This window comes from Notolepis coatsorum, assembly GCF_963971535.1.
Source record: "Notolepis coatsorum genome assembly, chromosome: 7".
Lineage (NCBI taxonomy): Eukaryota > Metazoa > Chordata > Actinopteri > Aulopiformes > Paralepididae > Notolepis > Notolepis coatsorum.
The window spans coordinates 43708160-43780248 of NC_140171.1; the positions used below are offsets into that span (position 1 = coordinate 43708160).

The 72089-nt window shown below is 42.8% G+C and overlaps 3 protein-coding genes across 3 annotated transcripts; 1 reads left to right on the plus strand and 2 right to left on the minus strand.

Annotated features, from left to right (window-relative positions):
• Window positions 1–11885: 11885 nt before the first annotated feature.
• Window positions 11886–16644, plus strand: LOC311232652 (epithelial membrane protein 1). The gene is made up of 5 exons (XM_084319510.1): window positions 11886–11988; window positions 12942–13025; window positions 14227–14326; window positions 14972–15112; window positions 15466–16644. The coding sequence occupies exons 2-5, from the start codon at window positions 12951–12953 to the stop codon at window positions 15621–15623; spliced, it is 474 nt and encodes a 157-aa protein (XP_084175636.1). The 5' UTR covers window positions 11886–11988; window positions 12942–12950; the 3' UTR covers window positions 15624–16644.
• A 204-nt stretch (window positions 16645–16848) lies between these two features.
• f8a (coagulation factor VIII associated) lies at window positions 16849–44506 on the minus strand. The gene is made up of 12 exons (XM_084319509.1): window positions 44397–44506; window positions 40659–40705; window positions 39504–39576; window positions 25284–25443; window positions 23703–23771; window positions 21909–22029; window positions 21728–21820; window positions 19473–19537; window positions 18634–18715; window positions 18182–18228; window positions 17753–17808; window positions 16849–17607 (listed from the first exon to the last, which is right to left on the minus strand). Exons 1-12 carry the CDS (start codon window positions 44453–44455, stop codon window positions 17526–17528), a joined length of 954 nt encoding a protein of 317 aa, XP_084175635.1. The 5' UTR covers window positions 44456–44506; the 3' UTR covers window positions 16849–17525.
• Window positions 44507–64068: 19562 nt separating this feature from the next.
• On the minus strand, window positions 64069–68266 carry nfam1 (NFAT activating protein with ITAM motif 1). The gene is made up of 6 exons (XM_084319279.1): window positions 68142–68266; window positions 66669–66938; window positions 65848–65972; window positions 64715–64855; window positions 64312–64422; window positions 64069–64209 (listed from the first exon to the last, which is right to left on the minus strand). The coding sequence occupies exons 1-6, from the start codon at window positions 68203–68205 to the stop codon at window positions 64147–64149; spliced, it is 774 nt and encodes a 257-aa protein (XP_084175405.1). The 5' UTR covers window positions 68206–68266; the 3' UTR covers window positions 64069–64146.
• Between the last annotated feature and the right edge of the window lie 3823 nt (window positions 68267–72089).

Sequence of the window (72089 nt, forward strand, 5' to 3'; positions counted from 1 at the left end):
ATTATGGCTGGATAATGAGCAGGCTGGGTAGAATTTAGCATTTCATAGCACTCTGTTGGTGTCATGCCAACCCGTGGTGCAACAGCTCATTGTCATGATTATCACCTGCTAAATGATTACAATCACCTGCTGTTCACAGACCAAGATGTCTACCACGGAACAGTGTGAATATTAATGGAGGGGTTGTAGAATGGCACAGTGCTTCTGTACATGAGATGTAGGAAGAGGGGTGATGGATCCACAACAGGTCTGGGTCAAACATGGAGGGACTGAATTGCCACATTTAATGATGGGATGGCTGCTAATGTAGATCTGGGGTAGGCCGACTGTCGTTGTGACTACTTGATCTGCGTCCTGCTAATGTAGATTGTCTGTCGTTGTGACTACTTGATCTGCGTCCTGCTAATGTAGATTGTCTGTCGTTGTGACTACTTGATCTGCATGCTGCTAATGTAGATCTGGGGTAGGTTGTCTGTTGTTGTGACTAAATGGTAAATGGCTGCATTTATATAGCTATTTTATCCATAGCACTTTACAATTTGTTCCTCACATTTTACCCATTCATTCACACATTCACACACCGATGGCAGAGGCAACCATGCAAGGTGCCAACCTGCACATCGGGAGCAATTAGGGGTTAAGTGTCTTGCTCAAGGAAACTTCGACACGCTGCCCGGGAGGAGCGGGAATCGAACCGGGAACCTCTGGATTACCAGACGACAGGCACGTGCACACATAGAGGCCAAGGGGTGCCTGAGCACCTGCCCTTTTGAGCCTCATCAAAAAAGTGCCCTTTTTGAAAAAAAGTTATTTATTTATTTATTTTTTACAGTTACGCATATAGACAGCCCTTCCAACTGGAAAATGTCAGGATAGAATAAAAATATTAGGTAAAGAGAGAGAGATGCCCCATATTCCATTGCAGTTTGCACGGCCTCCTCAGCGTGCCTCTCCGCGGACCTATATATTTTATGCATAGTGTGGGTGGTGATGATGATGATGATGATGATGATGAGAGAAACCGCTGTTGAATGCTGGTATTACACTCATTGAGGGACACGAAGAAGTCAAGTCCGATGGGATTTGGGAATCTCAAATAGAAATCGGGATTGGAATAAAAAATGCATTTATATTAAACAATACAGAATATACAGCACTTCTTGGGGTCTGTAGGGTAAGCACTTATTCCCTCCCCCCTGAACATTTATGGAGATGTATGGGCCTTTTAAGTCAGTGATAAAAGTGTCTTTCAAGGATAAGTGAGCTCCTGCACTGATTATTATAGTTCAATATTCAATATTTGATCACCAAAACCCCCCAAAAAGCATAAAAAGGGGGCCCCCCGCCCGAAAAGGGCCCTTAAAAATCGCGCTTGCGCGCTATGCGCGCTTGGTTAATAGATACACACAAGTGTAGTGCCCTTTTCAGCCTTTGAGCACCTGCCCCTCTAAAGTCCTGTGCACGTCCCTGCCAGACGACTGCTACCAGACGATTCACGTGTGTGGTGAATGAAGGGCAAGCGGATCCCAGTGGGTTGAGTAAAGAGAGATGAGTAACAACTTCAGTATGGAGTTGTTGAGTGTCTAAAACCGCTGTTGTTGTTGTTGTTGTTGTTGTTGTTGTTGGGCCACACCATAAAGAGGGGGTTGGATAACTGCTGGAACAGGGGCGGAACTGGATCTGAGATGGTCGGTGTTTGGACACTGGGCATGTTCTCATTATAGTGTCTGTTCGCTGGATATCTAGGCAGGAAAGGAATTCATAAAGGACAGGACAACTCCATTTCCTTCTCTCTGGATCGGATGTAAATTCTGTACATGCCACCCTAGAGTACAAAAAAAGGTTGAACCATTTGAAGATGGAACATAGAACATACTTGTTGAGTAATGCATGTCAAATAGACTTTCTTCAGTACCATCTCAATAGGCCAACATGTTGTGAAGGGAACAGTGAACACATTGGAGTCAGGACTGGCAAATGTAGGGAACCAGCACTGCTCTGCAGCATGAAGGAAGGTCACCCACTGACCATTCACTGTGAAGAGGGCTAGAGGTCAGGGGTCAAATGTATCAACTTAAAGTAAAAGTCACTGAACCATCCCTCTATGACTACTCTTCATGGCAATACAACTGAGTCTGTATCTCAATACATGGCTTGGTCTTTTAATTGATGATCATCTTTCTTTTAAGTCTCATATTCAGAAACTGGAAGTTGAAACTGGGGTTTTATTTTAGAAATAAATCTGGCTTTGCCTTTTAGACCAAGAGACAACTTGTTGCCGTTACTTTTGTGGCTATGCTTGATGATGGTGATGTTATATAAATTATATGCAGGCATCTTCACAATGGGCCTCATTGATGAAGCGATATAAGAACAGATTTAGTTCTTAACTAGCATTGCCTCTTATTTTGTTCTTGGGATTCAGCAATGTTTTCTTATTGTAGCTTTTCTCTCAGGCAAGACCAAATTCTAAGAGTGGTCGAGAGCACTCTTACCCAGATAAGAAACTCTTACCCAGATGAGAAACATTTTAAAAAGCCTACCATTCCTAATAATAATAATACTTAAGATTTATATAGCGCTTTTCCTAATGCTCAAAGACACGTTTACAAAGCAAACAATACAATACAATACAGTTTTAGTAGATACAATAAAAAAAATATATATAAAAAGGTGAGAGAGGAAGGAGTTCATGGGTTGAAAGCAAACCATTGGTCAATTGCCCTCAAATAGACTTTATAAACCCAGAACTTTTCAATAATTATTATTATTATAACTTATTGCGTGCGTTCTGCTTCTGAAATGGATTATATATGGCTGGTAGAACAGTTAGATGCTGGCTGCCCAGGCGTACGCATAGAACGCATAACATCTCCTCTCCTCTCCTCTCCTCTCCTCTCCTCTCCTCTCCTCTCCTCTCCTCTCCTCTCCTCTCCTCTCCTCTCCTCTCCTCTCCTCTCCTCTCCTCTCCACCTACAAGTTCTGAGCTCATTCAGGGTTTTAGCCACAGGGACCTTTCAGAGAGAGAGAACAGATCCAGTATTTCCCAACCTACTGCGCGATTGGTTCTTGACAAGTGCGCAGTCGTTCAGTATTGACAAAGCCTACTTTGCTGGAACGATTTATTTCGCACTATACAGTACGTATACATATAAGTACAGGTATAAGTCTTTATTTGTCATCAGATTAACACACACACACATGCGATGATCGACCCACAGGAACACACACACATGCACTGAGTCGCGAGTCGTGAGACGTGTGTGTGTTTGTGTCATTTTGAGATCACTCGCAAATTGCTTCCTGTTGAATGGATCAGACAGCGATCAGATGCCGAAACCCGGCTGTTTTACACACGCCTCATTCGCCTTATAAGGAGATGACGGCCAAGTCTGTATGCAAATAAATTGAGCGCGAACGTGCATTTGAATTTAAGAATGAGTGGGATTCATCATGCAACAGACCTGGGTAAGAACAGATTTGGATGTTAAGAACGGCTTGATGAATGTGGCGGTGGCTTTTCTTATTGTTCTCTTAACAGACCGGTAAGAAAGAATATAAGAAAAATAATAAGAGAGTATTGTTGAATGAGGCCCATTGTCTATAAGCTCTGGATACTGTTTATCATGGAGCATTGAAATGCATCACACATTATAAAGCTTACTCATCATTGCGTATTGTATGCTCAGGATGGCCTGCTCTGTCCAACAGCAGACTTAATCATTGGTATATGTTTATTTATAACGCGGCTCTTGGTTTGTTCCCTACAACAATGTGCCTCCCACCTTTTAAGGCAACAAAAGTAATTGGACAATTGGCTGTTCAGCTCTTTCATGGCCAGGTGTGTGTTATTCCCTCATTATTTCATTTACAAGGTGCAAATAACGTGTTTATTTGCATTTGGAATCTGTTGCAGTCAACTCTCAATATGAGGTCCAAAGAGCTGTCACTATCATCATCATCATCATCATCATTTTTAAAATGTATTCATACATGGAATTATTACAGTCCAACAGTACATATTAATATGCTCCACTATATTCCATGGCCGAAAGGAACAGGAAGAAGAAAATTCTTATTTGTACCTGCCCCTACACACATACAGTACACTGATAGACTAATTGCAATGTTTACCAAACCAAACAGAATGTACATACTTATTTTGCAGAAATGGAAACATCAACACAATTAAATTAACATAAATAAATACAAATACTCTTTTCATCATTCTGCAAGGAGTTCCATAGTTTGATACCTATAACTGAGGTGCACCTTTGTTTTAAGGTGGTTCGTGCAAATTGGTGCTTAAAATTGAACTTCCTTCTGCTGTCATCTCGACAGGGAACAAACAACCTCTGTATATTTGCTGGTAATACTCTGCATTTTGCTCTAAACAAAACGAATAAAGTCTGTATTTCAGCTAACTCTAAGTTTCAAAGTCTGGATTTAATAAATAATTCATTGTTCTCTTGAATCTACTTTGTGAACTATTCTTACTGCTCTCTTCTGTAATATAAATAATGACGTTATGTTACTTTCATATCAGTGAAGCAAGCCATCATTAGGCTGAAAAATCTAAACAACCCCATCAGAGAGATTGCAAAGATATTTGCTGTGGCCAAATTAACTGTTGTCAAAGTCAGCTTTATTGCACCTCTCGTAATGTGCAAGACATACAGAGACATGAAATTGCGTTTTACCCCCTTCCCACAGTGTATATGTTGGGTACATTCTTAAAAAGAAAATGTGCTGGTGAGCTCAGCAACACCCAAAGACCTGGAAAACTATGGAAAATAACTGGTGGAGGTGAAGAAAAACCACTTCACAACAGTTGGTCAGATCAAGAACACTCTCCAGGAGGTAGGTGTATCTGTGTCAAAATCAACAGTCAAGCATAGGCGGCGCGTGGGCTTTAGGTCAGGGAAGGCTGTAAAGGGGACGCTCCTTGCGCGTCCCCTTTACAGCCTTTTGACCCTTTATTTTTGGTTGCACGCAAACTGTCCAGGTTCTGATTTCATATACACACACACACTACTAGGCTATACTACAGCGAGCCCCACTCATTTATATATAGTGCAAATTAATTGTTCAAATGAAGGCATCCAATATGATTAACGGTTCACTGATCATGAAATATGAACTAACTATAAAAAAAATTTGGTTGCACGCAAATGATGCTGTCCAGGTTCTGATTTCATATACACACACACTACTAGGCTACTACAGCGAGCCCCACTCATTTCATATAGTGCAAATTAAGTGTTCAAATGAAGGCATCCAATAATATATTAACCATTGTCTTACCTTAATGCAGATAAATGCGACGTTTCGTCTTGGTGAGAAAGACCGTTCACAACTTGAATCACAAGTTGCAATGAAGTGAAAGTTTTTCGTAATTTAGATCTCATCATGCTTTGAAAACAATGTACATACAGTAGCTCTAAAAAGTTTCCACGATTTGATGAACTCGGACTCTCATCATGTCCTCTTAGAGCAAGCCCTTGTTTGCCAAGATAAAACAACATACAGCCTCAGGTGATCGGTAGTTATGCCCAGGGCCAGCCTGGTGAAGCTTCTAAATTACTTTGTTTATGTCTTGGAAAAATACCGTATATATCCATTTTGCTTTTTGAAATTTGACTAAAAATAGTGCGCTGGTGTTCGCTACAAAGCGATCGGCGGGCTGAAATTCAGAACACAGATGTTTCCTTACTGCGGGATCAGGATGATCATGTGAAGGATGTGATTGGCTACATTATTTTACCTGAGCCTATGCGTGATTGGTTACTGCCTGTACCTGGAATGTTAAACGCTGCCACCGATTGACACATTCGTTGTTGACACCTCGGCCAGCCGGCTGCAGCACAAGACACACACAATAGCCAGCGCACATATTATATACATTTCAAGATTCCGAGCATAATATTCTGGGTAGGCATAGCCCCCCCTAGCCTATATATACCCGCCGCCTATGCAGTCAAGAGAAGACTTCACCAGAGTGAATACAGAGGGTTCACCACAAGATGTAAACCATTGGTGATCCTCAAAAAAGGGAAGACCATGGGGCGGCTGATTGGCGCAGTGGGCAAGGCGCTTGCCACTAACGCAGGATATGCTGGGTTCGAGCCCAGCTCTCGGCGTTGCTACCGGCTGGCCGGTCGTTCATACTAACACAATTGGCAAGTGTTAGAGGGTGGGAAAGCCGGTGGGTGGGGATTGGACGTTGTGGACAGCAACTCCTACAGGTCGGTTTGGTGACGCCGGTGCGACGGAAACAGGAAGTAGCGGGGGCAGTGTGAGCCTCCCACGCGTTACTCCTCGCCACTGAGAGTTCGAGCTGCTGCGGTGAAAAGATGCGACAGGCTGCCTCCTCGTGTACCGGAGGGGACACGTGATGCAAGGCTTCTGTCCTCACTACAGCCGACCAGTGGGAGGCATAGTCTAGCAACGTTCAAGACAGGGGAGGGAAGAATTGGATAATACGAAATTGGGATGGGAGAAAAATAGAAAATGGGGAGAAAAAGTGGATACAAAAAAAAAGGGCAGACCAGATGATAAAACATCTAGAAAAGCCTGTACAGTTCTGGAACAACATCCTATGGACAGATAAGACAAAAATCAACTTGTACCAGAATGATGGGAAGAGAAGAGTATGGAGAAGGAAAGGAACTGCTCATGATCCAAAGCATACCACCTCATCAGTGACGTGTGGTGGTAGTGTTATGGCGTGGGCATGTATGGCTGCCAATGGAACTGGTTCCCTTGTATTTATTGATGGTGTGACTGCTGACATGAATTCTGAAGTGTTTCGGGCAATATTATCTGCTCATATTGAGCCAAATGCTTCAGAACTCATTGTATGACGCTTCACAGTGCAGATGGAAAATGACCTGAAACATACTGTGAAAGCAACCAACACGTTTTTTAAGGCAAAGAAGTAAAATGTTGTGCAATGGTCAAGTCAATCACCTGACCTGAATTCAATTGAGCATGCATTTCACTTGCTGACAAAACTGAAGGGAAAATGCCCCAAGAACCAGCTGTAACTGAAGACAGTTGCAGTAGAGGCCTGGCAGAACATCACCTGGGACGAAAACCCAGCGCCTGGTGATGTCTATGGGTTCCAGACTTCAGGCTGTCATTGGCTGCAAAGGATTTGCAAGTATTAAAAGTGACCATTTTATTTATGGATTGTTAGTTTTCCATTACTTTTGGTATCTTTAAAAAGGGGGGTGCACATGTTGAAACTGTTGTAATTCCTACACCGTTAACCTGATTTGGATGCAATTCTTTGGATTTGTAATTCTCAAATTAAAGCTGAAATCTGCACTTAAGCACATCTTGATTGTTTCATTTCAAGTCCATTGTGGTGGTGTACAGAGCCAATTTCTTTTAAATTGTGTCAATATCCAAATATTTATGGACCTGACTTTATATCATTCAGAAAACTGTTGGAAGTTACCGTCTGCGTTCCCAGGATTTATTCTTGCCATCAGTCCCTAAAGCCTGTGCTGAATTAGGACTATTTTTTTTTTTTTATGTATGCTGCTTCCTCTACTTGGAATCTATTGCAAGAATCTATTGAACCTTGCACTGGCATACTTTCATTTACAAATCCATCCTAGGTCTGCTTCCCATTTATTTATCTGTATCTACTTCGCAAACACACCAGTTATAGCTTACGCATTCAAAATATCATCACCATCCCCTCAGTCCGTACTGAGCGTGGTAAGAAGGTGTTCTCCTACTCTGCCCCCTTCACCTGGAACACACTACAGCAGAGTCTGAAGCTGGCCAGCTTAGTCCCCCTAGCGAGCTTTAAATTGATGTTGGGTGTCTTGGAGAGAGTGTCTATATGCTCTGCTCTTGTTTTTAAGGCTGGATCTTTTCTCTGCCCCCTCTTTGGCACTTTATGTTGTGTTGTTGTTGTAAATTATTGTGTGTTGACGTTAGTGTACTGTTTCTGTTTACATGTGTAACTGGGCTATGTGTATGGGCTGCTGTCTGAACAGGTTGCACTCGTAAATGAGACCTCGGTCTCAATGTGATTTTACCTGTTTAAATAAAGGCTAAATCAAAATTGCAGAAGGATTTAAATCTTGTGGCGTGGGTCTCATTGGGTGTATTTAGATCCATTCTAAATTAACTGGAGACAAGTACATCTGTCTGCCAATGTTATGAATGAGCTGATTGCTCCTGTATAATTTTGGACCAGGGCCCTATTCCCCGTACCTGGTTCAACTAAGTCGATCAAGATGTCATTATCCAGATTCAGTTAACCCGATGTTTGAAGCTGGGATTTTCCTGTTCCTCGAAGGTGGATTCAGTCTCGTTAACTCAAGCCAGACTTGCGACCCAGGATAAGTGCGTGTGCCCGCCTCAGCCGAGAAGGCAGCAAGTGTCGAGAGCAGAGATCCTGATTCTCTAGCGGCATTGATTGATTAATTGATTTAAAACTTTAGTAACATATTGCAGTACGGCTCAATCGCCTCGCCGACAAGTTAAATGCGTTATCTATAGGCTAATTTCAAGTCCCTCATTACCTCAATCAATCAGATTATATTTCTTTAAACTTGCCTGCTGGATTGAATAATCAAATGAGATCTTGCTAGCGAAAATAATTAGTAAAACTGTTATACAGAATAACGATACGGCTCCCTTACCCATTGATTGATGTATGGTCGATCTTTTACTTATCTTCTCTGTGGTGTAACGGGTTCTTCTTTTGACTTTCACGCAGACGACCGGGGTTCGAGACCCAGTCGTCTCCTTCTTTTTGCAATATAGGAATAATTCAATTTGGTGCACGTTGAGAGCTATATAAAGAATGACATCCTCAATGCATGTAGATTTATAATATTTTGACTTAAAACTAGGCTACCTTTGCGTATAATCATTAATATTATATTCCAAAAAGTTATATTGGAAACACGGGGTTTCGAACACCGGTCGCCGGGTTGCCAGGCTTGAGCACTACCGCTACGCCACTGTGCCAGATGGGATAAATTCATTGTTTATACATTAATGAACGAGAGACCCGTGTTTAGAATATTCTTTATTTTGTTGTTGTTGCACCGAGCGAGCGCCACGGTATATAACGTGCATTATTTAGGACAAAGTGAATTTAGTATCAGCATTTTGGGTCTATTTTACATTTCAAAAGACCCCTCTGGAAGAATGGAGCACAAAAACGTAATTCAGAATGGTATAACGCAGATCCTAGGCTGTGGGAATAATTTCAGGAAACGAGCTGTCACTTTCTTTGCGGGGGCGTGGCTTTGCTTGATCCGGCTAACTTGAACTTAAACCCTGCTTTCGACCAGGCTCAAACTTTTGGATCTGTTGTCATGGTGATTTGAACAATCCAGGTACGGGGAATCGGAAAGTCCGGCTTAAGTCAGACTTACCCGGAAGTTATCTGGCTAACTCAGTTATCCAGGTACGAGGAACGGGGCCCAGATGTTTTGTGACTGATTTGTATGTTTCAACCTTACTTGATTTGTAAATTCTACTGTCTGTAATTGTTCCGTCTTCTGTCTGCAACCCTGTTGAATGTGCTGCTGCCTGTCTTGACCAGGACACTCTTGAAAGAGATTTTTTTTGATCTAAATCAGGCTTTTCTGGTTTAATACAAAAATAATATTGGTAAGCAGGACATAGAATCTATCCAAACTCAATAGTCCAAATTCTACAGCACAAGTACAATTTAACAGCCAGATTTTGAACCAGGGTAATCTTGAGGGAATCGACTATATACAAGGCAGCTATAGGAGAATCTCATCTAGCTAAAGTTTGAGGCAGTCAACTACAGTACTTACACAGGACCTCAAGTCTCCTAACGGTACCCTCTCCCAAAACTATTAGATCCATCATGGTTTTACAGACAACTCTCAGCGAAGGAGCCTGGATGGGACAGGAGGCCTTCACTCGGGATCCTCACCAAAACACTGGCAAGATGTACTCCTCCTCCTGCAAAAGCAGGTTACGAGGTTATATAGAGTTATGAGTAACACAGGACGTTACCATTTGAGATCATACCAAAGTACAGTATGACCGCTCTGCTTCCAGCAATGAGTCAAGTCAACCAGGGAGGGACACATCGGATCATTTCATCCTTCCCTCGTTCTAACCAGAAAAGGGAGTGTTACCCAAAAGATGGTGGTGTAGTAAGAAGACCCCTGCCTCCAGAGCCGCGTGTGCTCAACCAATAAGGGGATCTCATCCCAGTGGGGGAAACGTCAAACTGACTCCCAATCGAACTTCGGATATGCGACGTCTGCACAGATCCACTTGGGACTGTTGAGGCAAAACTACACAAAAGTGAATTCATCCGTCTTGTCGCCATGTGAGAAAGAGGGATCAGTAAAAAAAAAGAAAACGAGAGCCGAAGCAATGAGAGTGTCTATCCTTGCCCCACCTTGTGCAACATAAAGCATCCATTGTAGCGTGCTATTAGGACCATCTCTGTCCAAGTGGTCTTCAGCGAGAGGGGGACAAGGGTAGAGAGGTTGGTCCACTAGGAACAAGGACATATGTGATTCGTTAAAAGTAATTCACAGTAATAACCAGATTAATTCACTATTTTGCACAAATTAATTAATACAAAACCTCATGGCATTTATTTTTCTAGCTCAAGGCGGCCAATGAATGCTATCCCAGATGTGCATGGTCTGTCAACTGACCACAGTAATCCTCAAATAACGTTGATTATCTGCATACTCTTTACAGTATGTTTTAATTGCAGACTATCGTACTAGAGTGTGGGTTATAGGGAGATATAGCAGAAGATCCAACTGACTTCCACAAGGCGTCACATTCCAGTCAATTAGCTGATTGTGGATAGCTGAATGTTTATTCACTTACATCCCTCCATGAGGAAATTGTCCATGTCCTTCTGTTGGAATGTAATTATCATAACATTATTCTCACATAGACTGTAGGGTCCATGGCATAATATCCTCTCACAGGTGTCTGTCCATGGTCTGGTGATATTGGACTGAACAGCTGCTGTTGGACTAGGTTGAAATCTTCACACCAGAAGAAATCGAAGCATAAGAGGCAAACATGTGAGGACATCGTTTTAAAGGCTCAGTGAATAATATATCCAAAGTTTTTATTGATTATCATTTTAATATACTGTAATTGCTCGTCTTGCACCAATGATGATGCCCTGATATGAGGGAGTAATTAATTTACCCTTCTACTACACTTACTTGGAAAGGTGCCGTGATCACTCTCAGAATGCTGTTGGGCATCTCGATAGTAATGACCCGTCCGTCCACGTGGTGCCCTAAAGGGGTTAACATTTACCACAGCACTGTTTACATCTGTTCTGGGTAACTTCCTGTCTTTGGAGAAGTCATTTACCACCAGTGGTAAACTGCATAATGAGCCAGCAATGGACAACACAACCAATGCACCCCACGTGTGTGCAGCTCTCAAAGACATGTCAACGTTTGCAGTTGATTATAGGCCTACTGAGAGCATAAACGGTTTACTGAGGGGGGAAAAGATACTCTACAGCTGTTGTTTATAATTAATTATGTAAATGAGACACCTGGATCAACTGGCCAAGCCAAAGAAACTTGTATAGGGGTGGATTAAGCAGTTTCCATTATTTGTGAAACAGCTAGAGGTAAAAAAAAATTAATAAAAATCAAAAAAAAACTCATGGGTTTCAAAAGTATGAATGTTGGAACATATACATGTTTTAAGGTAGTGCGTAAGGATTGGTTCTATTCAACCAACACAGTGAATTATTTGAAGATTACACGTTTCTACGCACTGTTTTGACAGAGGGAAACGTTGGCCATTTGGTTGTAACTTTTCAGTGAGAAGTTGTTGAGGATATGGGTGGGGTTTGGGAAGGGGAAGGGAGGGAATGACTTGGAGGGAGAATAGGGTGATGTGTAGGCTGTGAATTCGAAGCTGGGTGGGTCTACAGTTTTTCGGAATCCAAATAACTCTCGTGCGTAAAAGTATTTACAGGTAATGTTTATTCACGTTGTTTACTTTTTCTGTGATTGTGTTAGGTGGGTGATGCTCGCTAATACGGTGCAATGCATTTTTGGAGAGATTTTATGTTTGGCAAAAGTCAGCTAATTTAACTTTGGTATAGTTGGTTGTTTGTTGAACAGCGCTTTGAAGAAATGCATGGCTTTGACGATTGCGAACGCAAAAGTAAAGAGTTAAAAAAGAAACTAAATAACGGAAGTCCAAAATGTTCAAATAGTGTGGATTTGAGCAGCCGAATTTGGCATATTTGTAGTTGTGTGTATACTTGGACAACTGTAGTTAATTTCTGTCGTCGTATTCTCGCGCTCTTTTAATAGTAGTTGTGTTATAGGGCCCGTGATCTAACGGAGGTAGCCCGAGCACCCATCCCAAATGGGAATGCCCCAACATGAACAAGACCACAGCATGCACACTTTTCGCTACTGGAAGCAATTGACTTAAAATCGAGTCCGATTTCTTGTTAAAAAGTACAGGAATGCAAATAACTGAACTTGTCAAAAAATACTTTATTTTAGTCGTCGATTCTGTATATTCTGAAGGCTCGTATAGGACCGGCTATTTTAATTTCACAAATAGTCTCCCATTTAGAATTAATCTCGTTTCAACGTAAAGACGAACATAAAACCATTCTCTTGAGCCTCCCTTTGAGTGGTGAGGTAGCTCAGGGGAACCCTCCGTGGGGGTGTGTTTGACAGCAGATGGCCCGTGCAGTTATTCCGAAAATGGTCTGTTTTTAGGACTGCTGAGGCGAGTTTGGACTTGCTGCGATGCCTTTCTTTCCTAAGTCTTGTGCTCTCTTCAGGCAGTGGCTATAAATATTTGTAACAGCTGTGTGTGTGAATTACCGCATCACCCCCTGTTATGTATGTTTGAAAATAAATATTGTACATCCTTCTGCCTTCTCTTCCCCTCCTATCTGTTTTCAGTGAGTCACAATGTTGATCCTGGCTGGAATAGTTGTTCTGCACATTACCACCATCATCCTGTTGCTGGTGGCGACCATGAATAATGTAAGTATAGGCCCTTCTCTTAACTCTTTCTTCAAACACTTGTCCTTACGCCCGCCACCCTCAAAACACTCCAATAGTGAAATTACCAAAATAGGCCAACTAAAAACATTTACCATATTAACAGTACAAATTAAAAGACCACTATTTCCCCCCCTCATAGAAACACATAATGTCGCTGTATTCCATTTAACACTAGAAACAAATGATTGGATTAGATAAAAGACCACTATTTCCCCCCCTCATAGAAACACATAATGTCCCTGTATTCCATTTAACACTAGAAACAAATGATTGGATTAGATAAAAGACCACTATTTCCCCCCCTCATAGAAACACATAATGTCCCTGTATTCCATTTAACACTAGAAACAAATGATTGGATTAGAATAATGGGATTTTACAACCATACTGCCTATGTTACAAATCAGTACATGGCATAATTTATTTTAATCAATATGCTGTGGTGGAAGGATACAAAATACACTTAAATACAGCATAAGTAGGCCTGTACTCCCTCATGCATGTTTAGAACACATTTTATTGGGTATGCAAGGGTCAAATACACATTGTTACTCTGCCTCTTCTTATGTCAGTTATTTATATTTTTTTTAATCTTATGCTCTATTTACGATGACCTAATAAGCACATAATGTGCTATTACAGCATTTGTCCATAAATCATGCATTGGTTTACTCACTGGTCATTTTGCATGAATGCCTTCATTAGCAAGAAGATTTTTTTTGGGGGGGGGGGAAGCCATTTTAAAGATAAGTTGTATAAATAGACTATTCAATAAGTCAAATAAATCCTATAACTATTAAAGGAACTCGCCAATATTATGGGAAATTGGCTCACCGTCTTCTCCAGAGTAAGACAATAAGATAGATACCAGTTTCCTCTGTGCGTTCTGTAACTCTGGGAGAGGCGTTAGTTGGCTAATGCCTAGGCTAGCCTGTACCAATCCACTTCCATTCATTGTGCTAAGCTAGGCTAGTGTGCAGCTGGGCAGCTTTCTACTGATCAGAGGGGAAACCATGGCATCAATCTTCTTGTATGACTCTGGAGAAGAGGGTAAAGCCAATCTACCATAATGTTGATGTGTTCCTTTTAAGTTAACTAGGAATTTACTACCACTATGCTATGCATTTGTTGGGATTTTCAGTGTTTTAATGGTCATTGTTATTATCTCCCATGTCTTCAGGCCTGGTGGATGACAGATACCTTGTCTACTGACTTGTGGGGCAGATGGGACATGGCAGGCTCAGCATGGCATTACAGCAGCTTGAAAAACTATCCTGAAGGTAACTCCAGGGCCTATATTCAGTTATACAATATCTTAAAGAGTGCTGAATTAGAAAGTTTATCTTCTAAATCAATAACCGTTACCACAGAAGTCAGAGAGAGAGAGGGGCATTGAGGTTTATTAGGCCATGTCACACGATTGTACTGTTGTTTCTTTATAAATATATTTTCAGTTGGTCATGTAACATGTTTAGTGAGTGTAGCTTTGTACTCCTGTTCTACAAATATATATATACATTCGATTTAGTTGTATGCTGTCTGCTCAGTACTATTGTTATGTTTTATGGATATAGTCCTATCACTATACACATATCTCTTGACTTTTGTCTGGCATTTGACAGTCTGGAATAGTAGCCGATTCAGATTATGTTGATAATACTTAGGCTAATCTTAATAGATTTACAAAGAATTAAAATATACAATAGATAAAATCACATTAACATTTGACGTTTGCCCTTTCTTACTGTACAAAATGTTGGTGGTGAAATATTTCCCTTTACCTACTTTAATGAGTCTGCAGCAATGCATACTATAGTAATAGAGGTCACCCCCTGCTTTAATTTAATTACATTTCTTAAATTTGCACTGCATTGCCTCACAGCTGACCCCTCATTGAGTTGTGTTCTCTTTGTCTCCCCCTACAGAATACCTCCAGGCAGTGCAGGCCACCTCAGTGCTGGCCTGTATATTTGCCATCCTGGCCTTGTTTGTGTTTGTGGCTCAGCTATATACCCTGGGCAAGGGCCAGAGATTCACCTTCTCTGGGGTTCTACAGATGATCTCCTGTAAGTAATTTTGACCTTAGAACTGAAATTTAGGACACAGATGGAAAAATATGATACTACAGTGCAAGTCTTTAGTGAGACTTGCATCTCTATACGTTATATGTATAAAGTTGGTGTAATTGATACTTTTCCATTATCTTGAAATCGCTTCAGAGATCAGCCTCAGTTGTAGCATTTGAATACCAATCTATCCTGAATCATCTGGATTGGAATACTCTGCCATACTCCCTGAATATAATCGGATCCAAACACCACCACCTCTGGACACTTCAGCACATCATTACATAAACTAGAATTCCTCAATGAATCTGCCTGACTAAATACCGTATTACCCCTCCTCTCTTCTCCTACAGGTCTGTGTATAATGATCGCAGCCTCCATCTACACGTCTGAGTTCCACAAGCAGGAAACGGGAGACTACGGACACTCCTACATCCTGGCCTGGATCTCCTTTGTATTTACCTTCCTCCTGTCCATCACTTACCTCGTCCTGCGGAAGAAGAGCGAGTGAAGGGATGAGGGCATAAAAGAGTGATGAAGGCAGGATTGGGGTCAATTTACTTTTAATTAAAAAAAGAAAATAATAAATAGAAGGGAAAAAATGCTATTAAGTTTCCAGCAAAATCATTGAGAAGGAATGTTCTAACATTAGTTAATTTAATTTTTTGGAAGTAAACTGCCCCCAAACCTAGATGAAGGGATAACATGGAGAACATTTACAGGAAGAATAGTTTTTCTAATCGTATTATATTGAATTGAAGAGGCAAGGATTGGGATAAAGATGAATTCAGTAGGACTGGGGATGGGGACGGTTAATGGAACAAGAGAAAACATAAAAATATTAATGGATCAAAAAGAGAGGAGGGGCTACCCAGAGACTTAACAGTAAAGAACCAAAAAGTTTAGTCGTCATTAGAAAATGTACTACAGTGAGTGTTCTGGGGAAACTGCCCGACCAATTTACAAAGTTCTAATCGAGAATTCACGGTGGAGAAATCCACATTCATCAGTGGAGGAAGAGGAGAGAAGGTTTAATGAACGCCCCTTGGGAGATATAGCAGTTGACATAACAACATGCCGTAAGACCTGTACAATCAAGTTGTACTGCTAATGCCAACTGCTGCCACGTTTCCAGTGGGAGAGGGGAGAGCTACTGTATTTGAAGGTATGGCATGTTGAGAAAATTACAGCATTCATGTTGCAGTACTTGAAAAGCCAGGAAAGACAATCCTTAAATTTACAGTACCAATAATTTTAATCCATTTGTATCATTCTTTTAACAATCGAAGTATATTGTAACCATTTTGTTGTCATTTATGTACATTGTAATCATTGTATTTTTGTAACGTTTTGTATTCGGAGTGATTCTTTTTTATTTTTTACCGCGTTTGATTCTATGTTTTTGGTTGGCTGCTATCATATCAAAGTACATGTAATTTGTACACGTGAACATAATGTAAACCAGGGATGGAGGACAATGGTGTTTCTTTTCACCATATTGCAGTACTATGCAGTGGAGGGGAAGGGGTGGGGGGTTGTATTACAGTACTATGCAGTGGAGGGGAAGTGGGGGTTGTATAACATTGGAATTTAAGCCATATCATTTATTAACAAAATAAAAAAAATAAAATAAAGAGCATTCACTTCATCTATTCAATACTGTTTGAAATAAATACATAAACATTCATGTGAGAATCAAATTAATCCAGTGACTTAATAATAGGTATAATAAGTAGGGATGTCCGATATTATCGGCCTACCGATATTGAAAATATCGGTATCGGTTAAAAAAGAAAAAAAAAGTAAATTTATTTTACCTTTATTTACCCAGGCAAGCAAGTAAGAACAAATTCTTATTTTATTTATTGTCAAAAGTATGCATAATGTTGTGTTAATTCCTCGACAAGAGATATGTAATGTTAATTACCTGAAATGATTCAGTTTTTGGGGGGGGGGGGGGGGGGAAACCCTGCATATATCGCTATCGGTTGATATCGGTATCGGAAATTAAGAGTTGGACAATATCGCTATATCGGATATCTGTAAAAAAAAAAAAAAAAGCCAATATCGAACATCCCTAATAACAAGCTACATACTCTATGCAGTAGGTGATTTGAAGGAGGTGCATCTTCAGATTTTAGGGGAAAATGATAAAACCTCTCAAACAGCCCCCAGCATTCATCTGCACATGTCACCCACTGTATTATGTATCGTCTGTGTAGCCGTCAAACAGATGGTTGCAGTTTTGCAACCTTCGCTTTACAGACAAAACATTTGAGCAAAAGTTGCACAACATTGTGGTTCGTCTGAATGCAACACAAACTTCAGGGCCTTACAACAGACCTAGGCCAGAGACAGGAATGTTCCATTATGCATCATTCCCAGAGGGGGTGATCTAGAACTTTTGACTGTACTAAATCCCCTGCCCAGAGGGGGTGATTCGCTCTTGAACCACCAGGTGGAGCAGGTGGTTCTGCTCAGCAGACAGAAACGGCCTGAGGGTGGGGGGAAAAAGAAAAATAATCGCATAACAGGAAATACTCTAGAAGATCAATATGGAAACATGGAGGGAAAGACGCTGTGTGGAATCGCAGCTAAACAACTATCGGATGAAGGAAATTAACACTGCTGAATGCTCACCATAGCTCCGTTTGAAGAGACTTAAGGGACTCTGTGTCTTTCTCCTGGCAGGCCATCTGCAAAACACATCTACTGTTAACACACACACACTGCACGAATAAAAAGGCTAACTGCAAACACAGATCACCTGGACGCCTCATCTGGTGATGTCAACGCTCATGACTTCTCTGGTTCATTTTCACTCAACAACACAGATGCAAGCCAGTAGAGTTAGGAGGTTTTTATTTATTTATTTTGTTACAGCTTCTTTGTCATTAAAAAGGCATGTTGAAATGCATACATACGCTCACACTAGAATCTATAGAAAAAGTCAGATTGATCCTACACACAGTAAATCATTTAATGTATGGGCCATGTGGAATCGTTCTTTTTCCTACGAAGGTCAGTTAGCAGTTGGACTAGGAAATCCTGGTAGATTTATTTACTCACCACTACCGACTGGAGGAGCAGGAACACATTCTCAGGCAGGAAGGTCACTGGAGGGGTGGAAGGAAAAGACAAAAAAAAGTGTCGTCTTGACTATGCAAAACAAAGAAGACACATGTTGGTCCTACCAAATCTAACAGTACGATCACAGACGTTATGATACCATGTAAATCCATCATTCCTCTGTGGGATGAGAAACGTTAACATTAGACACATTTAGAAGACGTTTTATCCAGAGCGACTTGAAGGTGCTACAGACGGTACAATAAGCTCAACATGTACTTATTGCCAACATGTAAGTAGGTAGTGGTACCAATAAGGAACGGCACGGCCAAATCAACAGTACCCAATAAGCTTAAGCAAGTAAACCTTTTCATAGTGTCATAATATACAGTATATCAAAATGATTACTATGATGAAGGTTTCAACTAGCCAATGGTAAGAGATGTAGTTACCCTGGCTGTGAGGGTCAAAGGACTCCCAGGCGTATCTCTCCAGGGTCTGGGCATGTTCTGGTAACAGCTTCTGAGGTGGAGGCTGCAGGGGTGAGGAACAACATGGTGTAATAGAAAAGCCCCACAAAAGAACACTGGACAACACTTCCAACAACGACCATGACATAAACAGAACCTTATGTTTAAGGGGCCCTTCACTAACAAAAAACGCTGATATATTTTGCACATATATAAAAACAGTTGTGCACACATGCATTTAGTTCGACAGTTATTGAGAGTAAATGAGTTTGAATATGACCACCAGTGATGTCACCTGAGACACTGGATCCTTGTGTTGTGTTAATTACAGCTCAATGAAATGATACGGTAGCAGTTCTTATAAGACATGGTATTGCTATTTTTTCACCTAAATCATTTCCTGGTGCTGTAATTAACACGACACAAGGATTCAATGTCCACGATGACATCACTGGTGGCTATATTCATACCATAGTTTTTGGATGTGTGTGAGATTATGTGCAAAAATGAATCAGCATTGTTTTTTGGTGAAGTGCCCCTTTAATAATAGGGCTGTCCTCTCTCCAAGTTCACTAATCAGATAGTTTGGCCTTTGTTAAGTCAATTAGTCGATTTCTATGCTTTTTTCTCCACAGTGAATGAGATATTTCCTGAAAGATAAGAACTAGCTACTGAGCAGCATATTGACTGCATAATGGGAAACTCAATTTTAAATTAATTAATCAACTAGCATACAAAATCTATGACTTATTAGTCAACTAGGAATTTCTTTAGGTCAAGGACAGCCTGTGTAATACAAATAATGTATTTAATTCCACTACCTCAAGCAGCATCAGCAACATGACTCTAGAGATCTCACACTTGGCCACAATGTCTAGAAACGCTCCTAGGAGAATATGAGGTGGAGAGGGAATGATGTAGAGATGAGAGAGGAAGGTTAATTAGTTGACCGTTTGTTAATCCATTTATCATTCAAATGAGACCTTGAGGGGGGAAAAAAGGAAGAGAGACATTAGCAAGCCAACAGATGAAGTTGCCCCTAGCTGCAGATCTGGGATCGGATTTTCTTTTCTTAGCTTTTTCTCCCATTTTCTCTCCAATTCTCTCCGTCAGTCTGGGGAGGGTGTAGACGACCACATCATCTCCTCTGGTACATGTGGAGTCAGTCACCAGCCGCTTCTTTTCACCTGACAGCGAGGAGTTTCACTGGGAGAAAGTGATGCACACAGAGGTTCATGCTATTTCCCCCAGATCCCCTCCCTGTTGAACAGGCGCCCCGACCGACGAGTAGGAGTCGCTATTGCAACGACCAGGACTCACACCCCACCGGCTTCCCACCCGCGAACACTGCCAATTGTGTTAGTTGGAACGTCTGACCAAGCTGGAGGTACCGCTGCCGGGGATTGAACCCGGGTCCCTGTGGTGGTGGTAGGCGAGTGCTTTTATCTCTACACTACCCAGATGTCTTGGGATCGTTTTTTTTTTAATGTTATATACAGTAGTTCTGGATTTGATGCAGCCTATTTGATTGATCTAAGACACTAACCAAGGCTGCATTCAGTTCTGGGTGAAATACTTTCTTCCCGTCGTTGTTTTCCCTCGAGTCGAGGGGGCAAAATACCTGGATGAAAAATGATGGAGATCCAGTTCCAACTTATGTAGAGGAAGGGAGCGTTTACATTCCATCGATCCCTTGATCCCTCCCTTCCATGAAGGGTATAAAAACACTAGCTTCTGGCATGAAGTGTTTAACTTTTGATACTTTAGTTTCTTCATGTAGAAGTGAACTCCTTTCCTGTTTTTGTTGCCCGTTCATATGCGGCACCATTTAAAGGCAATACGGCTATATTTATTCATTCATTCAAATTTTATTTCAACTCGAGAGAGCAATGACGTTGAGCGTAATACTTAATAAATACATATAACATTTGTATGATGTTCACTTCAATAGCAAAGTGAGACCCTCTCCAATTATGGCTTCATATAAAAACAGTTGCCAATGTAACTTTCGCCTCTGTAAGGGATGACAATCCAACTCTATTATACAGGTGACAATGGTGAGTACCATAACCATCACCAGTGATAAATCTAATTGCTGAATGATATACAGAATCTGAGGGCATAAAAGTGGAAGCCACCACACTCTTATGTAACGCTAACTTGGGATCGGAATGCAAGACTCCATTCAGGACATCCAAAAGGTTGTCAGCAATGCCAGCGTTCCATAAACTGTCAAATTAAGTAATACAACTGTTGGCTTGGACTGTCATTGCTTAAAAAAGGGCAGCTATTAAAAAGGTTTGCTGCCAATCATGTCTCAAAAAATGCAACACTGGTATAGTTGGTTTTGAGTTGGTGATAAATAAAATGGGCTTATTGCAATACAACCACTGTTGAAGCACCGGAACAGGGTACCATGCACCATAAAGTCTATAGTAATGTAATGTCTAGTCTACCACAGCTTCATATGGTAACCTGCACCATAAAGTCTATAGTAATGTAATGTTTAGTCTACCACAGCTTCAATATGGTAACCTGCACCATAAAGTCTATAGTAATGTAATGTCTAGTCTACCACAGCTTCAATATGGTAACCTGCACCATAAAGTCTATAGTAATGTAATGTCTAGTCTACCACAGCTTCAATATGGTAACCTGCACCATAAAGTATATGGTAATGTAATGTTTAGTCTACCACAGCTTCAATATGGTAACCTGCACCATAAAGTATATGGTAATGTAATGTTTAGTCTACCACAGCTTCAATATGGTAACCTGACCCATAATGTCTAATGTAATGTAATGTAATGTAATGTTTAGTCTACCACAGCTTCAATATGGTAACCTGCACCATAAAGTATATGGTAATGTAATGTCTAGTCTATCCCAGCTTCAATAGGGTAACCTGCACCATAAAGTCTATAGTAATGTTATGTTTAGTCCATCACAGCTTCAATAGGGTAACCTGCACCATAAAGTCTATAGTAATGTAATGTTTAGTCCATCACAGTGTCAATAGGGTAACCTGCACCATAAAGTCTATGGTAATTTAGTCTATAGTCCATCACAGCCTCACCAACAGGTGTGTTAGTGCCAGGTAGCTGTAGTCCTCTCTCCTGACATATCAGCTGCATCTCAGTCAGCACTGACAGAGCACCGTCATAGTCACCTGCAAGACCAGAGAGACACGGTTACATTGCACTTAACCAACTGAAACAAGAGGTTTACACACACACACACACACACACTGAACTCACGAGTCAGGATTTTGCAGGTAGCCATCTCTCCCATAGAAAGCAGAGCTTCAATTGGAGTCTGAGTCTGCAGCTCTGCAGCCCTCTGGTAGTGAACGATAGCCTCCCCTGGCCTGTTCATCTCCTATATGGCATAGAGAGAGAGAGACAGACAGACGGTAAGAAAAATACTTCACTTCTAGTAGTCCGTATTTTACTGTCGTACACTTTTACTATTATGCAGGGGTTCTCAACCTTTCTGCTGCCAAACCACCCCTGTGTTCAATAAAATATTCCAGGGCACCCCTACATACGATAAAGACCTTTCCGGTCCTGTCTTTTTTGCTACAATGATGACAAAAGTGCTTGCTTTCAAAAGAATGTTTATTTAAGAAACCGGGAAACACATTTGTGTGTATATGCAGGCTATATAATGCATTATTAACAGGTGTTTCAGGTCTAAATGGCTTAGTACTGTTGACATTACACTGATTGTAGTAGTAAATCAAATAGCATATTTCTTTAAATAAAATTACAGAAAATTATCACTAAAGCGCTATCTGTTGCAGCTGCACACTTTTCCATAAAAATAGCATATTTGGATAAGTGTGACCATTTCTCAAAAACGGAAAATCATGTATTTTTTTTAATACAGAAAAGGATCACTAAAGTGCTATCTGTTGCAGCTGCACTGTTCTCCATAAAAATAGCATATTTGGATAAGTTTGACCATTTCTCAAAAACAGAAAATCATGTATTTAAAAAAAGAAATTTTAAATAGAAAAGGATCACCAAGTTACCATTCCTCAAAAAATATAAATAAATACAGAAATAAGCACTCGTTCACTCAGTGGACATTTCTAGCTCAATGCGAGGTCTGCTGCTGCTGGCTAATAATATGGTCAATACGTGGGGAGATCTTTGACAAGGCAACACGCATGTCATCCTCAAGGCTCAACTTGGCCCTATAGCTTGTTTTCAGAGCCGTCATGGATGATAAGCCAGCTTCACACAGATATGTGGTGCTGAATGGTATCAACACCTTAACTGCTGCATCATGAGATACTTGGTACTCAGCACCACACTCTGAAACTAGCTCTCCAAGTGGTATCAGATGAGATTTCAATGAGTTCTTCCAAGAGTTTGGATGGAGATGTGTCAGGAAGCTTGGTCTCAATGTTGTCTGTAAAGGTTTTTTTTATCCAGAGTAACTTGGTGATCCTTTTCTGTGTTTTATTAAATAATGATTTTCAGATTTTGAGAAATGGTCAAACTTATCCAAATATGGTATTTTCATGGAAAACAGTGAAGCTGCAACAGATAGCACTTTTGTGATAATTTTCTGTAATCCAAAGTTTTTTATTATTATTATTTTTAATCTCAAGGCACCCCTGGCAGCTCTTTGCGGCACCCTAGGGTGCCGCGGCACCCCTGTTGAGAACCGCTGATATTGTAGACTATTCTGTTTTGTGTTTACATGTGCTGTATTGTATACATGCACTTTTATTATGTTCTTGTGTGATGTATCGCACATTTGATTGCTGTCTGATATATTGCAAATGTTATTGCTGTCATCTTGGCCAGGTCTCCCTTGCAAAAGAGATCTTGTATCTCAATGGCATTCCTGGTAAATAAAGGTTAAAAAAAATTAAATAAAAAAATAAAATAAAAAAGGAAACCAGTCACTGCATGGCCCTGTATGGAGCATGACATGAATTTAACATTTCATATGAAATTCATCATTCATTCACAAACAGAAGCACAAATTGTGCCAAATGTGTACTTTAGCCGAGATTGAAGATTTGATCCACTACCTACCTTGAGCGCATTGCCAAGTTCCAAAGACAGGCTAGCTGCCATCACAGGCTGGTTCATCTCAATGTACACCTGTAAAACACATGCAGAACAGTATTACCCTCCCGTGCTTAGAGGCATGCAGGGGAGAGGGCGCAGTAAGAGCCTTTTCCAGATGTTTGATCCAACCTGTTCTTTTATTTGGAGTCAGATAGATAAAAGAAAAAGAAAGAAAGGAGAATGGGAGAGAGGGAAAGAGAGAGAGAGGGAAAGAGGGAAAGAGAGAGAGAGAGGGGGGGGAGAGAGGGAAAGAAAGAGAGGGGAAAAGAGGGAGGCAGAGAGGGAGACGTTCCTTGCAAGTTACTGTAAAACCCAGATTTTCACAATGACTTTACTTTTTCTTCGCTACAGTCTTCCAGAATCTCGTTCTTTTTTTTTGCCAATGTCACATAGAAAAAATTCTGCTTTTGAGTCTAAAATGCGCATGAGTCTTTTAGAGTTTAAATTAAATCATAGAATTCGCTTTCAAAATGTGAAATAGATACAGAATTTAGTGTCGTCTCCACAGCTCTCGTTCTCTGTGGCACTGAGCATTACATTTACATTTTGTCATTTAGCTGACGCTTTTATCCAAAGCGACTTACAAGTTCTGTACAACAAGTCATCAGGAAGGGTACAACTCTATCAGCTGAGTAACAATGTTCATCAAAGTGTTGCATGCTACAGTGTAGGTTAGTTTATTAGGACAAGTGCATGACAGTAAGGTTAGTTAGTGTTAGATATTTTTTTTAAATTTTCTTTATTTTTTTTTATTTAATTTCAGATAATGGTTGAAGAAGTGCGTCTTTAGTCGACGGCGAAAGATTGGACGGGTTTCAGCTGTCCTAACTGGGGTGGGTAGTTCATTCCACCATTGTGGGGCAAGGACTGAGAATAGGCGACTTCTCTTTGATGACCGTCCCGGAGCTTGGATAGGAGTAGGTCTGAGGCGGCTAGAAGATGCAGAGCGTAGGGGTCTTGAGGGTGTGTAGTTAGAGACCATTGACCGGAGGTAGGCGGGAGCGGTTCCCTTTGCCGCACGGTATGCTAGGTCGAGGGCCTTGAAGCGGATTCGTGCAGGAATGGGGAGCCAGTGCAGGTCCCTAAGAAGTGGGGTGACATGGGCCGACTTCGGTAGGTTTGAGATCAGGCGGGCCGCTGCGTTCTGAATGAGTTGAAGAGGCTTGGTGGCAGTGGCCGGGAGGCCAGCAAGCAGTGCGTTGCAGAAGTCGAGGCCGGAGATTACTGTTGATTGGACGAGGAGTTGGATGGCTTCTTTTGTCAGGAAGAGCTGGATTAAAGCTGGGTCAGGACCTTAGGCCTTTATTCCAGTGACATTCTGGTTGAAAGCGCTCGACAAGGCGAAGGTGATCGAACACGCAGGCGGATGTCATCAGATGTTTCATCCAGACTGTCCCTGGAGACTTCTGCAGCCAAAAACGTCATCATTGTTTACAAACAGTAAACTATAACGTCCTGCTGACTTTCACAGAGTACAGCGAGTGGAATATTAAAGCGCTGAATGTGCCGTTTTGATAATAAAAAAAGGACAAATTTATAGACTACCTTGATGGCAAAACTGTAGCAGTTCAGTGCGGCCTGCAGGTGCTCATCGAAGCCTGGGGCTTGCAGTGCCCTGTTCTCCCTCTCAGAGGACAGAAAGAGGCGGGCAGCATCAGTCAGGGCTAGGGCCTCTCCAGGAGCATTGAACAAAGTCTGCTCACACCTGTGGTTACACGTGTAGAGGAGAGATGTGTAGAGATTTGATGCAAGATAAATCACATATCAAGTTGTATTCTAGTATAGCCAGTCATGCCTACATAAGCTCCAAGATTCTCTCCTCTGGCACGGATTACCATATCCATGGGGGAAATCAAACGTTTGATATTCATAAATCTTAGTGTTCTCACTTCTACGACCGGCAATGTCACTAACTCACTCTCTTTCATTCATTCGGTCACTGATTAAGTCATTCACTCACACTCTGCCCCCTAGTGGCCTCCCACAAGCATTAGGTTTGACAACAACATCAATCACACTTCCACACAACCTTGACACACAGGGTACCCCGGGATAAACGCTCCTGGTAGGAAAACACCATTACTAGGCCGTACGGTGAAGGCTGAGAAGTGGCTAGAAAATGATTCTCGTTCCCACCTCGGCGGACTACACAATTTTCACTCTGGGCTAAAGATCTATTGGTGTAGATTTAGGAATAAAAAGTTCTCCATTTACAATCCTGCCCGTTTTGTGCAATCATAATTTTAAAGTCGGGACAAAATCTTTCCTCGCGAACGGATACTTGGTCACGTAGTCACGTAGCGTAGTTTTATTTAACGTAATTGGTGCGACTTCAGTCACGTATCTTGCGCTGGACCAATAGCAGCTCTCTTTGTTGCGAGGATACGGACGTCGGGTGACAACAAATGATATACACAGATTAATGTTACATCAGAACAGGACGAAAATGGACCAAAAACACCTTCTAAAGTTCGCAAAAAGGTTTCTAAACAATGTTATATGCATTTCACGTCCATTCAGAAGGAACGTGTACAAGATTTTACACAGACACGGTGGGATAGATAGACTGCGTCAAACGGTGGCTTAACCTACCAGGGCCCTATTCCCCGTACCTGGTTCAACTAAGTCGATCAAGAGTCCCATTATCCAGATTCAGTTAACCCGATGTTTGAAGCCGGGATTTTCCTGTTCCTCGAACGCTGATTCAGTCTCGTTAACTCGAACCAGACTTGAGACTCTGGATAATTGCGCGCGGCCGCTTCAGTTGAAAAGACAGCAGTGTCGATAGCAGAAATCCTGATCTTCTAACGGCATTGATTGATTGATTGTTTTAAAACGTTATTAACAGATTGCAGGCGGCTCAATAGCCTCGCCGACAAGTTAAATGCATAATCTATAGGCTAATTTTAAATCCCTCATTACCCCAATCAATCAGATTATATTTCTTTAAATGTTCCTGCTGGCAGTAGGTTTATGGATTGAATAATCAAATGAGATCTTGCTAGCGAAAATAATTAGTTCAACTGTTTCAGAATAAGGATACGGCTCTCTTATCCATTGATTGATGTATGGTGGATGTTTTATTTATCTGCACTGTGGTGTGACGGTTTGTCCTTTTGCCTTTCACGCAGACGACCCGCGTTCGAATCCCCCTTCTTCTAGTAATTTTCTTTTTTTTGCAATGTAAATACATCAATTTGGTGCACGTTGAGAGCTATATAAAGAATGACATCCTCAATGCATGTAGATTTATAATATTTTAACTTAAAACTAGGCTACTTTTGCGTATAATCATTAATATTATATTCCAAAAAAATTATATTGGAAACGCAGGGTTTCGAACTCGGGTCGCCCGGTTGACAGGATTAAGCACTAGCCGTTGGACCACTGTGCCAGACGGGATATATTCATTGTGTATCCATCAATGGACAAGAAACCTGTGTTTCGAATATTTTTCTTTTGAATGAAGTTTTATCTCTTTATTCTCATATGCATTAATGTGACGTCAACGGCTCATTCAATTTCTCAAATCCGTCAAACAGCGCATCTCATCAGACATTTTAATCCCAGTTACAATATCACACAAAAACCACAATCCACGCATAGACACTTCAATTTTATGCTTGAATGAAACACAATCCGGGCGCTCCGTTAAGCAAATCTACAGCGGAGAATATATGAAACTAATCAGAGCCAAACGGCCGATAATTTTATTATCCCCGCGGGATTCACATTTGCAATGCGCCGTTATTAAAATAACCACATGCAGTGTGTATCGCGACTCCGAGCGCCGTATATGACGTGCATTATTTTATTTAGGACAAAGTAAATCTATAGGCTCAATATGATTTATTATCAGCATTTAGTTCTATTATTATACATTTCAAAAGCCCCCTCTAGGAAAACGAAGCACAAAAACATAATTCAGAATGGTATAATGGTTCTAGACTGTGAGAAATATTTCAGGAAGCGAGCTGGCATTTCTTTGCGGGGGCGTGGCCATGGTTCATCCAGCTAACTGAACTCAGTTAGCCAGGTACGGGGAACGGGGCCCAGGCCAGAATGATACCATTGCGGAAACATACAAACATTGTTCACTGAGATTGATTTGTGTCATAAATGTCATGATATATATCTGTATGTTGTGTATGTCATAAATGCCATGATGAATTGAAAATGGGGAACCCCGATTAGATTAGATTGTACTTTATTGTCATTATATTTGCATACAACGAGATTTGGGACTCAAACCTAAGGTGCAGCAATAAAAAAAAAAGTAAAAAAAAAAAGAAACATAAAATCCTATACAGAAACATTAAATGCTATACAATAAGACAATGTTACAGTCCTGTACAATATACAAAATAACAACAATATATAAAATAACAATCACAGTGTCAGACGGTAGTGGGTGGGTATTGCACTGTGGATATTGCACATCAGGATGTTGCACAGTGTGGGAGGAATGACCCTAGACCAGTCTACCTTTGATGGTCTTAGCAAATATGTGTGCCACCTGTATGGCCAGCCATCAGCTAAGAATGTGAATGATGCAAGATATAAAGCATTCTGCATGGCATCATTGGCTTTGCCAGAACTCTCTATGCCCCCGACAAGTGACGCATTGTACCAACACTGCAAAAGGGCAAATTACCAAGCAGCTATAATGAGACATTCATTGAAAGCTATAATGTGTGCCCCTTCACCCGTTGGCAATGGGTGGCACGTCGAGGATGGGGAGTTAACAGTGACCTGGATGACTACAAATCCAGCCCCTGATAATGTGTTGCAGGTAGTCCACTGCGGTTGCAAACAAGGAAAATGTGAGACAGGAAGATGTTCATGCGTGTCTGCAAAACTGCCATGTACAGATCATTGTCAATGCCAAAACTGTGCAAATGTTTCTAAGGAAACCGAGGATAGGGCTACATGGGATGATGACTCAGATGATAGTGGTGGGGATGATTAACATCAGTGTTGCCTGGGAAGTGTGGTTCTGGATGAAGGTGTGGACTGGGGTTGGGATGTATAGGGCGAGGGGATTAGGGTTATACAGTAGTAGTGTGATTTGTTTGTATTTGTTGAGATCAGTTTGACACTGATCTCTCCACACACCTCACTGTTTACTCATTTTACTCTGTATTGTATATTGTATATATTGTGGCAGATATCACCCCCCCTCTCATGGATATGTGAAGGATGGGAGATATTATTGCCACGGAAGGAGTAGAAACAATTAGGTAGCTGATTAGTACTGATAGAACACACCTGCGCATCATTAGTACACCCACATCTCACGTGCACACACCCCAGACACACACACTACAAAGACACTAGGTTAGTCAGGAGTAAGTTGAGTGGAGGTGAGGTTGGAGTTGTGACATAGAGAGAGCGATTGAGATATTCAAAGTTGTGTAAGGTGAGAGGTAGTGAGAGGAGAGGTGAAGGCGAGAAGGTGTTCATTGTGTACTGGACCCTAGAATGGCTGAGAAACCCCCTTGTGTACCGACCCTGGACCGGACGACTACCCTGAGTATTGAACAATCCCTTTTTCTGTACGAGAGCCTGTTTTGTGTTTTTGACCATCGGACTGTATTACTACCATTCTCTTGCCTATCGAACTGGATTCTGCCCTTATTCAATAAATATTCTTATTGATTGATATTGCTCGTGTGGACATTCGAATTTGTTTGTATTTGAACCGTGGCGAGTCTGAACCCCACTAGGCTCGTCACAGTATATTGAATATTCCTCTTTATTTTATTTTAATTTTAATTTTTAAATCTTTTTCCTCCTTCCTTCCTTTTTCCGTTTTTTTCTCCCCTCCCAATGTTAGTCGTTATGCCAATTCCCAATCCCCTTCCTGGTCGTTGCGCACTCTACCCCCTACCGTCGGTCTGGGGGGGGCAGAGACTATCACATGCTTCCTCCGACACATGTGTACCCAGCCCACCACTTCTTTTCACCTGGCAGCGCGGACTCTCACTGAGCGAGTGTAACGTGTGGAAGGTCACACTACCTCTCTTAGATCCTTCCCTCGCTGTGCAGGCGCCCCGACCGAACTGTAGGAGTCGCTGTCCACAATGACCCAGACCCACCCACCGGCTTCCCTCCCGCTGACTCTGCCAATCGAGCCAGTATGACGGCCGGCCAAGCCGGAAGCAACGCTGACAGCTGGATTCGATACCAGTGTCTCTTGCGTTGGTGACGAGCGCCTTGTCCGCTGCGCCACCCAGCCGCCGAATATTCCTCTTTACTTACTTTCTACTTACTTATTTTTACTGTATGAAGCACACTCTCAGGGGCTCACACAAGCATTTCATCGTAAAGTACCTGTATTTTTATTGTGATAAATAATAAACAAACTTGAAACTTGTATGTGACGAATAAACCCCTTGAATCTTGAATCTATTTTTGTACCTGCATTCTATTTTGTTTTTAAATGGAAAATAAAAAAGGTTAATGAGTAACTTATAGATTTGACATTATTCCAAATGAACTCAATCAGCGCCAGGGGTCGCTGTCTACCTTCTGGCTAGAACGCCAGGGCTTTAATCAATGGGGAGACTGCGAAATTTGCGAGTGCTTAAAATATATCTTATATTATAGCTATGGGTCTAATAACACTGTCGATTGTCAGTGAGTTGCTTGTGGTCAACATGCAAAAAACTGATTGTTTTTTCATCTGTACATTTCCGTTTTATACCGTTTTAAATATGAGTATAGTTTTGGTGATTCTTAGTCATCCCAGGAAAAGACGCAATAATAGCGTTTTAGTGGAATGCACTTATCACCAGTGTTGGGCAAGTTACATTAAAAAAGTAACTAGTTACAGTTACTAGTTACTTCTTCCAAAAAGTAACTAAATTACTTACTCAGTTACAAATGATAAAAGTAACTAGTTACTTCAGAAAGTAACTATTGCGTTACTTTCAATATATATATATATTTTTTTTACATAAACAACATACACAAATCTAAACTATTTTAATGTTGCTGTGGGACAAAGTGAGACTAGCCTCCAATCAAATGCCATGTATGTAGATATTATAATTACTATGTTTATATAGTGGATCATACAAATACAATAGATGTTTTGGAACTTTTGATATGTATTGCCCCTCAACAGGCCACAACTGGGCAACATTAAATTATGCTTGTTAAGCACTATACCAAAAATAAATAACAAATATACTGATTGATTGAACATTTTAATTAACAGATTGCAGAATGGGTACAGCAGTACGGCTCAATTGTGGATGCAGATCAGAGAAAGACTTTCGTCTTGTTTACATCAGGGTCCCCCATTTTCAATTCATGACATTTATGACATACACAACATACAGATATAAGAATCTAATCGAATCATTATAAACTAATCTAATCATGACATTTAAGACATGCATGACATACAGATATATATCTCTGCGCACCAGACTGTGCTATTAAACCAGGAAGTGCAGCACTATGTTGAGCCCATAGATATAGAACTATATATCTATGGTTGAGCCTGTCAGCAGTAGAGCCACTACTGCCCTGCGCTGCAACACAACAAGAGTGAACCGCGGTCTGACGCTGACTGCTCGCTTATTATTATGTTGTTCCGTTGGATTCGTTTTGGATTATTTGGGCTCAAACCGTACACTACACGGACCCGCGGTCTCATGCTGACTGAATCGCTTGTGTTGTGGCTCAGACTCTGGATGCGTTAGACCCGCCCACCTCTACCTCTGATTGGCTTACCATGACATTTTACTCAGCCTCAGCCAATCGTCAGCATGTATCCGCTTGACTCGCGCACTGCCCACTAAACAAGGAAGAACATATTGCCTCTCAGCGCAGATATCTGTCTGATGAAAGAAACAGGTTAATTCATAGTAACGCGCCGGATTTATTTGCAGTAACGGTAACGGCATTATTGAGATTGGAAGAGTAATCCGTTAGATTACTCGTTACTGAAAAAACTAACGCTGCCCGTTAGTAACGCCGTTACTTATAGCGCCGTTATTCCCATCACTGCTTATCACGCTGTCATTTTTCGCCTGATTATCGAATCTTCCTGAAATCAACGCTAGATTATCATTATGTCTCCTCGTGCATACATGAAATGGCCCTCGTAGCGGGGAGCTCGCCCCCCCCCCCCCCCCCCCCACCGCAGCCAATGGTAAAAAGCATAACACGGTCCACATAGATAGCTTTGATCGCGGGAGAGAGAAATATCAGATCAACGCAAGATTTGATATATAGTGTTCTTACCTTGTCACTGATGTAATGCAAAAAAAATATCCAATTATCTGATCGTCATTCCAAATACTGCTCGCGGAGGTCCGTCCCACACTGTCCGGCATTGCGGGGGGGGGGGGGGGGGGGGGGGGGGGCAGCATCGCAGATGTATCGTCCTACCGGAGTATTTAAACGCCGCCCGCACGGCTCAGATCGGCCCAGAAAAGAAACGACACCATTTCTAATGGAGTGCAATACCGGAGGCGGCGGTATTTGCCCTTTTGCGAGCTCAGGCCCATTCCCAATGATAACATCAGGCTGAATGGATGAAAAATGAATGGATATAGCTAATAAAAGAAATAACGATTAAAACCAGACTTTTCTCGTGACTGGCGCAGAATGAGTTAAGGGGATGGTGTAGTGTTTTGATTGATTAACTATCTTGATCAAAAGTGTGTGGGTCTATTATTTTTGTCATTATACTATCCACTGAACTGTTTGTGTACAACCTCAATATTTAGAAAATTGTACCAGCATCTTTAACACTTTCACTGCCACACACGAGATATCTCGGGTTTCCGATAGTTATGTTGAAAGCCACTCACATTTTTTAGCGATCTGAAATCATATTGCATCACGCGAGCCTACCCGAGTATACCCGAGCGCCGCCGGCGATCAGATGTGGAAAAAAGCGCCCCCTATCGTCTCCCAGATGACATAAGGGATTTTGGAATGGACTCAATGAAAATGGATGAGGAAAAAAATCCTGTACTCCACATTTTCCAGTCCACTGATGCAGCCGGGGTTACCACAGTTCATTCTGGAGCCTCTCAGCCCCGCGGAATCATGTACTGCACTGTACACACGTTGGATCCATACACTTATCGATTTTTTCGAATGGTGATCAGGAATTGGAATATACCAGTTGGATACCATCTGATGTCAGGTAAGGAATCTATGTTATCAGTGTTAGGATAATCAGACAAATTTTTATGAAGATATAGGCTGTTTTGTGAAATGGGCTCTTTCGGTTTCACTGTAAAAGTCCAAGAGGAAATGAACACGGCGATTATCCGTGCGCGGCTCGAATGTGCTTGCGTGCACGTATAATATTGATCATCTAGCGTTTATTTGAAAACGATTCATAAATAGGCAGACGAATATCAACGTTCTGGAATATTCCAGTAAAAGACGATTATCATAGAATGGTCTAGAATGAACTGTTTTTACCTCAAAACGGGTGCTTTTCAAAATGCTCTCAAACGGAAATGAAGCGATAAAAAACCAATCTGCCTTGACAGCACTGACTGGAAAAGGATTCTTTGATAAGCGACGGGCAGATTAGACACATAGCCATAATTTAAAACATAGATTAGGCGATATTAAGCGTAACATTGGCACCGATGGTGGCATTGAAGCGCTACCTCTGGCGCCACCACGTGGCATTCAAAGTGTTAATATTGCAGGTTGGGAATCACAAGGTAAAGTGTTTTTGATACAAATTTGCTGCATGCATCACGGATTGTGTGTTTATGGAGTTTATCGAATAATTTCCCCGACAGGACGGCATGCATTGGTGTGATTTCTTTTTGTAAACAACATTTTGAAACATTCTAAACATTTTCACAGCATGTGCAATGCTGTGTTGTTGGTGTAGAGAGAAGGGGATATGATTCAAATGTACAGTATGGTTAATAACATGTACGTTATGGCCCGTTTCACAGCTGTATCCAATCGCTTGCCTATAGCAAGTAGCGTATATGCATATAACATTGTTTAGAAACCTAGTATTTTGCTAACGTTAGAATGTGTTTTTTGTCCATTTTCGTCGAGATGTACCGGTACTCCGTGGATGACATGCTAACATCACGTTACTGTTTACACAATGTCTTGTGGTCTGTAACTTGGCAACAAAGAGAGCTGCTATTGGTCGAGTGCAAGATACGTGACCGAACTCGCACCAATTACGTCAAATAAAACTACACTACGTGAACAAGTATCCGTTCACGAGGAAAGATCTAGTCCAGACTTTAAAATTATGATTGCACAAAACGGGCAGGATTGTAAATGGAGAACTTTTTATTCCTAAATCTACACCAATATATCTTTCACCCAGAGTGAAAATTTAGTAGTCCGCCGAGGTGGGAACGGGATGAAACGATACAGCCCTCACCGTATGGCCTAGTTTACCGACATTCTGGGCCAAGTTTATAGGGTAGCACATTTAGCATTTGCCCAAAACCAGGTATTTAAAAGGTGCTGTAAGTGGTATTACTTGTTAGATTGATTGAATTGAAAACCTTTATCCCAGAGGGGAGATTCATGTGTCGGGGGGGGGGGGGGTGAGATACGTCTGTGGCTAAACATGCTCCGCATTGATAAAGTGTTAAATAGCTCTACATTTGGACAGCCATCACTGTTAGCGTGTTTGGTCAGTAACATGGGTCTCCCAGGTCCTCCACTTTGCAGTAAACATTAAATAAATGTTCTGTTATCCCGTTCCCACTTTATCCAATCAGAAGAGAGAACCCTAGATGTTTCAAGAAATATTGCATAATTACATAAATGTATTTTCTGTTTACAGAGGGACTGGGAGACCCATGTTACTGACCAAACACGCTGTATCAGTGATGGCTGTCTTAATGTAGAGCTATTATTTTAGCATGTAGAGCAAAAAATATATACTTACAGCACCTTTAAGTTAAATTACTGGCATTCTGAGCCATTTATACTGTAGCTATGTCAGCTAAGCATTTAAGTTAATGAAGGGTTGATTCATGCTAAGTACCGGTATTTAAGTTACTGACATTCTGAGCCTTGTTTATACTGTAACTACGTTAGATAAGTATTTAAGTTACTGACATTCTGAGCCATGTTTATACTGTAGCTACGTTAGATAAGTATTTAAGTTACTGACATTCTGAACCATGCTCAGCCTCTCACTCACCTATGGCATGTTGTGTAACTTCAATCTATGAGAGAATGCTTTGCATCTACGACACTGTGTCCTTGTTTACTAGAGGACATGGCGGTAGGGTTGTGCTGATATACGATAGATTCAGAGCTAGCTTCAATTCCAAAATGTCAAGGCAACGAGTTTGAGCAAAACCAACTGACTGGCATTTACAGTAGTAGGCACGTGCCATTAAATGGCCTTTGTGTTAAACGTTGTTGGGAAATATAGGCCTAATATAATTGGTAGAAAATTCAAAACTAGTTTCTGCTCAAGTCTGCGCTTTAAATATGTGGCATGAATGATTGTACTATCAGACCAATTTGCCTCCCTTAACTCATTAATGGCCAGACCCGAGATATCTCGGGTTATGCGAGTTAACAACCCATTGAAAAGGTCACTTTAAAAAGGAAAAAATTAAGAACGGGAGTGGTTCTTGTATAGTAAATAGATGGATAAAGCAAGATAGCATAAGGATATATAGTATAACTGTAGATTGTATAGTATAGTAGTGTACATAATACCCAGTGCCTCATCCGTAGCTAACATTGTATTGCACTATCGCAGGACCGTAGCATGTCTTTTACCATGCTTTTTGTAAACTTTATGTACATTATACCCGTTATGTCTTATTCTTATTACTTGTATTATTGCACAAATGTCTTATCTTATTACTTGTATTATTGCACAATCGCTGCGGGCATGACCTCCCGCATTTCACTGTATGTTTGTATGCCGTGACAAATAAAACTCTTGACTTGACTTGACATGACATGCGTTGGCTGCCAGACCCGAGATTTCTCGGGTTTTGATCCTTTGATATTTTCCCTCTGATCCCCGTTCTAAATCATCATCCGGATCATTCTAGCCGTCCCTGGCTCGTTTGTATATGTTTGAATTGCAATGCCGATCGACTATCACCAGCAGTGTTAATTTTGTCAACGAAGATTATGACTATATATGGTCGTCAACGAAGCTTTTCCCCCCGACAAAATCTAGACTAAAACAAAAAAGACAAAATCCAGACTAAAATTGACTAAGGCTATGTGTCCACTAATAGCCTTTTTTTCGAGGCGGACCGCTTTGAAAAAAGAAGAAAAAAAAGTTCCAAGCGTTTTTCTGGGTCTCCCCAGAGTTTGCCCCTTCCTCGATGAGTTACATTGATGAGCGCGCTCCTTTCCAAAAAAGTTGAACTACTTCAACTTTATGAGCTGGGAGCACTCCGCCAAAAACGCTGCCGTCGAGAGCTCATAAAACGCGAGGCGCGGCTCTGGGAAGAGGAGCGCGCCTGTCACGCCTGTAGCATAGAAATGAATGACAGAAAGGAGCTGACAACTCATAAAACGTCCCCTATGGACACAAGCCCTAAGACTAAAATGCTCAGACCCGTAGTTGACTAAAACTGACTAAGACTAAAATGAAAAATAAATGAAGGTGACTAAATATGATGACAACGAAAAAAGAGCATTTGACACATGACTAAGACTAAAACTAAAATTAAAATAGCTGACCAAATTAACACTGGCTATAAGCCAACTCAATTAAAATTACAATAGTTCATGGTTGAAGGATAACAGACACTATATTGAAGCCAACTAGGTCAGGTGAGTTCCTCCATTTGTGACCATCGAACCATCGGGCGTCTACATGAATCTATGATCCCAAAAGAAATGTATGTGAATTTGACTGACTGTAGTGGTACATAGAATTGCATTTACAAGAGAATAAAATGCCTTTTTTTTCATTAACGAAAACTAGACAAAAATGTCATTCGTTTTCTAAATCTAGTCAGTCAAATCTAGACTAAAACAAAAGACAAAATCGAGACTAAAACTGACTAAGACTAAAATGCTCAGACCTGTAGTTGACTAAAACTGACTAAACGAAAAATAAATGAATGTGACTAAATATGATGAAAACGAAAAAGGAGCATTTGACACATGACTAAGACTAAAACTAAAACTAAAATTAAAATAGCTGCCAAAATTAACACTGGTGGCAGTATCGTCTGTGTCTGAACTGGAATGGCTTGGTGTTGATAGACTGCCTCACTTATTTTTTTCCTTGGTAATGGCCCCTCCTCCTGCTTGAACAGAATTTCACATAGATCGCCTCGAAATTCCGTTGCCTAAGCGTATTTGACCATCGAAACGTGTATAGACATATACACTGGTAATCGCGATGGCGATGCGATCACTTGGAATTATTCTTTTTGGAATACCTTCTGGCTAAGGTAAGGTATATTCTATGTCTATTTGACCATATCTGAAACGTGTTTTTCTAACAATCACAGTTTCACCGGACGTAAAACATGCTCGGCATACACGATCACAGTTTTGAGTTAAAACTACGGTTTTGTGAAGGTACATATATACATGTTATATACCTTTGATTTGGGAGTATTCAGGGGTTCAGGGAATCAACCAGAACGATTCGGGCTTATTGCACAGAACGCGTTTTATCTTGCGATCTATGAAAAAAGAGTGGATTATCTTGGAAATGCGATGTTTAGCGTGTTTTTTGGGCACTAGGTGTCAACTGCTAAATAAACATTTAATACAGTAGGTCTGCTAATGCTAATTAGAGCACAGTACATACTTTTTGACATAGGTGTGACACTTATTAGCTTTCACCCTAAAAATATAATTGGCCTATAAAGACTATTGTTTGTGCCATGGTGAAAATGGCACGGACAACATTGCAAAATGTTAACAATCTCGACAAAAAATAACCTAATTTGTTGAGCTGATGGCCTGACGCATCATTTTACACTAGAGTCACGAAAGCATATAGTCCTAGTCTGTTTTGATTAAAGCGCTGAGTTTCATTCCTCTCTCTCGCTCTCCGCCAAAATTTTTTCAATCCTGCCAGATCATGCAAACATCTATTTGCTGAACTACATACAATTAACAATGCAACAATCTGACAAATAGATGGCGCAGACCACAGGATAAAATCATGTTTTGTTTTCGCACAATTTTAACAATAGCCCAGACTTGCGTTTACCGCTGTCAACAAGACAAAATCTTTCATTATCAAATTCCAAACAATATCCTATACTCACACATGCTGCTTTAACCATATATATTAGCCTATGCAATATAATAAGACAATAACATTAAATATACTTTATTTGTCATATTGTGGCTGTGTTTGTTTGCAAGTCTTAGTCTGTGGCCATTGCCCGCCTTTAGACAAAGCAGCTGACTAAGACTTTGGTTCATCTGGGAGAAACTGTGACATTGTGGTTGCACAGTGTGACACGGGGCTAGACAATTTAACCTCTTAAGCCCTAGCCATATTTTCAGAAAATTTGCCTAAAAGTACATACCCATACATACATACATTGCTCCACTTCTACAAGGTCTATTTGCATGTTCTTGGTATCTAGGGACATATATGGACCTCAGGGAATGTATTCCCGGACCCAGTGTCAGAAATATTGTGTCTGTGTTCCCATCCGGACACATGCAATTTGAAATATAGAATATATAGAATATCAGGCCTATAAATTACCTTATTATGGTCAAGTCATACATCTATGGATCGGCCCAAATCTCCTCTTTCCAATGGCAGAGTTAAATCAGAAAATCAGGTGCCCGGTACAGTGCAGAAAATACCGTGAATGAAATCTACTGTAAGTACAGTTACTTTTGTATAATGTCCATAGGTCCGCCATTTTGTACCGGATTGAGATGAGTTCACAGAAAGGTAAAGAAACAATATACATTGTATTTTATGGCAATAACGTTGAGGTTAGTTCGACCCGTGAGATATAAACACGATTTTCACTTTTATCTGCGGCTGGTGTGAGCTGGGTAGTGTAGTTTTATGAAATCTTGGGTCTCCTCTTTCTTAGGACTACAACGATTTCATGATTGCTTCCTGTCCTCGCGTCTAAATCGTCAGTTTTCCAGTGCAATGCGCAGAGATTTTTATAAGCTCATATAACACTTGCTGAAAATATACACTTTGACTGCTGTTTTTATAGGCTTAGGGTCTTTACTATTGGCTACATTTTAAAAAGAAACACAACATCAACATTTAAGATGAATTGAAAATGGGGGACCCTGATGTAAACAAGACGAAAGTCTTTCTCTGGTCTGCATCCCCTTAACAATTGTGTGTATTGAGCTGTACTGTATTGTACCCATTCTGCAATCTGTTAATAAAATTTTCAATCAATCAATCAATCATCACTTAATACAGACTGTATTGATCTATTTGTGACGTGAAATAAATCTCGGCCCGGGCTTAAGAGGTTAAACACTTTCAAACACTACTACACCATATCTATTTTTTTTACAAAAAGACTTGCACTACATCCCTACCTTATTTTTGCATGTTTGCATTTTTAAAAGCTTGCATTTGTACTTTATTGTTTGCATTTTGTACTTAACTTTATACTTTAGGTTGTACTTTAGTTTGTATATTGTATATTTTGTATAGTGTTTGGCCTTTATTCTTTAAACCTTTTACTGTATGAAGCACAATATCAGGGGGCTCATACAGAACCAAGCATTTCACTGTAATGTACATGTACCTTATATGTGACAAATAAAACAACTTGAACTTGGTGACCATCTTACCGAGCCATAGCGAGGTTACAGAAGGCAGCATACTGAAGACAGTCCTGCTGCCTCAGCTCCTTAGCTAATTGACCTGCAACACAAAGGGAAGAAATAAATGAGACTGGTAGAAGTAGAATAAAAATGGTACTTAAGAGTTTGGAGCTTAATAGTTTGTATTGTTGTGACGTTATTCCTAAGGAGTTCTGTTATTGAAGAGTGAGATGAACAAGCCCCAGCATGGCTGATATTCCATATAGAGCCATAGATCACTCAATGCAATTCTTTGGAGATTCACACGAATCACACCTCATGGCATTCAAATTTGTCCCACTCTCAAATTTCTGAAAATTCTCACGTAAAACGTATATTTAGCTAAATATCTCCACTTTTTCACGAGATTCACACAGACCACATTCTGTGAACGCAACAGGGATAAGCAAAAACAGCAGCACGAAACAAATGAAAACCTCCGTTGATGAGCTAGGTGCGTTTACACCATATTTGTGATTAAGGTTTTTGTGTGTTTCGCGCTGCTATGATTCCCGTCACGTTCACGGAATGTGATCTGTGTGAATCTTGTAGAAAAGTGGAGATATTTGACTAAATATGTTTTATGCCAGAACTTTCAAAGGAATTTGATACTATATTGCAGAAATGTATTATTGGGTGGTGAATACACACACAGAGGTGGGGAGTACACACACACTAGTGCGAGTGCACAGAATGTAGAACAGTTATAGGGCGACAAGTGGCGTTAGGAGTTAGAACAGTCGTCTGGTAATCAGAAGGTTCCTGGTTAAATTCCGGCTCCTCCCAGCAGCTTGTCGAAGTGTCCTTGAGTAAGACACTTAACTCCTAACTGCTCCCGATGAGCAGGCTGGCACCGCATGGTCGCCTCCGCTGTCGGTGTGTGAATGTGTGAGTGAATATGGTGAATGTGAGGCATAACTTGTAAAGTGCTTTGGATAAAGACACTATAAATGCAGCCCATTTAATATAATGCTTTTCCAGAGTTGTACCTACTCTACCACTGCACAGAAATTAGGCATTTTCTTTTAAAAGTGGTTATCAGTGGTTACAAGAAGCAGCCATACTGGAAGAAAGAGAACTACTACACACACATTCTATGCAATATATCAGCCATTCTAGGGCTAGAGTCTTTAGATTACTTACCAAACTGTTCACTTGCTTCAGCCACATTGGGTTTCCGAAGAAAACGTCTGTGAAAAAGAAAAACAGACTTTATAGGGGGCGACAGTGGCTCAGGAGGCTCAGGGTGTAGAGCAGTCGTCTGGTAGTCAGAAGGTTCCCGGTTAGATTCCGGCTTCTCCCAGCAGTGTCTTAGTGTCCTTGAGCAAGACACTTAAGCCCTAACACCGACGACGGCCGTCGAGAACAACAACATCATCAACGCAGCCAGCGGTTGCACCAGCTGACCAGCAAGCGGCGACATCCCCATACCAAACCCCTGCAGACGAACAGACGAGAGGCCGAGACTAGGGCTGAACGATTAATCGATTTTAAATCGAAATCGCGATTTGGAATGATGCAATTAGCAAATCGCAAAAAAATACAAAAACACAATTTTTCTTTTAATATATATATTTATTTAACCAGGAAGGCCCATTGAGATATATAATTTCTAATAATTGTTAGACTAGAAGTCTTTATTTGTCATGCAGTTTAACAATTTGGATGCCACGGACGACATAACACGTGTTATCAGCCCGCCCCCTGAATGCCCACGACGACAAATATCATTTTATTTTTTTATTAGCGATCTGAATTCATATTCAACCGAGTCTACCGTTGGGAAACCAGCCCACGTGTACCACTTCCGCAACGTATTTGATTTCCGGGGTTGGCCTGATTGGCCGCGACGGCCACGTGACTCGCGTGGCACGCCCCCGCGGCAGCCGCAGCGGCAAGCGCGCTGCCGTTGGCGAAAGCAGGATGAGAGAGCGTAGATTTCGCTGTGTATCATTTAATCATTTATCATTTAACATTTGAAAGGCATACATTGTTGTCATACAGAAGTACAGCCTGGCAGCATAGCTATAAAGACATATTCATAATCCAACATATGTGTAAAGAAACAACATATTCCAGCCTGGCAGCATAGCTATAAAGACATATTCATAATCCAACATATGTGTAAAGAAACAACATATTCCGATTGGAAGGACTCCCATCTCCTCCTTCCTGCTCGCGTCTCACACAGGGCTGAGCTGTGCCGAGGTGCCGCCCCCCTCGCACGGCTTTGCTCTCTCACTCGAGTGAGGAGGAGCGGAAGACTGCTGGTTCTCCAACATACAGCGGTGTGCTCTTCAGAATGTACCGGGAGAAACGTTTACTGTACCCCGCAGACATAATAAGCATATAAGCAGTGCTTACTAACGTTATTAGTTACGCTATTTCAGACCGAATTAGTCATTCATTTGTCTAGCACAGTCTCTAACAGTGTAACAGTAAGAAGCATTTTGGATAAAAGTATTCTGTACTTCTGTATGACAACAATGTATGCCTTTCAAATGTTAAATGATAAATGATTAAATGATACACAGCGAAATCTACGCTCTCTCATCCTGCTTTCGCCAACGGCAGCGCGCTTGCCGCTGCGGCTGCCGCGGGGGCGTGCCACGCGCGTCACGTGGCCGTCGCGGCCAATCAGGCCAACCCCGGAAATCAAATATGTTGCGGAAGTGGTACACGCAACCAGCCCCATCAGGAGCTCAGATGTGAAAAAAGCGCCCCCTATCGTCTCCCAGATGGTAATGCACCCTTTTGGAATGGACTCAATGAAAATGGATAAGAAAAAAAATCCAGAATCCACATTTTACTTCTCACGCATGTACCCCGAGCCGATCGGATTCATTGTGGAGCATCAGAACAGCGTGTAATATGTGTTTAACATTGGATCAACAAAAGGATCGATTTTTGGAATGGCGATCAGGAATTGGAATAATCTTTTTGGATACCATCTGATCTCAGGTAAGGAATCTATTTTACCAGTCTTAGGATAATCCGACTTGTTTTCACAGAGATATAAGCTTTTCCCCTATGTGCGATATGGCTGTTTGGCTGTTCGAGTGATCAGGAAATATATCAGATCAGATATCAGATCGCCTATATAGCGTGCATACGTACACATATACTATCGATAATCTAGCATTTATTTGAAAACGATTCATAAATAGGCCGAAAAATGAGAACGTTTTGTGTATTCTAGAATATTCCGTTTATTATGGAATATTTTTATTTTCCTTGAAAACGAGGGCTTTTCAAGATGCTATAAAAAGGAAATGAACCAATTAAAAAACAATCCGCTTCGACAATGTTGACTGGAAAATGAGTCATTGATAAGCGACGGGCAGATTAGACACATAGCCATAATTTAAAACATAGATTAGGCGATATTAACGCTAACATTGAAGTGGATGATGGGCATTCAAGGGGGTAAAAAGGAAAACACGGCCGGCTCTGAAAGTGTTAACACACACACGTGAGATGGGCGACCCACAGGAACACACACACACATGCACTGAGTCGCCGATGAAATGTCTCTCTGCACTTTTCCCATCCCGTTGTCCTTCCCCCCATGGGCAGCCGGGAGCAGATGGCCGTCAACGTGAGCCGCGCCCCGGGGACCAATCCAAGTGCTCCTGTCCGTCTTCGTCAAGGACGCCACAGCGTTAGCGATCTGTTGTGCATGTTTTTCCATTGGGTTTATCTTATCGGGGGGGAAACCCTTGCGAGCACGGGGGGAAAATGCAAACTCCACACAGAAAGGCCTGGGAGATACCCCACCTGAGTACCTGGCATCATGGAAACCTGGTCCCCAAGCGGGAATCGAACCCTGGACCTTCTTGCTGTTAATCACTACACCACCATGCCGCCCGGTACAAGATAGGTTTGGGAGAGAGAGGTAAGGGGTTTTAGATTGTGTGTTGTGAAGTTTAGACTTCAGAGAGGGAGAGTAAAGTACAGAAAAAAATGTACCGTTGGGTACCGGACCGGTATCGATTCCCAGGTAAAAATAAAAATGTTCAGGCTCGGTGTCCCGAAAATACCCACTGCATAGGCCAGATGCAAGCCGCATTTTACAATAAACCTCTGTGGGGCTGCTTTAAAAAATATATATATATATATATATATGTATATATAATCGCAAATGTAATCGGAATATCTGTCAAAAATCATGTATACTCTCTTTTTTTGACTATTTTTGTATCAAAAACAGTACTGTATTTGTAAATCTGGTATGTCATAAATGTATAGCAGTACTGTCTATCTCATGTATGTCATGTTAAGATGAATTGAAAATGGGGGACCCTGATGTAAACAAGACGAAAGTCTTTCTCTGGTCTGCATCCCCTTAACAATTGTGTGTATTGAGCTGTACTGTATTTGTACCCATTCTGCAATCTGTTAATACAATTTTCAATCAATCAATCAATCAATCAATCAGTCCCGATGACCAGGTTGGCACCTTGCATGGTCGCCTCTGCTGTCGGTGTGTGGATGTGTGAGTGAATGTGTGAATCTGATACCATTTCTTGTATGCTACATTTTGGCCACCATAAGCCACCTTAAAGGGAAGGAATTAGTTGGATTCAACAACAATTTTGCCACGTTGTAATGGAATTTGGATTAACATGACCTAGAAACCTTTTGATAATTTCGCTACATAATCCATTCATACTACTAGCAACAACAGACTCAACCAATAACATCACCTCGCTGTATTCACAGATATAATATACCGTTAGCTAAGGCTAGCACACGTTAGCTAGCGAGCAATCCTGATTCCTGACATCCAGGTCGCTCTGCATTTCACAGTGTTGAAATACACGATTGAAAAGGATTGTTAAAAGGATAAATAAATTATAGGAAGCATACTAATGGCCTTACTTTTTCAGTTTATTTGATACCGCTCTGTATCTCATCAGAAAATCACCTTCCGCAGCCATGATCAACACAGAAAACGTCAGGAAGTGCAAATGATAACAGTGTTTCTATTGGCTTGTAGAATCCGTGCCTAACAGTTGCGTTATTTTTAAACCTAGCCGCATTTCTGGCTAGACGCTCTCTGATTGGCCGACGCCTGTTTCTACACTGGTTAAGCTTAGGCACTCTTTCGAAGTTGGTTAAGGTTAGAGTTTGTCTTAGAGCGTGACGGCAAGTTCTTTCGACGGTTAAGCTTAGGCACTCTTTCGAAGTTGGTTAAGGTTAGAGTTTGTCTCCCCCTCCCTACCCAACCCCCCCCCCGGCCCCCACACAACCCCATGCATACGTCAAATGTATATACTCCCTTTTCTGGACTCTTTTTGTATCACAAACAGTACTGTATTTGCAAATCTGGTATGTCATAAATGTATTCATTCATTCATTCATTCATTCAATCTTTATTTATACTCGATAATACACTGAGTAATTAAACTCATTTACAGTGCCGTCGAGATGTTACATACACAAGTGTCACAGTGTGTTCATAAATATAAAGACATCAGACAATCAGAATAATTGAGAGCACATTTTAAAATACATTAAAAAAAATAATAAAAAATCTTTTAAAAAGAATAAAATAGCTCAAAATTAAAACAGAGGTAATAATTTAAAAACAATTACATATTGTGGTGACCTGATTGGTCATTAAGGTTCTAAACCGACCCATAGACACTAGAGTGTCTAGTTTCAGTGTTTCCTGCAGGGTATTCCATGATGTAGGGGCAAAAAAGCCAAAAGCAGATCTACCAAGTTCAGTACAAACTCTAGGCACTCTAAGTGTAAGCCAAAAACTGGATCATGTACGACAGGGTCCAGTGGTCCATTCCAATAAAGAACTAATATAATTTGGACAATCTCTAATTATGGCTTTATAGATAAAAAGATTGCAATGCAACTTACGTCTCTCTGCCAGAGAGGCCCACCCCCGACCTTATTATATAGGATACAATGGTGAGTACCATAACTATCACCGGTGATAAATCTAATGGCTGAATGATAAACAGAGTCTAAGGGCTTAAGAGTGGAAGCCGCTGCATGTCTATAAATCACATCTCCGTAATCCAAAACAGATAGGAATACTGCTTCAACAACTCTCTTTCTACTAATCATAGGGAAGTTGGCTCTATTTCTATACAAAAAGCCAATCTTTTTCCGTAATTTACTGGCGAGAACGCCCACATGATATTTAAATGTAAGTCCTTCATCAATCCAAATACCAAGGTATTTGTATTCTGAAACTCTCTCGATATAAGAACTGTTCAGAGTCGATATATGCAAGTCACTATAAACAATATTTTTGGCTTTGGAAAACAACATGAATTTAGTTTTACTGGCATTAAGCACCAATTTTAGACTAATAAGTGCATCTTGCAGGGCGTCAAAGGAGAGTTGTAAATATTTAGTGGCCAGTTGCACAGAATCAGCAGTACAATAGAGAACTGTGTCATCCGCGTAAAGGTGGCTTTGACAGCTGCTCAGAGATGAGACAATATTATTAATATAAATGGTAAATAAGACCGGGCCGAGGATTGATCCCTGTGGAACACCTTTTGTGATGGATAGAAGCTCTGATTGGGCATTTCCCATTTTCACACACTGAAATCTTTCTGTTAAATAGTTTTGAAACCAACTGCAAGCACCTGTATCAAAGCCAACACTCTGCAATCTTTGTAAGAGGAGAAGGTGGTCAACAGTATCAAACGCCTTAGACAAATCTACAAACAGGGCAGCACAATGCTTTCCTTTGTCAAGGGCTGATACAATGTCATTTATAACTACAGTAGCCGCCGAGATTGTACTGTGTTTTTCTCTAAAACCAGATTGGTGTGGGTTTAATATAGAGTGTTTTGTGATGAATGTTTTAAGTTGGTTGTTTACCAATGACTCCAGGATTTTTGATAGACAGGATAACTTGGAGATTGGTCTGTAATTATTTAGGTCACTTTTATCCCCCCCTTTATGCAAGGGGGTCACATGGGCTGTTTTCCAGGCAACAGTATAGATGTAGCAGTAGGCTACTGTCTATCAGTATGTCATGTATGTCATAATGTACTGATGAATTGAAAATGGGGGACCCTGATGTAAACAAGACGAAAGTCTTTCTCTGGTCTGCATCCCCTTGTACTGTATTGTACCCATTCTGCAATCTGTTAATAAAGTTTTCAATCAATCAATCAATCAATCAATCAATCAATCAATCAATCAATCAATCAATCAATCAATCAGAGCATGGCGATAGAACGCAAGGTAGTTTGCAGGCTGTTTGACGTGGAAATGGGCAAAGACACAGCTCGTCACGCGATTGGGCAAACGCGTCAGTGGCCAATCAGAGAGCGTCAGTCAGTGCCAATCAGAGAGCGTCTGCCAGAAATGCGGCTAGGTTTAGAAATAACGCCTAACAGTTTCATTGGTTAGGATGACTGTGAATGAATGAATGAATGAAAACTTTAACAGATTGCAGAATGGGTACAATACAGTACGGCTCAATACACAATTGTTAAAGGGGAACTCCACTATTTTGGGAAATTAGCTTATTTAACATCTTCCCTGGAGTTAGACAAGAAGATACATACCCTTTTTGTCTCTGTGCGTGCATTTTAGCTTTGGGAATAGACGCTCCGTTAGCATAGCTTAGCTTCATCACTGGAAGTGAGGCAGGACAGTAGCCTTACAGTGCCTTACAGTGTATTGCAAGGTCTGACATTGACCAAATTTGATATGCATGACCTTGGTGGGCTCTAGGTCAACTCCTGAAAAGGGGGTCAATGTCAGACCTTGCAATCAAAAGTTAGGGGGCGCACTGAAATTATGGCAAGGGTTATTAGCCCCCTAACTTTTGATTGCAAAGTCTGACATTGACCCCCTTTGCAGGAGTTGACCTAGAGCCCACCAAGGTCATGCATATCAAGTTTGGTCAATGTCAGACCTTGCAATACACTGTAAGGCTACTGTCCTGCCTCACTTCCAGTGATGAAGCTAAGCTATGCTAACGGAGCGTCTATTCCCAAAGCTAAAATGCACGCACAGAGACAAAAAAGGTATGTATCTTCTTGTCTAACTCCAGGGAAGATGTTAAATAAGCTAATTTCCCAAAATAGTGGAGTTATCCTTTAAGGGGATGCAGACCAGAGAAAGACTTTTGTATTGTTTACATCAGGGTCCCCCATTTTCAATTCATAGTGACATTTATGACATACACAACATACATGACATCATGACATTTATGGCATAGGGACATACATGACATACAGGTATATAGTACTGTTACATTTGTGACATATACGATATGTCTACCCAGGCGTGCGTTCCTGATATCAACTGGGGTTGCACGAGCGCGCGTGCACGCGCTCCCGCGCATGCGCATAAATGTCCCCTCGCTTGAGCACAGACTACAGACAGTGCCTAATTGCCTCTACGAATGGAATGTAACACATATCATTCACAACAAGTTAGGTGTGAATGTATCTGAGAACGTATTTAACACACCTGACGACCGGCGCTATTGATATGCAAAGTAGCCCAGGTGGTATAGCGAGTTGGCGAGTGCAGCGCATTCCTGTGTGCGTGCACGCGCTTTGGCTCAAATCTTACCCTGCACGGAGTGCAACCCCGTCCCAAGAGCAACGCATGCCTGTGTCTACCCATAGATCCTAACAGAGATTATATACATACAGGCACGTGCACACATAGAGCCCAAGGGGTGCTTGAGCACCTGCCCTTTTGAGCCTTATAAAAAAGTGCCCTTTTTATAATAAAAAAAAAAAATATTTGTGTTGACAGTCTGCTATGGGGCGACAATATGTTCATGAGGCATGGTTTCTATCTTTAGCCATAAACGGCGTGGTTTATTTCACATTGGTCCACAGCAGTACATGAGACATCCTTCTCTTATGAGAGCGAAGGTGGAAGAGACAGAGGGGGAGTCGGCATCTCCTTATATACCCTCTACCTGGCGGCAGCATTAACAGCTCCGCCTATAGCGCCCTCTAGTGGAAACAGTTATACATAGTTAGACAGTTACTCAGTTACTTGCAATCATACATAACCTCTAACTTTAACACTCCCAATTATGGTTGTCTAGTACACTGTGCAACTTCTTCAAAAACAATTTTACAAAGAAAATAATACAGTTCAGAGCATCAATAAGGATATGGCAGTCCTTATTTACACACCAAACATGACCTCTGCAAATCTTCTCAATTTCAGTTTGGAAACAGGCTTCGTCATAGCGTATGCAACCATGTCGTCTGTTGGACAATAAATCAGTGTCATCCTTTCTTCTCTGATGACAGATCTGATGAAATTATATTTTATATCCACATGTTTACACCTCTGTCGGCACACAGGGTTTCTAGCAATCACAATGGTTCCCTGGTTGTCTTCATAAACAACAGTTTTTCTATATACATAGGTATCCATTCCTTCGAGCAGTTGTTCTAGATAAATACATTCCTGTATTGTCATAGCTAGAGCCATGTATTCGGCTTCACAAGTTGATAGTGCCACTGTGGGCTGCTTCTTTGTTTTTCACGAAACCAGTGAGCTGTCTGTGTTCAAACTCACACAATACCCTGTGGTACTTCTTCTGTCTGTGGTGTCTGCTGTCCAGTCTGCATCACTGTAGGCTTTAAGCCCTAAGCCTTCGCTGCTCTTTCTGAAACAAAGCTGTTTATCTGCTGTACCTTTGAGATAACGAAAAACATGTTTTGCTGTAATCCAGTGCTCCTCTGTGGGGTCAGCAAAATGCTGTGACAATTTACTCACTACAAAACATAGGTCAGGGCGAGTACATGTTGTAAAATAAATGAGGCTACCTACAGCTTCTCTGTACATCTTTACATCTGTCAATTTCTGAGCATCCTCTTGGTAGTAAAGTTTTTGATCACATGGTGTTTCCCTTGTTCTACATTCTTGCATGTCAAAACGTTTCAGGATCTTTTCCACATAATTAAATCATCCACCTCTGTATTTAAACATAGAATCCACTTCTGTATTTAAACATAGAATCCACTCCTGTATTTAAACCTGGAATCCACTCCTGTATTTAAACCTGGAATCCACTCCTGTATTTAAACATGGAATCCACTCCGGTATTTAAACCTGTAGCCCACTCCGGTATTTAAACCTGTAGTCCACTCCGGTATTTAAACCTGTAGCCACCCTCCTTCCGTATTTAAACATGGAGTACCCTCCTTCAGTATTTAAACATTTAGCTACGAACCTGGCTTTGTACTTGTTGTGTCCTTCAATACCCTCCTTGATTGAGTACACCCATTTCCCTTCCACTGTCTGTCTGCCCTCTGGTAACTTGGTTAGAGTAAAGGTGTGGTTGTCCTCTAGGGACCTCATCTCCTCATCCATTGCTCTCTCCCATTTACTTGATTCAGGGGACACTATGGCCTCTTTAAAGGTCTGAGGTACTCCACTGACTACTCTGTAGCAGGAATCAATGCTGGTAAGTGTATACTGTCATCCTCGTCACTTTCTCTCCGGGCATAGTCTGTCAGATACTTTGGGGGTTTGTGTTCCCTTGAGAGATACCTCCCACTGCTTGGGGCACGTGACGTCACCCTCGGGTGCTCCTCGTCATCATCCTCTGGGGGTTGCTGACTGTCTGTCTGCACGACCGTGCTAAGTACACTAGGCTGAGGTGTCTCTGTTTCTTCACACCTTACTCTGGAGTCCAGCTCTGGCTCCTCTGTCTGTGTCTCGTTCTCACATGTTGTCTTTGTGACAAATTTGACTAGCCTGTGTTTCTGCACTCTCCCTTTACCGGGATAATAAACTAGGAAAGCGGGGCTTCCTTTGTCGTGCCCTACAAAGAGTCCCTTTTCACATCTGGACTCAAGCTTTCCTCTGTCCTGCAGGTAAGCATAACACACTGATCCAAATTAGTGCATTCTAGCTAGATTACACTTATTTCCTGTCAGTGCTGTATACGGGGTGGTGCCCGTGTGCTTATTAAAGCACCTGTTTCTGGTGTAAGCGGTTTCTTGCACCGCATAATGCCATAGACTCTTAGGTAAGTTACTATCCACTAGCTTACACCTAGCCATTTCGAAAAGAGTGCCCCATTCCCTCTCTGCCACTCCGTTCTGGTGTGCGGAGTATGGACATGACGTCTCGTGTCTTATCTTGTTCCTTCTCAACAGTGATTGGAACTCTCTATTTGTGAACTCGGTTCCGTTGTCGGACCTCAAGCATTTTATGTTACCATAAGGGGCTACGTCTGCCAGGAATTTCTCCGTGGCCTGGAGTGTGTCTGTGAGGTTCGCCTTTCCCTTGACCTTTAATTCCCTGTCTCCTCACCTCACTAGCCCCCACCCTCGCGTTCGTTTACTCTCGTTTGCTCTTCAGCAGCCACACCCTTGGACTACCTGTCATTATGTGTTTGATTGGTCTGGTGCCGAACACACACTTCTAGTTCGAGTATCAATTACCATCACGCACCTGATGTGTATTCTATTTAGCGCCCTTGTGGGCTTTAAGTACCTCGCTCTTCCCCTCAGTCCTGGTCGGGTCGTTCCGTATCATATCTGGATCACCAAACTCCTTCGGGAGGTTCTCTGTCTGTAGGCTCCTACGGGAGTTTCTGTTTCTGTCTGTATGCTGTTTTATCTCCGGCGTGAGACGAGGTGCAAGCTTTGGCCACCTGTCGCCGTTTGCCTGGAGGGAGACATTGTACTGCGCTCTCTAATCCTCTACGGGAGGTATTCCAGTGTTCCACTTCAGACCTCCGCGCAGCAGACGCGCACCACTCAGACCTCCGCGCAGCAGACGCGCACCACTCAGACCTCCGCGCCAGATGCGCTCTCCGTACCGGCGCATACTCCAAGCAGACGCGCACCACTCAGACCTCCGCGCCAGATGCGCTCTCCGTACCGGCGCGTACTCCAAGCAGACGCGCACCACTCAGACCTCCGCGCCAGATGCGCTCTCCGTACCGGCGCGTACTCCAAGCAGACGCGCACCACTCAGACCTCCGCGCCAGATGCGCTCTCCGTACCGGCGCGTACTCCAAGCAGACGCGCACCACTCAGACTTCCGCGCCAGATGCGCCCTCCGTACCGGCGCGTACTCCAAGCAGACGCGCACCACTCAGACCTCCGCGCCAGATGCGCTCTCCTCCAGACGTCTAGCCTGCGCGCTCCTACTCCTCCCTGTAAGCAGCTCCAGCCCTCGCCCTGTTCCAAGGCCTTACCCTGTTTTCTCTATCCCTGTCCCCAGCCCGCCTCCGCGGGCCTTTGTCCCTGTTTCCCCTCTCCAGTCCTCCTAGTCCTCCCTGTCCAGTCCTTCTAGTCATCCTAGTCCTCCCTGTCCCCAGCCCGCCTCCGCGGGCCTCTGTCCCTGTTTCCCCTCTCTAGTCCTCCTAGTCCTCCCTGTCCAGTCCTTCTAGTCCTCCTAGTCCTCCTTGTCCAGTCCTCCTAGTCCTCCCTGTCCAGTCCTCCTAGTCCTCCCTGTTCCTGCCTTGTCCCTTGCCCTGGCCCAGTCCGTTAGCCTTCCCTTAGCCTTCCCCTTAGCCAGCTCGCCTCTTAAAGGCACTGTGCCTATTTTCCCAAGTTCATGTTTTCCTGTAATTTGTGTTCTCCCTTAAAGGGACAGTGCCGTTTTCTGTTGTTTTCAATAAATGCCCAGTTCTTGGCTTACTCTCATACCTGTCTTGTGTTGTGCGATTGGGGTCGGTTACAAACCATAACAGTACGACCCGACCAGTCGACGACCCCAGCCAGCACAGACGGTGTATGTTGAGTTTGCCTTTTTTTTTTGTTCCCTCTAGTTCCCCTGTTAGCTCCCCTGTTTAGCCTGTTAGTCTCCCCTGTAGCTCCCCTGTTAGCCTTGTTAGTTTCCCTTGTTAGTCTCCCCTGTTAGCTCCCCTGTTAGCCTGTTGACTCCCCTGTTTGCTTCCCTGTTAGCCTCGTTAGCTCCCCTGCAGCTTGTTAGGCCTCTACTGCTAGCTTAGCCCCGGCTGCTAGCACAGCCTCTATGTTAATGCAGCCTTGCTGCTGGCATAGGCCCTGTAGCTAGCCATGCCCAGGCAGCTAACCCAGTCCCTCTGCATGGCCCCAGTCTGCTAGCTTAGCCCCGGCTGTTAGCACAGCCTCTATGTTAATGCAGCCCTTGCAGCTAGCATAGGCCCTGTAGCTAGCCATGCCCAGGCAGCTAACCCGGTCCCTCTGCATGGCCTCCACTTTTTGTGTAGCCTTCCCACTGCTAGGACTGCTCCTTCAGCTAGCAAGGTCAGTTTTCCCACTGCTAGGACTGCCCCTTCAGCTAGCAAGGTCAGTTTGCCCCACTGCTAGGACTGCCCCTTCAGCTAGCAAGGTCAGTTTTCTCCCACTGCTAGGACTACCCCTTCAGCTAGCTAGGTCAGTTTCCCACAGCTAGGACTGTCCTTCCAGCTAGCTTGTTCTCTCATGCTGGTCCAGCCCTGTCTGCCAGCCTAGCTCAGGCAGCTAGCGCAGCCTCTATGTTAATGTAGCAGTACAGCTAGCCTAGGCCCTTTAGCTATCAGTGCCCTGGCAGCTACCCTTTCCCTCTGCTAGCCCCTTCCCGGTGCTCCTCTAGTTTACCCCTCAGCTACCCTACTTACCCCTCAGCTACCCTAGTTACCCTTCGGCTACCCTAGTTACCCCTCTGCTACCCTGGTTACCCCTCAGCTACCCTGTTCCTTTGCTAGCCCCACTTTTGTTGTAGCTTCCCCTGCTAGCATGGCCCGGTACTTTTTGTTTGTTGCCTTGTTTTGTCCCCTGCCACTCTGTCTGTATTTTTGGGTCGCCCGGTGGCTCCCGTGGAGGGGGGAGTACTGTGAGGTTCGCCTTTCCCTTGACCTTTAATTCCCTGTCTCCTCACCTCACTAGCCCCCACCCTCGCGTTCGTTTACTCTCGTTTGCTCTTCAGCAGCCACACCCTTGGACTACCTGTCATTATGTGTTTGATTGGTCTGGTGCCGAACACACACTTCTAGTTCGAGTATCAATTACCATCACGCACCTGATGTGTATTCTATTTAGCGCCCTTGTGGGCTTTAAGTACCTCGCTCTTCCCCTCAGTCCTGGGCGGGTCGTTCCGTATCATATCTGGATCACCAAACTCCTTCGGGAGGTTCTCTGTCTGTAGGCTCCTACGGGAGTTTCTGTTTCTGTCTGTATGCTGTTTTATCTCCGGCGTGAGACGAGGTGCAAGCTTTGGCCACCTGTCGCCGTTTGCCTGGAGGGAGACATTGTACTGCGCTCTCTAATCCTTTACGGGAGGTATTCCAGTGTTCCACTTCAGACCTCCGCGCAGCAGACGCGCACCACTCAGACCTCCGCGCAGCAGACGCGCACCACTCAGACCTCCGCGCCAGATGCGCTCTCCGTACCGGCGCGTACTCCAAGCAGACGTGCACCACTCAGACCTCCACGCCAGATGCGCTCTCCGTACCGGCGCGTACTCCAAGCAGACGCGCACCACTCAGACCTCCGCGCCAGATGCGCTCTCCGTACCGGCGCGTACTCCAAGCAGACGCGCACCACTCAGACCTCCGCGCCAGATGCGCTCTCCATACCGGCGCGTACTCCAAGCAGACGCGCACCACTCAGACCTCCGCGCCAGATGCGCCCTCCGTACCGGCGCGTACTCCAAGCAGACGCGCACCACTCAGACCTCCGCGCCAGATGCGCTCTCCTCCAGACGTCTAGCCTGCGCGCTCCTACTCCTCCCTGTAAGCAGCTCCAGCCCTCGCCCTGTTCCAAGGCCTTACCCTGTTTTCTCTATCCCTGTCCCCAGCCCGCCTCCGCGGGCCTTTGTCCCTGTTTCCCCTCTCCAGTCCTCCTAGTCCTCCCTGTCCAGTCCTTCTAGTCATCCTAGTCCTCCCTGTCCCCAGCCCGCCTCCGCGGGCCTCTGTCCCTGTTTCCCCTCTCTAGTCCTCCTAGTCCTCCCTGTCCAGTCCTTCTAGTCCTCCTAGTCCTCCTTGTCCAGTCCTCCTAGTCCTCCCTGTCCAGTCCTCCTAGTCCTCCCTGTTCCTGCCTTGTCCCTTGCCCTGGCCCAGTCCGTTAGCCTTCCCTTAGCCTTCCCCTTAGCCAGCTCGCCTCTTAAAGGCACTGTGCCTATTTTCCCAAGTTCATGTTTTCCTGTAATTTGTGTTCTCCCTTAAAGGGACAGTGCCGTTTTCTGTTGTTTTCAATAAATGCCCAGTTCTTGGCTTACTCTCATACCTGTCTTGTGTTGTGCGATTGGGGTCGGTTACAAACCATAACAGTACGACCCGACCAGTCGACGACCCCAGCCAGCACAGACGGTGTATGTTGAGTTTGCCTTTTTTTTTGTTCCCTCTAGTTCCCCTGTTAGCTCCCCTGTTTAGCCTGTTAGTCTCCCCTGTAGCTCCCCTGTTAGCCTTGTTAGTTTCCCTTGTTAGTTTCCCCTGTTAGCTCCCCTGTTAGCCTGTTGACTCCCCTGTTTGCTTCCCTGTTAGCCTCATTAGCTCCCCTGCAGCTTGTTAGGCCTCTACTGCTAGCTTAGCCCTGGCTGCTAGCACAGCCTCTATGTTAATGCAGCCTTGCTGCTGGCATAGGCCCTGCAGCTAGCCATGACCAGGCAGCTAACCCAGTCCCTCTGCATGGCCCCAGTCTGCTAGCTTAGCCCCGGCTGTTAGCACAGCCTCTATGTTAATGCAGCCCTTGCAGCTAGCATAGGCCCTGTAGCTAGCCATGCCCAGGCAGCTAACCCGGTCCCTCTGCATGGCCTCCACTTTTTGTGTAGCCTTCCCACTGCTAGGACTGCTCCTTCAGCTAGCAAGGTCAGTTTTCCCACTGCTAGGACTGCCCCTTCAGCTAGCAAGGTCAGTTTGCCCCACTGCTAGGACTGCCCCTTCAGCTAGCAAGGTCAGTTTTCTCCCACTGCTAGGACTGCCCCTTCAGCTAGCTAGGTCAGTTTCCCACAGCTAGGACTGTCCTTCCAGCTAGCTTGTTCTCTCATGCTGGTCCAGCCCTGTCTGCCAGCCTAGCTCCGGCAGCTAGCGCAGCCTCTATGTTAATGTAGCAGTACAGCTAGCCTAGGCCCTTTAGCTATCAGTGCCCTGGCAGCTACCCTTTCCCTCTGCTAGCCCCTTCCCGGTGCTCCTCTAGTTTACCCCTCAGCTACCCTACTTACCCCTCAGCTACCCTAGTTACCCTTCGGCTACCCTAGTTACCCCTCTGCTACCCTGGTTACCCCTCAGCTACCCTGTTCCTTTGCTAGCCCCACTTTTGTTGTAGCTTCCCCTGCTAGCATGGCCCGGTACTTTTTGTTTGTTGCCTTGTTTTGTCCCCTGCCACTCTGTCTGTATTTTTGGGTCGCCCGGTGGCTCCCGTGGAGGGGGGAGTACTGTGAGGTTCGCCTTTCCCTTGACCTTTAATTCCCTGTCTCCTCACCTCACTAGCCCCCACCCTCGCGTTCGTTTACTCTCGTTTGCTCTTCAGCAGCCACACCCTTGGACTACCTGTCATTATGTGTTTGATTGGTCTGGTGCCGAACACACACTTCTAGTTCGAGTATCAATTACCATCACGCACCTGATGTGTATTCTATTTAGCGCCCTTGTGGGCTTTAAGTACCTCGCTCTTCCCCTCAGTCCTGGTCGGGTCGTTCCGTATCATATCTGGATCACCAAACTCCTTCGGGAGGTTCTCTGTCTGTAGGCTCCTACGGGAGTTTCTGTTTCTGTCTGTATGCTGTTTTATCTCCGGCGTGAGACGAGGTGCAAGCTTTGGCCACCTGTCGCCGTTTGCCTGGAGGGAGACATTGTACTGCGCTCTCTAATCCTCTACGGGAGGTATTCCAGTGTTCCACTTCAGACCTCCGCGCAGCAGACGCGCACCACTCAGATCTCCGCGCAGCAGACGCGCACCACTCAGACCTCCGCGCCAGATGCGCTCTCCGTACCGGCGCGTACTCCAAGCAGACGCGCACCACTCAGACCTCCGCGCCAGATGCGCTCTCCGTACCGGCGCGTACTCCAAGCAGACGCGCACCACTCAGACCTCCGCGCCAGATGCGCTCTCCGTACCGGCGCGTACTCCAAGCAGACGCGCACCACTCAGACCTCCGCGCCAGATGCGCCCTCCGTACCGGCGCATACTCCAAGCAGACGCGCACCACTCAGACCTCCGCGCCAGATGCACTCTCCTCCAGACGTCTAGCCTGCGCGCTCCTACTCCTCCCTGTAAGCAGCTCCAGCCCTCGCCCTGTTCCAAGGCCTTACCCTGTTTTCTCTATCCCTGTCCCCAGCCCGCCTCCGCGGGCCTTTGTCCCTGTTTCCCCTCTCCAGTCCTCCTAGTCCTCCCTGTCCAGTCCTTCTAGTCATCCTAGTCCTCCCTGTCCCCAGCCCGCCTCCGCGGGCCTCTGTCCCTGTTTCCCCTCTCTAGTCCTCCTAGTCCTCCCTGTCCAGTCCTTCTAGTCCTCCTAGTCCTCCTTATCCAGTCCTCCTAGTCCTCCCTGTCCAGTCCTCCTAGTCCTCCCTGTTCCTGCCTTGTCCCTTGCCCTGGCCCAGTCCGTTAGCCTTCCCTTAGCCTTCCCCTTAGCCAGCTCGCCTCTTAAAGGCACTGTGCCTATTTTCCCAAGTTCATGTTTTCCTGTAATTTGTGTTCTCCCTTAAAGGGACAGTGCCGTTTTCTGTTGTTTTCAATAAATGCCCAGTTCTTGGCTTACTCTCATACCTGTCTTGTGTTGTGCGATTGGGGTCGGTTACAAACCATAACAGTGTCACTCTTTGCTTTGAGAAAGTAAACAAACACTGCCCATGTACACACATCTGGAAAAGACTGTACATATCTAAAGCCTCCTATGGACTCGTTGCTTACTGGACTGGCTAGATCTGCGTTATCTAGCGCAAGTGGTACCTTTACTTTTTCTGTGGGATTTCTGTTTCTCGATTGAGTGAACTTCCCCTTTATGCACACTACACATTCTCTGTCAGGTCTACGCTTTTCACCTTCAATGTGCATGCCTTCTGTCATTGCTTGCAGTTTCAGTAAATCCTCATAATTACAATGACCCATAATCTCATGCCATGTCTGAAAATCGTGACTGACAGTCACATTACACATATCATTATTATTACACTTGTCGTTGTCATTACACTCTGTTTGTAGATAATACATTACATAATACATACATAATACATACATATGTTAAATCACGTACATTACACGTACATTACATAATACATACATGTTAAATCACGTACCGTCAGGCTCTACAAGAAAATGTTTACCTTCATTGAAGAACACTTTGGCACCGTTCGCAGTAGCAGCTATTACAGAGAATAGTTCTTGTGGTAACGAGGGTACGTAGAGAGCATTCTTTAACGTCACTGTACACTGGCGCCCCTCACTGTCTATGAGGCATACCTGTGCGTCTCCTCTCTCTTGCGCAAACCCGTAGGTGCGCTTCCCCTCTGCCAGCTCCATGCTGTGTCTCTCCGGGTCGAAAGTGTTGTCAAAGTTCTTGAACCGACTCCTGTCGTTGATGACGTGGGACGATGCTAGGGTGACCAGGTGTCCCCCTTTTGGTTGTACTGTCCCACCATTTGACCAAATGTCCCACGTCCCTCATATTGAGAGGATGTCCCTCTTTTCGAAGCCAAAAAAAAACATGCGTCTAAAAGCCCCTCCCTACAGACAGTAAACGTAGCAACCCGCCTCTTGTCCACACACATTGCTCTGATTGGTTATAGTACTTTAGCGCGCTGCTTGCCTGCTTGTGACGTGACTGAGTCGTGACGCTACCTCATATCGCAGATCTGATTGGTTATAGTAATTTAGCGCACTGCTCTGCTCGTGAGAGTTGAACTTGTGACGCTACCTCATATCGCAAATCTGATTGGTCAAAAAAAACACAACAACATTACAAGCGAACTAGTTCAAGATGGAAAGCAGTAAAAAGAAACGGACCTGCAGTTACAACCAAGACTGGCAAACGACACATGACTGGGTGAGGCAGATGGCAGGCAATCCGCAGCAGGCTTTCTGTGTTTTGTGTCATAGTTCGTTTTCAATTGCGCATGGAGGAGAATACGACTTGAAGCACCACAGTGGACGTGAGTCTCACTTGAAAGTGGTTCACCAAAAAGAAACATCCAGATCTATGGATACGTTTCTTTTTAAACCAAACAATGATAGCCAGACGGACAAGGTCACTGCAGCTGAGATAACAAGTGTCTATCACACTGTACAACACTCCCATTCATACAGGTCAGCCGACTGTGTATGAAACTAGCTCCTGTCATTTTGCCAGACTCAGTTATTCTAATAAAAAAAATTACATTATCTATCTGTCCCACTTTGTCCCCCCAAAATCTTACTGTTGTCCCACTTTGTCCCACCAAAATCTTACTGTTGTCCCACTTTTGGACTTTTTGCATCTGGTCACCCTAGACGATGCACCTGTGTCCACGATCAGTCCCTTCCTTTGGGCCTGCTGCATCTGCGTTGGCCGGGTGACGTACGCTGTCTGCGCCCCGAAGATGAAGTCTTCTTGCCCCGCTACTCTCCGGGCGTCATCTCGATTCGTCTCGCGTCCACCGTCGCCGCCATCTTGTCCACTGCCGCCATCTTGTCCATGCGCATACCGCGCGCTCTGGTCGCGTTTCTGCATGCACACTCTGTCTGTGTGCCCCGTGGAGTTGCAGAAGCTACACCAAACAGTCTTTGTGCAGTTACCTTTCCGATGGCCTTTTTCTCTGCATCGCCAACACGCCAGCTCTGTCGTGGGCCTGGTCTTCTCCCTCAGCGTCGCTCGGGCCTTCAGCATCCTCTCTCCCGCCTCCGCGGCGGCTGGGTGGATATCTTCTGAGGCCTCGAAATTTCGCAACTTGGCCTTGAACTTTCCCAGCGTCATGTCTGCTGAACCGTGTGTTACCAGGAGTGTGAACGGTTTGTACAGCTCCGGTAGTCCTCTCATCACCATCGCCATCATTAGTCCATCGCTTGGTGCTTCTCCTGCACTCTTCAGTGCCGTAATGATCTGCTCAGCTCTGATGACGTATTCGGTCACAGTCTCGGTGTGCCCCTTCTTCAGTGCTGTTAGTGTTATGTAGAGCAGTGGTTCCCAACCTTTTCCCCCCCAGGGACCCCCAAACATCTCTGATGAAATTCGCGGACCCCCTCCTAATAAGATACCATAAAATACTTTTTTTTTTTCATTTTAATAACAAACTGCTTATACACAGGCATATGCATCACAATTAGACCCACTATGCTTCTTTGACTTGTGCCTTCAATCAACAAATCTCATCTTGCACCATATGCATTTCAAAATGTTTGGCCAATATTCAAATGCTGTATTCATCCTCTCAAATCAGGCCCTAATGGTGAACGGTTTGCATTTATGGAACAAATCAATGCAACAAATTAAACTAAATATGAGACAGGAAATTCCAATCAGTAGCAGAGAGAATCTGTCCTAGCTGGGTTTAATACCTTTTTTTGTCATTTTAATAACAAACTGCTTATACACAGGCATATGCATCATAATTAGACCCACTATGCTTCTTTGACTTGTGCCTTCAATCAACAAATCTCATCTTGCACCATATGCATTTCAAAATGTTTGGCCAATATTCAAATGCTGTATTCATCCTCTCAAATCAGGCCCTAATGGTGAACGGTTTGCATTTATGGAACAAATCAATGCAACAAATTAAACTAAATATGAGACAGGAAATTCCAATCAGTAGCAGAGAGAATCTGTCCTAGCTGGGTTTAATACCTTTTTTTGTCATTTTAATAACAAACTGCTTATACACAGGCATATGCATCATAATTAGACCCACTATGCTTCTTTGACTTGTGCCTTCAATCAACAAATCTCATCTTGCACCATATGCATTTCAAAATGTTTGGCCAATATTCAAATCCTGTATTCATCCTCTCAAATCAGTCCCTAATGGTGAACGGTTTGCATTTATGGAACAAATCAATGCAACAAATTAAACTAAATATGAGACAGGAAATTCCAATCAGTAGCAGAGAGAATCTGTCCTAGCTGGGTTTAATACCATTTTTTTGTCATTTTAATAACAAACTGCTTATACACAGGCATATGCATCATAATTAGACCCACTATGCTTCTTTGACTTGTGCCTTCAATCAACAAATCTAATCTTGCACCATATGTATTTCAAAATTTTGGCCTATATTCAAATCCTGTATTCATCCTCTCAAATCAGGCCCTAATGGTGAACGGTTTGCATTTATGTTGAATGAAGTAAGAATCCACTGCAGTAAAAATATCCTCACCTCGAGTGGTGGTAGTAAGGTTGACTGACATGAGAATGTCCTGCTTCAGATCCTCATTTTCAATATATTGCACATAAACGATGAGCACAGCCTCGTCTGCGACAGTTGTAGTTTCATCAAGTTGTATGGCAAATGGACCCTTTCTAAGCTTTTCTGACAGCTGCTGCTCGCAATCACTTGACATCTTATCAATTCGATCTTTCACTACATTGTTCGAGAGTGGTACTGATTTTAGTTTATCCGCCACCTGTGGGCCGCACAGTTTCTAAAGCATTTTGATGCAGGCTGGTTTGATGAGCTGCTCGCCAATATTGTGCGGTTTCTTTGCTTTTGCAATTAAAAGCGAACACTCAAAGGAGGCTTCGGTAGCCTTCTGTAAATCACTGCCACCCCTGCTCCACGCTACTCTAACATCAACAGGCTTGTTCGCCTTGAGAGACTGTTCTTTCCTCCGAAAAAAGTCTGGATCCTTCCCAACGGTTTCTGGGTGCTTAGACGCCTGATGTCTCTTCAGCTTGCTGGGCTTCAGGCTCGAGTTTGCCAACTTTTCTCCACAAATCACACACTCAGGTCGTTTGTCTGGTCCCTCAGTGAAGCCCATGGTGATGTAATTTTCGCGATTGCTGTAGGTCCTAACTTTTTTTGCAGATGAGCTGCCGTCATCTCCTTTTCGTTTGTCACACATTTTCGCCTCTGGCGGCTGACTGCAGACGAGCCGAGAAAGTTAACTAGCGTGCTAGGCTAGCTACAGAAAGTGATACAGTCAACTGATTCGCGTTTTAGCGGCTACCCGGTAGCCTACTGTTAACGTTCAAAAATCATGTCTAGATGTTTATTTATTTATCTTTATTTTTTATTGTAGTGGAGAGACTATTCATGCTTCTGATGATAAAAAAAAAATGAAAAAAAAAAAAAATCTAAAAAAATCTAAAAAAACAAAAACAAAAAAAAAAAGGCCTCAAATCATCTGTGGTCTGGCGGACCCCCTGCGCCCCCTGGCGGACCCCCAGGGGGTCCGCGGACCCCAGGTTGGGAATCACTGATGTAGAGGGACACGACTCGGGGTCTTCCTTGTCCGATATAATGTTCTCTCAACACTTCCAGGCTTTCTCTGCCTTTGTCCTTAGTGTCGCGGAATATCAGCCCCAAGCTTGTGTCGTCGAGCAGTGGTGCTAACTCACAGTATGCATCTGCATTATGCTTGTCATCCAGGGCTTGCGCTTCCGCCATTAGTGGTCCCGTGGGGGCCGTCAAGATCGTCGTCTTCAGTCCCACACCGTGCATGCAGCATAACATGCGCTCTTCCCAGAGCTCATAGTCCTCCTCTGCTCTTCCGTTGAACGAGGGCCATTTGCTCTTTCCTTTTGTCGCCATCCTCTTGTTGATGGTAAGCGTAGCTTTAGCTCTTGTTGGCCTAGCGTCTAGCCACGCGGTGCTCCCGGTGCTAACCTAGCCTATACTTTAGCTAAACTTACTACCCTTTATTATTTCGCCCCTGCGTGATCTGGGCCCATAACCTGTTGACAGAGTCTGCTATGGGGTGACAATAATATGTTCATGAGGCATGGTTTCTATCTTTAGCCATAAACGGCGTGGTTTATTTTAACATTGGTCCACAGCAGTACATGAGACATCCTTCTCTTATGAGAGCGAAGGTGGAAGAGACAGAGGGGGAGTCGGCATCTCCTTATATACCCTCTACCTGGCGGCAGCATTAACAGCTCCGCCTATAACGCCCTCTAGTGGAAACAGTTATACATAGTTAGACAGTTACGGAGTAACTCATACATAACCTCTAACTTTAACAATTTGTTTTACCGTTACGCATATAGACTGCCCTTCCAACTGAAAAATGTCAGGATAGAATCAAAATATTAGGTAAAGAGAGAGAGATGCCACATATTCCATTACAGTTTGCATGGCCTCCTCAGTGTGCCTCTCCGTGGACCTATATATTTTATGCATAGCGTGGGTGGTGATGATGATGATGATGATAGAAACCGCTGTGGCGCATACAGTTGAATACAAATCGGGATTGGAATAAAAAAATGCATTTATATTAAACAATACAGAATATACAGCACTTCTTGGTGTCTGTAGGGTAAGCACTTATTCCCTCTCCCCTGAACATTTATGGAGATGTATGGACCTTTTAAGTCAGTGATAAAAGTGTCTTTCAAGGATAAGTGAGCTCCTGCACTGATTATTATAGTTCAATATTCAATATTTGATCACCAAAACCCCCCAAAAAGCATAAAAAGGGGCCCCCCCGCCTGAAAAAGGCCCTTAAAAATCGAGTTAATGTCCAGTGCACGTCCCTGTATACATATGATGGGGAGGAGACTGTACATTAGGAGGGGGTGGGCTGGTGGGAGAAAAAATATACATACGGTCGGGAGAAAATATATACATACGGTGGGGAGGAGATTGTCTATTTTATTTGGGGAAGGGGGGTTTGGACCTTTACGGTGGCCAGTTTCGAATTGCAGCCTCCTGTAGGAGCGGTTTTGAATGTTGGTAGGGATTCACATCGTTTTACGGCTGTGGGTAGGGCGTTCCACATTGTTGTGGCATAATTGCGAAATGTGTTTAGTCCCTTGTTTGTGCCGAATCTGGGTTGCACATGATTTGTGGAACTCCCTCTGGTGTTGTGGGCGTGGTATTCACTGACCTTTGGGAAGTAGTTCGACATGTATTGTACATGGGTACCTGTGTGCGGTGTAGTGTATCTTGTAGACCAGGCCCATTGCAAGTTGTTGTACTCTGTCGTCTACTCTAAGCCATCCTAGGTAGTCAAAGTGGGCAGGGGTGAGGCGGGTTTTAGGAGTAAGGTCAAGTAGTAGTCTGACCAGTTTGTTTTGTGATGTTTGTAATCTTGTTTTTAGCGCCTTTGAGGTGCTTTGGTACCATGAGGTGCAAGCATAGTCGTAGTACCCTTGAATGAGTGCTCCTGCCAGAGTCTTCAGGGTATTCTTGTTTACCAGAGAGGAGATCCGGTACAATAATCTAGTTCGTTGGTTGACTTTTTTTATTACATTGGATGCCATTTTGTCACAGTGTCACACTGTAAGGGGGCGTGGCCGAGGAGAAGAGGAACTCAGCCGACTTGGCTGTCAAAAACAAGACAGGTACCAAAGTAGCCGAACACTTCGTCTTTGATACATGATCAGAACAATTAGATACGATATTCTTATTAGATAATATATGATAAGATAGTCCTTTATTGATCCCCTTGGTGAAATTCAGTTTTCAGATAAAAATGAGGTGAGATAAAAGGAATGGGACAAGTGACGAGAGGCACGTATTTATTTGTAGTTTTTTTGCCAGGAGAACACACAATCAGAAAGCCATTGTACAGAATATCATACATGAAGCCATATTTATAGCATACAAATCAATCAGAAGTTTTCATAGACAGACTCAAATACTCCATCATCTTGGTTGTGTGGTATCTGCTCCATCTGTAGGAAGGGAGTGGGAAAGAGGTCAGCTGCTGTATCCTATCCTACTACTAAATGGGACAAATCAAACCATGCCATTTCAAAACATTTGAGCACACTGACCGGCTTCTTAGATTCCTTTGACTGGCTCTTAGCTTTCCTTTGGCCTGTCTCTATGTTGGGTGCTGAGTGATCCAGCACATCATAGATTGACCCGGGATGAGGCTCTAGACTCTGAGAGAGAGGGGGGGGGGGCAATGTTTTTTTTTTTTTTTTTTTATATGTGACTAAACTCTTGAGTTAAAAATGTGTATTGTCATTTCATTTCCAACCCATACAGATATGAGCACTATATACCTGGCTACATGATACTTGCAGTAATAGGTTCTTAGGGAATAAGAGATGTTTTGTTTGATCATGGTCCATGTTCCATGTGGTGTCCGGCTGCACTGGCAACTGCAGAATCAGAAACTACACCGGCAACGGCAGTTTCTCAAGCTACTGATGGGTGAAGAGGAGAACTTACAGCATAGAAAGAAGTAGAAGCCTCTGCCATCGTATCCTCATTATCTGCTTCCTCCTCTCCTTCCCGCTGTCCTTTCTCCTCTCCTTCCCTCTTGTCTTGCCCTCCTGGCCCCACATTTGCACTGATTTCAGTCACATTACCCTGACAATGATATTTGAGCATATCAGGGACACAATGACATGATCACGATTGCATACTTTATTGAGACACATATGGAGACTGTTGCTGTGACGTATTTCCTCAAGGCGTAATTTTTGCATTAAAGGGGAACTCCAACATTTTGGGAAATTAGCTTATTTAACATCTTCCCTGGAGTTAGACAAGAAGATACATACCTTTTTTGTCTCTGTGCGTGCATTTTAGCTTTGGGAATAGACGCTCCGTTAGCATAGCTTAGCTTCATCACTGGAAGTGAGGCAGGACAGTAGCCTTACAGTGCCTTACAGTGTATTGCAAGGTCTGACATTGACCAAATTTGATATGCATGACCTTGGTGGGCTCTAGGTCAACTCCTGAAAAGGGGGTCAATGTCAGACCTTGCAATCAAAAGTTAGGGGGCGCACTGAAATTATGGCAAGGGTTATTAGCCCCCTAACTTTTGATTGCAAAGTCTGACATTGACCCCCTTTTCAGGAGTTGACCTAGAGCCCACCAAGGTCATGCATATCAAGTTTGGTCAATGTCAGACCTTGCAATACACTTTTCATTCATTCATTCAGTCCTGCCTCACTTCCAGTGATGAAGCTAAGCTATGCTAACGGAGCGTCTATTCCCAAAGCTAAAATGCACGCACAGAGACAAAAAAGGTATGTATCTTCTTGTCTAACTCCAGGGAAGATGTTAAATAAGCTAATTTCCCAAAATGTTGGAGTTCCCCTTTAAGGGCCTATAGATCAGGGTTGATCAAACTTTTTCACTTGAAGGGCCAAGGACCTAAACGTTAGATGGGTTGAGGGCCGTAGGGACAGATAATGCAACTGGATATTGGTCATTTATAAATGTAACAAGAAAATTACTTGTGCCAAAGTACTTGTTAGTATGCCTTGTAATAAGGAAGTTGTTTCAAAATCACTACTATCACTCTTTGGGAGCCGTTATCAAGCTTTCTCTCAGATGTCCAAAGCATCTCTTACCCCATTGCCTTTGAAGACATACACTGAGCCGACGACACTGAAAGTGAGCAGCAGAAAAGTGAGGACACCACCAGTTAAGACTCCTTTGTAATCCGATATGGAGACTGGCTGCCTGTGGTCGTGATCTGAAGACACACACCAGTCAATGTTAGCGTGTGTCTCAGGAACGTCTTGTTATTATATGTTATTATTAACACTTATAGGGGCACTTATGATGATTTATGATGATTTATTTTGCACATAATTTCACACACAGTTTTGCACACATTAAATTAGTTTGAGTTATTGAGAGTAAATAAGTTTGAATGTGATGTTGTCGGGGACATTGAATCCTTTGGTCCTCCATTGGTTATACTCAAACTCTCAATAACTGTCAAACTAAACGAATGTGTGCAAAGATTTTTTGAGTTTTTGGATGTGTTTATTATGTGCAAAATAAATCAGCATAGTTTTTTGGTGAAGTGTCCCTTTAAGCTATATTCCTGTCTTGTCAATTACCGGTAAATAAGACATTATATTATGATGACTTCCATCACTTGTACTTACGTCATGATAAACTGACTATTAGCCTGAGTTACAATATTGGAATTATTACAGAAGCATGAATGACATCATATTAAATGTGCCATTTCATTCAAACCTTTAGAAGATATTACGAGAACAATATAATTGTTCTATGGATTCTCTACAAAAGTCATTTTCTGAAGAAAATGCATATGTACATATACCTATACCTTAAATTTGTTTTACTGCTTTTCTCTATCCTATATCATATTCTGTTGCTTCTATAGTTAAACGTATCTTCTTTCTAACACACTCACCTCTCACCAGGAGAACCCAGAAGGCCTTGGCATGTTTATACTGACAATGATATTCTCCTGAATCTGTGATATTCAGCCCTGGCAGTTTGACACTACGATGATGAGTTACTGGAACGGCAGTAGGTTGGAGGTCGGCGCTATGGATTTTATCCTCATGTTTGAAGCACTCCAACGAGCCTCCACTGTCGTTGACTGGTTGGACCACGTTGACATGAACGTGGATATCTTCTCCTACCAGGGCCATGAAGACTCTGTGTCTCAACATTATGGCTGAGAAGACCAAAGAAGGTTATCGAGCTATATACTGAACAATGAACATATATATATTTTTTTTATCCACTTTTTCCCCCATTTTCTATTTTTTTTTCTCCCATCCCGATTTTCATATCGTCCAATTCAACCCTCCCCTGTCTTCGAACGTTGTTTCTTGCCTCCCACAAGCCGGCTGCAATGTGAACTAAGTCATACATAGCACGAGTCCCCTCCGATACTCCAGGTAACAGCCGTCGCATCTTTTCACCTGCGCGGCTCGATCTTTCAGCGTCGGGGGTCTGGGCTTTGGAGGGGCCCCGCCCCGTCACTTCTTGATTCTACTGCGCAGGCGCAACAACCGACCTGTAGGAGTCGCTGTCCACAACGCCCGATCCCCACCCTTCAGTTTCCCTCCCCGTAATACGGCCAATGTGTATTACTGTGGACGACCAGCTAAACTGAAAGCAATGTGGAGAGCGGGGCTCGAACAGGAGGCATCCTGTTCGAGCCTAGTCTCCAGCATTCGTTGCGAGCGCCTTGCCCACTGCGCCACGTAGCCACCCTAACAATGAACATATATCTATGGGTTAAACCATTGTGCTGTCCCCTCTTACTCGATTCATTCTTCGGTTTGGTCTTTGTTGACCAAGATTTTAATGCTTTTTTTCTTTACATGCTGAATGAGATGTTTTCTGAAATTTAGGAGAACATCTCTGATAAGCATGATGTTTAAAGAGGTCCTTCTGAATTATTGCATTTTGGAAACACTATTTTACATATTGAATAATACCCTTGCACTGAAGAACCATATATAACTAGTTTTTTTTTATGTTTTGGACAGTATCCATGTATTTGCAGTTGTAAAGTAAATCCCAACCACTTGGAATATCAATGTGATACATCACCAGAAAGTATCATACCTATACTGTCTTTGAATTAACTCAACACTCTAACTTACCATCTTGAAAACATGGTTCCTCTGAAAACTTAAAACAGAGTTATATGGTTCTTCGTTTGAGATACTCAATTAAACCAACAAATCAATTAGTCCACAAAATCTATGACTGTTAGTCAACTAAGAATCTTCTCAGTCGAGGGACAGCACTCTGACACAATCTGTCAATAGTCCACTGATGAATCCTACTACAGAACACTCAATAAATATTTACAAAACATAAACTGACAGCACATTCAAAATGGCCCCCAAAGCCATTTACTTACATTGAGCGTGAATTCCAGAACATACAAAAGGAGTGACAAGAAATCCAAATATTAAAGAAAACATGTTCCTATGGTTTCCTTTTTTTGTGATATTCTGTTTTTTGTGGGAGCTTAAACATATCCTGTGTGTGTGTGTCTGTGTGTGTGAAATCCTTTGTAACTGTCTCTATGCCAATAGTGGGGTTCCTGTTTTGAAGTCACAGCTTCCTCAAAGTGGGGTTGTTTTGTGTCTTGCTAAAGACAAAAAAGGAAGAACCAAATGTTCAAATAAAAAGAGTACTGAAATTATATTGAATCCATAACATATGAATCACATAAAATAATAAAAGAAACATGCAGTTAAATAATGCACTTGGTGGACAAATAAAAACAACAGTTGGACATAAAATACCATAAAATACTCTGTTGTGCATCTACAGACTGATATTCTGTTACATCAGCCTCTAGATGTGAAGTGCAATGTTGACTTTTATCCACAGTGAGACAGTGTTGGAGAGACACTACAGTTCAATGAATCTACAGTTGAGACCGAATGCCTGACGCCTCATAGTGATTAAAAAAGAAAGAGAAAGAGATAGAGAGAGAGAGAGAGAGAGAGAGAGAGAGAGAGAGAGAGAGAGAGAGAGAGAGAGAGAGAGAGAGAGAGAGAGAGAGAGAGAGAGAGAGAGAGAGAGAGAGCGAGAGAGAGAGCCAGCCCCCCCCCCTCCGGTTTTGTTTTAAGTTTGCATTTTGAGAGAGAGAATGGAATTCAGTGAAGGTAACACATTGCCCGTTGTTAATATGAACCAGGTGCTAGTGTGACTTCTTCACTGCAGTAATGCTGGTAGCCAAGGAAGAAGTATTTAATGACGTAGGACCTCTCTCTCTCTTGCTATTTTGCCATCTTTTCACTGGCAATATTGGTGGCCAACTCTGACCTCACATCAGCCACGGCACAAAAACAACCCCGAAGAGAGAAAGAGAGAGAGAGAGAGAGAGAGAGAGAGAGAGAGAGAGAGAGAGAGAGAGAGAGAGAGAGAAGAGAAGAGAAGAAAATAAATACAGAGTGAACTGGAATATCATCTGGATGCCCCTCAATACAGAATCATTCATTCCATTTTCATAGTATATATCTCTCTCTCTACTGATCTCTGATCTATTGATCCACACACACACACACACACGCACGCACGCACGCACGCACGCACGCACGCACGCACGCACGCACACACGCACACACACACAGACACACACGCACACACAGGGGCGTAGCTGGGGGGGAGTAGCTTAGGATGATTCCAAGGGCCCATGTACATGTCAAAATACTTCCCAAAGGTCAGTGAATACCACGATCACAACACCAGAGGGAGCTCCACAAATCATGTTAAACCCAGATTCGGCTCAAATAAGGGACTAAACGCGTTTCGCAATTATGCCACATCAATGTGGAACGCCCTACCCAAAGCTGTAAAGGAATGTGGATCACTACCCACTTTCAAAACCTCTCTCAAGGGACACCTACGGGAGACTGCAATTCAACACTGGCCCCTGTAAATATCCTAACCCAACCCCCTCCAATGTACAGTCATTTACCTAGTATGGTTTTGTCAATAGTCCAATGTACAATTTTGTTTGTTTGTACAGTGTCCCCCCCCCCCCACCTCAATGTACAGTTTTGCTTGTTTATACAGTGTGCCCCCCCCCCCCCAACCACCTCCAATGTAGATTACCCAGTATGGTTGTCAATATCCCAGTGTACCCAACCCCCCCCACCCAACCTCCTCCAATGTACAGTTTCTACGTCAAATGTATATACTCCCTTTTCCTGACTCCTTCTGTATCACAAACAGTACTGTATTTGCAAATCTGGTATGTCATAAATGTATAGATGTAGCAGTACTGACTATCTGTATGTCATGTATGTCATATATGTCCTGATGAATTGAAGATGGGGGACCCTGATGTAAACAAGACGAAAGTCTTTCTCTGGTCTGCATCCCCTTAACAATTGTGTGTATTGAGCTGTACTGTATTGTACCCATTCTGCAATCTGTTAATAAAGTTTTCAATCAATCAATCAATCAATCAATCAATCAATCACTGGGCCTTTTTTTTTCTTTTTTTACTAGACATCACTCAGGTGTATTATTGATGCTCTCATTGATACTATGTTTGTTTCTGAAGTGTGTGTGTGTGTGTGTGTGTGTGTGTGTGTGTGTGTGTGTGTGTGTGTGTGTGTGTGTGTGTGTGTGTGTGTGTGTGTGTGTGTGTGTGTGTGTGTGTGTGTGTGTGTGTGTGTGTGTGTGTGTGTGTGTGTGTGTGTGTGTGTGTGTGTGTGTGTGTGTGTGTGTGTGAGATATATAGAGAGAGAGGGGGGGCTTTGGTAGACTATTGCATTGGTCCATTCATTGAAGATGAACGCAATGCGACATCCTTTACTAGGCTCACCCACCAACAGTGCAGGTGCTGAACTGCTGATCCGAATGTATAGGTAAAAACCATATTATGCGTTTTCATCAATAAAAAAATTGCCAAAAAAAATTCCTCTTGCGCGCTTACGCGCGCTCGCATTCACTACGGGCCTACAAATACATTCTTTCATGGGGCCCAGAATCTGGAGCTACACCCCTGCACACACACACAGACACCAGTTACATGACTAAAAGAAGAAATACCTTGATAGGATAGCAAGCTGGTCTGGTAACATTTAAAGGCGCAATCAGTAATACAAACATAAACAAATGGATATACCAAAAAGAAATAAGAATGGAGACCTGTTTTTATTTTCTTGATTGATGAGGATTACTTGACACTGGCGTTCATTTTCTGTTTTTCAGTATAAGCAAAGGTTCCAAATCAAAGGGGTCCAGTAATTCTCACTGATTGCTTCTGCTTCGGCTGCTTTGCATTTAAAAGTTCAGATAATTTTCTTTTTTAACAAATGCAACAAATGCACTTGTTAGAAAACAATTATTCAAGTAGGATATTTTGAAATGTAGTGGAGAAGAAGTAGGAAATAGCTGTAAAACACAGGTAGCCTACCTCATATGTACTTAAGTGGAGTATTTCATATTGTTGTATCAAAAACCTTCAAACCTGACAGGACTATTCTATGTCATCTTACTTGGCAGGAGAATTGCACAAAGTTTCATCTAATATAATTCCTTTGAAGCGGATTGTTGGGAGTGGATAATTCTTGGTATTGGTTCCATGTCCATCCTTGTTTCAGTCCTAGTTATGGATCTAATGCATGTTGTAGTAGCACTAAAACCTGTCATTTGGATACTTGATGGTTAAACACACATCTAAGCACTGAGCCAATGCGCGCAAATACACAACGAATCACAATGTTTTGATTTGGCATTTTCTGTTAAATGAAAAACACTGCTTTTATTTCTTTGATCAAATCTTTATATTTTTCCTTTTTTTTATATACATGAAATATAAAACAACACAATACACACAATACAATAATAATAATAATAATAATAATAATAATAATAATAATAATAATAATAATAATAATAATAATAATAATAATAATAATAATAATAATAATAATAATAATTACTAATAATAATAATAACAATAATAATAATAATAATAATAATAATAATAATAATAATAATAATAATAATAATAATAATAATAATAATAATAATAATAATAATAATAATAATAATAGACATGACTTCACAGGACAATAATAACATTAACAATAACAATAATGACAGTAGAATCACAAAAATAATAAATACAGAACCTAAAAATAAAAACAAATTATATTACCACAGACACCACAAAAGACATTTCCTCCTCCACTCCCGCCCTCCCACCCCACGACCCCTAGACCCCCCAGGACCAACACTCCAATCCCGCTCAGCCGCTATATGGTGGTCTTAACCTTCTCGGCCGTGGCAACCCACAGCTCAATGCTGGCCTGTCCCACTCCAACCGTGACACGAGCAG

Coding starts and splice junctions, on each gene's coding strand:
- nfam1 (XM_084319279.1), bottom strand. CDS start 68,205: ATGTTTTCTTTAATATTTGGATTTCTTGTCACTCCTTTTGTATGTTCT. Junction 66,939..68,141: donor TTCTGGAATTCACGCTCAAT/GTAAGTAAATGG, acceptor TGGTCTTCTCAG/CCATAATGTTGAGACACAGA. Junction 64,856..65,847: donor ATGTCTTCAAAGGCAATGGG/GTAAGAGATGCT, acceptor TATCATTGTCAG/GGTAATGTGACTGAAATCAG.
- LOC311232652 (XM_084319510.1), top strand. CDS start 12,951: ATGTTGATCCTGGCTGGAATAGTTGTTCTGCACATTACCACCATCATC. Junction 14,327..14,971: donor CTTGAAAAACTATCCTGAAG/GTAACTCCAGGG, acceptor CTCCCCCTACAG/AATACCTCCAGGCAGTGCAG. Junction 15,113..15,465: donor GGTTCTACAGATGATCTCCT/GTAAGTAATTTT, acceptor CTTCTCCTACAG/GTCTGTGTATAATGATCGCA.
- f8a (XM_084319509.1), bottom strand. CDS start 44,455: ATGGCTGCGGAAGGTGATTTTCTGATGAGATACAGAGCGGTATCAAAT. Junction 25,444..39,503: donor TGTAACCTCGCTATGGCTCG/GTAAGATGGTCA, acceptor GTGTAACCACAG/GTGTGAGCAGACTTTGTTCA. Junction 17,608..17,752: donor TCTCTTCAAACGGAGCTATG/GTGAGCATTCAG, acceptor CCCCACCCTCAG/GCCGTTTCTGTCTGCTGAGC.